We start from the raw sequence: 72,089 nt of genomic DNA on the forward strand, positions 1-72,089 counted from the left end.
TGTTATAATGACCATAATAGCCACTACTTTTGAGTGCCTCTTTCATTCCAGGCAATGTGCCAGGTGTTTAAGACAAATGGTCATTAATCTTGCTGGACAGTGAGCCTGCAACATGGCCAGGCATGCATCTGAGAGGTTTGGAGAAGGCAGATTCCTTCTGTTGTGGTTTTGCCAGTTGATTTTGAGAATTAAAGACTTACACGTTGCCCTTCTCTTAAATTTCCTGATGTCATTTAATTTATCATATTGAGCTGATGTAGTTAGACAAGCTTTAATAATAATAATAATAATAATAATAATAGTAATAATAATAGTCACCACTCTTAAGTACGTGTCTGGTCTTTAATATAAAATACCTTTACTCTTGCCAAGGTAGTTATTACTATCCCCATTTTACATGGTGAGAAACAATGGCTCCAGGGGAGTATCATCTGCTCAAGGACAGTAGGTGAAATATAGAGCCAAGATTCAACTTCAGTTGCCTAAGACCCCAAAGCCAGACTCTTCCCAATCCCAGACAACTGCACTTAGAGACGAAATCCCCTTAAATGCACTTTATGGTTCCTGAACATTCAGTGCTCTAAGGGAGTCATCTCTACAAGGAGTTTTCTGGTTCAGTGGAAAGGTTCCTATTTCTATCCCTCTTTTCCATGGAACAGTGTTTTCAGCCAGGAGAGGAGAGCCATTCTGTACCTGTGAGTTTGAGCCAATGGAGAATTTTAACCATCAAAGAGGAACCCAGCCAGAGTAATCCCTTGATGTCACCAGCTGAGTCCATCCACCTCTCACAGTGACCTGGTCCTCCTCTACCACACTCAGTTCTTTCCCTGGCAGTTGAGGACACCCTAAACATCATCTCCAGGCCTTGGAAGGAATCTTTCCTAGGGCCTACAGCAAAGAAGATGCCTGTGGGGATGGGAGAACAGTCCTGGGTGCAAGTCGACTCCACTGTGCAGGAAAGTCAGCTGGATTTCCTTATTTTCCTACTATGAGAGTCCAGGAAGGTCCATGAGCACAAAATCCCATTCCTCCCTTCTGCTGTAAATGTCTTTCTCATTCCTTGTCTAGCTTAAAATTCATGGACATCATTTCCTTGATTCTAGGCTCTTAATGGCAGTTGATATGTTCTACTGAGGGGACAGAGAATCATACATCAAAGCTCTGCAAGCCCTGATACCAGAGTGTGAATAATTATCACATTTTCTCCTGGGAGCAGGGACACATTAGAGAGCTTCCCCAAGCTTGGATGGTGGAATGTCTTGGGGTTCTTGTGCACCCCACACATTTTAACACTCCCTACTGCCTGCCCAACCTCAGTGAAGCATTTAAGTACTGAATACAGGTTTTTGTTTTTGTTTTTTTTAAAAAGAGGTTTTTTTTTTCCTCAGGTGGGTTTTAATCCAGTGTTCAGTCAATAGTCTTGCTGTTTGTTTATTGTCAAAAAAGCCTAGCAGAGGTTATCTAAGTCTATGTCCCAAATTTAGGGTTTATTTAGTAGCATCATAATTACCTATCAAGGCCTAGAGTTGTATAATGGCAAAGTTTTCCATTTCCCACCTCTATTGGAGTTGCACCAAACTGGCACCAATTTCCTCCATAGCTTCCCTTTTTGTGATTTCCAGACACAACCTCACTAGCGAATGAATGCAGACAGCCATACAGGTCATATTTAGGATGGCTTCCTTTGCAACAGAGGAGGCATAGAAGAGAGCCGTGATATAAAGAGGAGTTATCTTATCTCCTCACTCCTTGTCCCATACCCTAATAAACGCACACCCTTATCAGGGACTCTGTAACTTATTTAGCCACTTCCTGGCTCCAGCCCACAGCACCTTCTTTCTCTATGCATCTAAGACTTCTAGTCCTTGCCCATCAGCCCAGTCTTCTCTAATTGTGGTAGGCAGAATAACGACCCACCCACCCTTCACACATCTGTGTAGATATCCTCATCCTAATCCCTGGAAACTGAGAATATGTTAGTTTACATAGCAGAAGGTACTTTGAAGACATGATTATCACTGAGGACATTGAGATGGAGAGATTATTCTGGACTATCCGGATGAGCCCAGTAAAATCACAAGAGTCCTTCGAGGTGGAAGAGGGAAGGAGAAAAGGAGGTAAGAGTGCTGATGCAGTGTGAGAAGGACTCAACTAGCCATTGCTGATTTGGAACATGGAAGAAGGAGGCCACGAACCAACAGCATCTGCCAGGGCAAATGGAGGAAGCCAAGCAGTGAGTACCTTGTCACAGAGAATTACTGTAAAGACAGCATAAAGTTTACACCACATTTGTAGAATGTTAGAATTAGAAGGTAACTTCAAATTCTCCCAATCCAATAGATAAGTCTGACCAACGTGTAAACAGTGGTCCAAATGATTGTCTCAAAGTCACACCATTTGGGTTAGGGGTGGGAATTAGCATCCCACCTCCTGATTCCCAGCATTCTTTCCACTACCCCCTGCCCACACCCACTGCATCCACTGTTCAAACAAAACACTCTACAGAATCAATCCCAATTTCAGGCAAGGTTAAACAACAAATAATGAAAACTATAGGAAATTATTGGATTTTTGTTTGTTTGGACTTTGAAGCATTTAGAATTATTTCATGAATGTTGTTATGTATCTGATTTGGGTTTTATTTTTTAGCAGTTGACTTAGCTTAAGCGGCAGCATTAACCTTTATTTTCCTGCAGCTAAATTGCCAATATCCCCAATGTTGACCCAGGAACTGTAAGTGATTCCTGCCTGGCCATGGAGCCTCTCACTACAAATATGTTGACCCTGCAGCAGGCAGACATGCCACATCCTGCTCTGATTCAGTGGCTGTGTCCAGAGGACCAGAGCTCTTACCTGATGTTGCAAGAGATAAGCCATGTCCTGGCATCTCAGAGTCTCAGTGGCACCTGGAAAATATAATTAATTCAAGCCAAATTCTCTTAGTATTTCCTCTCCTATAAAAAAAGACAATAATACCCATCTTATTAAACTCTTGAGAATAAGAGAGAGAACATATACATAGTGCCTGACATACAGCTGGAACTCGGTTTCTTGCTTTTTATTTCAGTATGATTGTCATATCAGTTTTCATGCTCATTGTTCATGCAACATCGTTAAGATAATTTTATATCAAGCTTACTAATTAAACATTGATGTCCCCCTCCTCCAATGTTCATAGCAATCCACCTGATTAAAGTTCTCAGGAAACCCCATCCTCCCCAGGGTACACTTCCTGCCTCTCCTTGGCAGCCACTGCTGCCATCCCTCCCACAGTAGGGGCTTTACTACCCTCTGAAAATGCCTTAAGGAAATGATTCAGAAGCAATTGATTCTCTTCCTGTATTCTTCAGTAAACTCGATGATGGAAAGCTTCGGTTTCCCTCCTTCTTTACATAATACAATTTTCTTTAAGCACTTTATCTTTTTAGAGTAGTTTTAATTTCACAGTAAAATTGAGTGGAAGGGACAGAGACTTCCCACATACCCCTGACCCCACCCATGCATTATCCACAGCCCCCACCGGAGTGATATATTGCTGTTACAGCTGATGAACCAACATTGATAGAGCATAATGCCCAAAGTCCATAGTTTGTTTTAGGGTTGTGAAAATTAATAAAGGGAAACTTCAGTAAAGTAGAGTTCGGAGACCAGAAGGGGGAGCCATACCACTCAAGGTCAATTATAGGAAGGACTGTCAATTATAGACTCCAACAGAAAAATCCTCAAGAGGAAAGAATCATCACTTACAGATCCAATAAAAAGATGTACATTGCCTCTCCTATAAGAAATCAACTACCCCTGCAACTCATCCAATGAAAAACCTGAACTCTTGCTTTTCTCTAATAGACTTTCCTTCAAAACAAGCCCTCTCAAATTTTTCCTTTTCCATAAAATAACTTTCCTCTCCTCTGTTGGACTTGCTGTTTATGTTGCCATACGTTGCATGTCCAGAATTGTAATTCTCTGTTATTCCCAAATAAACCCATTTTTCTTGCCAAAATAACTGACAGTTTTATCTTTAAGGTTAACAGGGTTCACTCTTGCTTTTGTACGTTGTATGGATTTGGACAAAGGTATCATAATATATATCCATCATTATAGCACCATAAAGGGTACTTTCACTGCTCTAATAAAACTCCTTTGATATTTTGGCTATCTCCATAGTCTTACTGTTTCCAGAATGTCCCATCAATGGAACCATATAGTATGTGGTCTTTTCAGATTGGCTTCTTTCAATTAGGAATATGCATTTAAGTTTCTCTCATCTCTTTTCATGGCTTCATAGCTCATTTCTTTTTACCACTGAATACTATTCCGTTGTCTGGATGTACCACGGTTTATTTATCCATTCACCTTCCAAAGGACATCTTGGTTTCTTCCAAATGGTGGCAATTAGGAACAGAGGGGAAGAAGCATTCTACAGTCCTACAGTGAGGGCTCAGACTTTTAGTGGGCCTGTGCTTCTCATTATAAACTTCACCTGTTCTCAGTGTTTTGGTTTTGGTTGTTAGAATCAGCTAAAGTTGATTTCCCTTCTACCATGTAGAAAGCTTGAGCCGACTGGACTTGGGTATTTCTCTTCCTCTGGTCAGTTAGGCTCTGATAATACCCCAGCAGTTTAGGGTCTATTAATTAGTCTCTGCTGAGGACAGATATTATTAAGAAATAAGTATATTTCAAAAGGGTTCCTTTCTCCTCCTCTACAGAATCACAAGGGGATTTTCTTTGATACTTACTGTAAGAACCTAGTGGAGCTCTTAGAGGTAAATCTCACAGAATTGTGGAACACCCCTCCACCCCACCAGGACCAGGTCCCCCTGGAGTTTTTAGCTCTCACAATTGTCCAGCCATTTGTCACAATTCAGGTTATCCACCCCATCTCTAGTTCCTGGCACTGGTTCTTGCTGACTTGCCCCTTGTGACTCTCCACTCGGGTAAGCCATTACTCCTGGGCAGGGTTCTCACCTTTGTCCTCACCTCTCTTTAGGATCCTACAACAGCTGATGATTTTTCAATCTGTTCACCTTTTTATTTGTTACTATGACTTTCCAAGCTCCTTACATGTGGAACCCAGTACAGTCAATTTTCAGTGGAAATAATCCAGCTAATTGGACAGCTCTAAATCTCCCCCAGGCTGAAAAGAATGGATTTATGATGTTGCTGCTCCTACAGTTGTCATGGTGCTGCTGCTGTGGTTGTTGTTGAGTCTATATCATGCATGAATTATATAGGAGCAACAAAGTTAACGCTTTTCAAAAATTTTTAAATGTTTATTTTTGAGAGAGAGAGAGAGAGAGAGAGAGAGTGCACGAGAGCGAGTGAGCATAAGCAAGGAAGGGGCAGAGAGAGAGAGGGAGACAGAGAATCTGAAGCAGGCTCCAGGCTCTGAACTGTTAGCATGGAGCCCGATGCGGGGCTCGAACCCACAGACTGAACCACGAGATCATGACCTGAGCTGAAGTCTGACGCTTAACCAACTGAGCCACCCAGGGGCTGTTAAATAGAATCTCCAGGATAACCACAGAGAAAATAACTATAGATAAAAAAAAAAAAAGAAAGAAAATGAGAAAGGTATTTAAATATATACTACAAAATCAACTAAAACTAAAAGAAGACAGTAATGCAGGAAATGAAAGAAAAGCTATAAGACATATAGGAAAAAATAGCAAAATGACAGATGTAAGTCTGTTCTTATCAGACTTAATATATTAAATGTAAATGGACTGAATTTTCCAATCAAAAGCTGAGATTAACAGAATGGATAAAAACACACGATTGACCTATATGCTAGCTACAGGAGACTCACTTTAGATCCAAAGACACAAATGTGTTAAAAGTACCCACTTTAGATCCAAAGACACAAATGTGTTAAAAGTACTCACTTTAGATCCAAAGACACAAATGTGTTACAAGTAAAAGGATGGAAAGACATTCCATGCAAATAGTAAGCAAGAGGGCGTAGGGATGGCTACACTAATATCAGATAAAGTAGACTTTAAACTTAAAAAGTTATAAGACAAAGAAAGACATTATATGATAATAAAAACCTCAACGCAGGAAGAAGATATAATAATTATTTATATACGTAGTAATAGATTAGCAAAATATAGAAGCAAAAACTGACAGAATTAATGGTAGAAATAGACAGTTCCATGATAATAGTTGGAAACTTCAATTCCAAACTGAAAACAATGGATAGAAAACCAGACAAACGACTAGAAATAGAGGATTTAAACAACTCAAGAAGCCAGCCAGATCTAACAGACATCTACAGAATGTTCTATGCAAGAACATTCCCTGTGAAAGCAGAAGAAGCAACGGAATACACGTTCTTCTCAAGTGCACAAAGAATATTCCCAGGATGAGTCCTATGTTAGGCCAACAGTGTAAGTCTTAACAAATGTAAGAAGATTCAAATCATATCAGCATCTTTCTTTTTTTCCTTTCTTTCTTTCTTTCTATTTATTTATTTATTTACTTACTTACTTACTTACCCACCCAATTTACATCCAAGTTAGCCAGCATACAGTGCGACAATGATTTCAGGAGTGGACCCCCAAATGCCCCCCACCCATTCTGCCCATTCCCCCTCCCATAACCCCTCCAGTAACGCTGGTTCTTCTTCATATTTAAGAGTCTCTTATGTTTTGTCCCCCTCCCTGCTTTTATATTATTTTTGCTTCCCTTCCCTTGTGTTCATCTGTTTTCTATTTTAAAGTCCTCATATGAGTGAAGTCATATGATATTTGTCTTTCTCTGACTAATTTCGCTTAGCATAATACCCTCTAGTTCAATCCACACAGTTGCAAATGGCAAAATTTCATTCTTCTTGATTGCCGAGTAATACTCCATTGTATATATATATACCACATCTTCTTTGTCTGTTCATCCATTGATGAACATTTGGGCTCTTTCCATACTTTGGCTATTGTTGATAGTGCTGCTATAAACATGGGGGTGCATGTGCCCCTTCGAAACAGCATACCTGTATCCCCTGGATAAATACCTAGTAATGTAATTGCTGGGTTGGAGGGTAGTTCTATTTTTAATTTTTTGAGGAACCTCCATCCTGTTTTCCAGAGTGGCTGCACCAGTTTTCATTCCCATCAGCAATGCAAAAGAGATCCTCTTTCTCTTCATCCTCGCCAACATCTGTTGTTGCCTGAATTGTTAATGTTAGCCATTCTGACAGGTGTGAGGTGGTATCTCATTGTGGTTTTGTTTTGTATTTCCCTGATGATGAGTGATGTTGAGCATTTTTCACGTGTCGGTTGGCCATCTGGATGTCTTCTTTGGAGAAGTGTCTATTCATGTCTCTTGCTCATTTCTTCACTGGATTATTTGTCTTTTGGGTGTTGAGTTTGGTAAGTTCTTTAAAGATTTTGGATACAACCCTTTATGTATATCAGCATCTTTTCTGAACACAATGGTATAAAATGAGAAATCAATTACCGGAAGAAAACTGAAATATTCACCAATATGTAGAGATTAAACAACATGCTACTGAACAACCAATGGGTCAAAGACAAAAATCAAAAGAGAAATCATAAAATACATTAATACAAATGAATATCACACTACAACATATCAAAATGTATGGGATGCAGCAAAAGCAGTTCTAAGAAGGAAGGTCATAGTGATAAATACCTGAATCAAGAAACAAGAAAAACTCAAGTAAACTGTCATTACACCTCATGAAACTAGAAAAAGAACAAACAAAGCCCAAAGTTACTAGAAGGATGGACATAGCAGAGATCAGAGTAGAAATAAATGAAAGAAGGCCTAAAAAAAAACAAGTAAAAAGATCAATAAAACTAAGAGCTCATTTTTTGAAAAGACAAGCAAAATCAACAAACTTTTAGCTAGACCCACCAAGGAAAAAAGAGACAGAGCTCAAATAAATAAAATCAGAAATGAAATTGATGATACTACACTGATAAATACAAAGGACTGTAAGAGACTACCATGAACAATTTTATACCAAAATAGGACAACCTAGAAGAAATGGATAAATTCCTAGAAACATACAACCTACCAAGACTGAGTCAGGAAGAAACAGAAAATCTGAACAGACTGACTTCTGAAAAGGAGATGGGATCAATAATCAAAAGCCTCCCCACAAACATAAGTCCAGGACTAGACAACTACACTGGGAAATTCTACCAAAAATTCCAAAAAAGAATTAATACCAATCCATCTCAAACTCTTCCAAAAAAAATGAAGCTGAAGGAAGACTTCCAAACTCATTTTATAAGGCCAGTTTTACCAAAACACGAAAACCACATAAGGGCATTACAAAAAAATAAAATGACAGGCCAATACCCTGATGAACATAGATATAAAAATCTTCAATAAAATATTAGCAAACCAAATTCAATGATACATTAAAAGGATCATATCATGATCAAGTAGGCTTTATTGCAGATATGCAAGGATGGGTCAGCCAATCAGTCATTTTGATATACCACATTAACAAAATGAAAGATAAAGATAATATGATCAACTCAATATATGCAGAAAAAGCATTTGACAAAATTCAACATCCATTTATGATAAAAACTCTCAACAAAGTGTGTAGAGAGGGAATATTTCTCAAAATAATAAAGGTCCTATGTGACAAGCCCACAGCTAACATTAATACTCAATGGTGAGAAGCTAAAAGCGTTTCCTTTAAAAGCAGGAACAAGCCAAGATGCCCACTATCATCACTCGTATTCAACATAGTATTGGAAGTTCTATCTAGAGCACTCAGACAACAAAAAGCAGTAAAAAGCATCTAAATTGGAAAGAAAAACAGAAAAGTGACCATCTGCAGGTGACTGGATATTATTAAATGAAGAAAATACTAAGGACTCGAACAAATTATCTTTTAGAATTAATAAATGAATTCAGTAAAGTTCAAAAAGAGAAATCAAGGGGGCGCCTGGGTGGCTCAGTCGGTTAAGCGGCCGACTTCGGCTCAGGTCATGATCTCGCAGTCAGTGAGTTCAAGCCCCGCGTCGGGCTCTGTGCTGACAGCTCAGAGCCTGGAGCCTGTTTCAGATTCTGTGTCTCCCTCTCTCTGACCCTCCCCTGTTCATGCTCTGTCTCTCTCTGTCTCAAAAATAAATAAACGTTAAAAAAAAAAAAAAAAAGAGAAATCAAGAAAGCAACGATTACAATTGCATCCAAAAGGATAAAACACCTAGGAACAAATTCAACCAAGGTTAAATATCGGTACTCTCAAAACTATAGGACACTAATGAAATAAATTAAAGAAGATACAAATAAATAGAAATATGTTCCATGTCTATGGCTTGGAAGAATTAATATTGTTAAAATGTCCATATTACCCAAAGCAAGCTGCAGTTTCTATGCAACACCTACCAAAATTCTTTGCTCTGTTCCACTGATATACGTGCAGAGAGACCAACCTTTATTATTTTTTAAAATTTTTATTTATTTTTTTAATTTACATCCAAGTTAGTTAGCATATAGTGCAACCATGATTTCAGGAGTAGATTCCTTAATGCCCCTTTCCCATTTAGCCCATCCCCCATCCCACAACCCCTCTAATAATCCTGTTTGTTCTCCATATTTAAGAGTCTCTTATGTTTTTGACCCCCTCGTTATTTTTATACTATTTTTGCTTCCCTTTCCTTATGTTCCTGTTTTCTATTTTAAAGTCCTCATATGAGTGAAGTCATATATTTGTCTTTCTCTAATTTTGCTCAGCATAATACCCTCTAGTTCCATCCACACTGTTGCAAATGGCAAGATTTCATTACTCTTGATTTCCGAGTAATACTCCATTGTATGTATATGTACCACATCTTCTTTATCTGTTCATCCATCGATGAACATTTGGGCTCTTTCCATACTTTGGCTATTGTTGATAGTGCTGCTATAAACATGGGGGTGCATGTGTCCCTTTGAAACAGCACACCTGTATCCCTTGGATAAATACCTAGTAGTGCAATTGCTGGGTCATAAGGTAGTTTCATTTTTAACTTTTTGAGGAACCTCCATACTGTTTTCCAGAGTGGCTGCACCAGTTTGCATTCCTACCAACAGTGCAAAAGGGTTCCCCTTTCTCCACATCCTCGCCAACACCTGTTGTTTGCTGAGTTGTTAATATTAGCCATTCTGACAGGTGTGAGGTGGTATCTCATTGTGGTGTTGATTTGTATTTCCCTGATGATGAGTGATGTGGAGCATTTTTTCATGTGGAGAGACTGGCCTTTAAAGTAAAGCTGGACGGGGCGCCTGGGTGGCGCAGTCGGTTAAGCGTCCGACTTCAGCCAGGTCACGATCTCGCGGTCCGTGAGTTCGAGCCCCGCGTCAGGCTCTGGGCTGATGGCTCGGAGCCTGGAGCCTGTTTCCGATTCTGTGTCTCCCTCTCTCTGCCCCTCCCCTGTTCATGCTCTGTCTCTCTCTGTCCCAAAAATAAATAAACGTTGAAAAAAAAAATAAATAAAATAAAGTAAAGCTGGAAATTGCTGGAAGCCACCCTAGCATCTTCTGGGTACAGACCCTGATTCCTGTCACATACCACCAGCCTCTGGTTTGTAGCCACAAACAATTTCAGAGTGAGAAATGAATGTTGGCTTTGAAGGCTCACGGCACACACGGCAGCCAGAGGCAAAGTCCTGAGCCTGCAAAGTGAGGTGGCCATGTATCAGCTACTTAGTCATTTCTTATCCACTCGTCACCACTGCACTGGACGAAGGTATGGCTGGTTCTCTCATCAACAAAATGTGGTCCACGAATACATGTATTTACAAATGATTTCATAGGGTTCTTATGTTATAAACCTTGAGTCTTGGAGTGGAAATCATTTCTGTCAAAGTATGTGGCACCCGAGAGAAGTCCCCTATGACTGCCTCAAGTGGCAGAGCCCAACCCTCCTGCCACACAGTATCTGCTATTCCACCCTCACCAGTTTGGCCCCGCACCTCCAGGTGGAAAGCTCAGGACCTCAACTGCTGAGCCAAGGTCCTAGACTGGGTCAGCAGTGGTTGTCTGTGTGTAGCCTCTGGCATGCACTCACTGAGCCTGGGATCCACCATCCAGTGCCCTGTCCTTTGCTCTGCTCACCATTCTTTGCTAGGGGTACCTCCTGATTGTGTGTAGAGGGCTGGAATTGGCTCAGAAGATGATCAGGAAGTTGTTGGCCGTTGTTCTTCTAAACTTCCTTGGGAGTGCACTTCTGTGGTTTGTTCACCCAGCCTGCCAGCAGCAGTGTTCAGGGCTTTGTGGGAGATGATCTTGTGGGACCTGGTGCTTGGCTCAGTGTCCAGCCAAGAGCCTGTGTACTCAGGAACTGACAGCAGGGAGGAGACATTGCTACCGTTCCCCCAGCTGAGGTCGTGTCTATGAGGCCAAGACTGGGGCACTCAAGTCCCGATGCGGACGGAGCCCGACACATCCTCCTCACAGCAAGTTATGAAATAAGATTCCAAAATCAAGGGCAAAATAGTCAAATGACTATTTTAAAATCAGTATTTTCCTTGGCGACTTACACATTAGCCTTAAGTTGGGAGAGGTTTCAGAGATAGTTGGACATAAATTAAGCAACCTGCACACACAAAGGTCCAAACTTCTTGACTTTACTTGGTAAATCAGGATGGACTCAGAAAAGAATAGTTTTGTAGTTCACACTAGAAGGGAGAACCTGCCAGTCTGCTGTGAGGAGAGCGAGGTTTGTTTGTTTGTTTATAATTCTTTAATGTTTGTTCATTTTTGAGAGAGGGGGAGGGAGGATGAGCAGGGGAGGGGCAGAGTGTAAGAGACACACACAGAATGGGAAGAAGGCTCCGGTAACCAAACTGTCAGCACAGAGCCCCACCTGGGCTCGAACTTGTGAGCCTGGACAACATGACCTGAGTCGAAGTCAGAGGGTTAACTGAGTGAGCCACCCAGTTATCCCAAGGAGAGGGAGTGTTAGACCCCCAATTCCCCAGTCGTGAACTTACTCCCTCACGGTGGGGGCAGCACCAGGAGTTAAGCAGGAGGAAACCCGATATGGACGCATCTTGGAAGCTAGTTTTCCTCAACACAGAGGCACAAAGTTGGAAGGGAAGGAGACATGTCAGAAGCCAGGTGAGTTCTATGCAACGCAAAGGCTTTTGGGGACTGAGGATACCCTTGCCCGGATCACAAACAATGTACCCAGGCTAATGTTTCTGCTATGTCTGCGAGAATCTAAGTGGGGTCTCTGCGGGCCACAGCCAGTGATGTAGTCCCCACCCACTGTGGCTCCAACACCTTGATTGCCACCGTGGCCTCGCGTGCGGCACTGGGATGGTGTGTAGATGCTGAGGACGGTCAGACCCGGAGATCCCGGGCACCATGAGAAGCTCCATACTCTCTGTGCTGAGGCACCCAGGACCTCTAGGAGAGAGGGGTACAGAAAGATCAGGTGGGCGGGTCCTAAAACCCTCCAGGTGGGATGGGTCCTGGAGAGGGTTGGGATTGAGTATAATTGCATGTTAGATAGCAGACTTAAACGAGAGGGCAGGTATGATAAGAGCGGACTTGCATCATGCTTGTGTGCACACGACCCTATGAGAGACTCGGAGGCAGGCTGGGCTGCGATTAGGAGAAAACCCACATGGAGGTCTCGTGGGTCAGACCCCTGTGCCTGCCTGTGCTCTGGGGAGTGGGAACATGATTTGGAGACAGAAATATGAGTGTGTGTGTGAAAGCTTTGAATGTGAGCATTAGTGTCCGCAGGGACTCTTCAGTACCTTCATGTGAGCTCTGCTCTCCAGCGGGAGATGTGGGGGGGTGCAGGGCTAGGACTGCACGCCATAGGGACAACTTGGCCAACAGCAGCCGGAAGCAAGGGGCAGTTGGGCAAACGGCTCTGGCAGGCTGAGGACCTAAAGGTGATGGATGGCAGATAGGACGAGGGAAAGGCCGGAGGTTTGTTTGGTGGCTTGGGAAGCATTGGTGTCTTACACCCTCAGGCTGAGGCTGGGCGGGGTTTCTAGCTCCTTGCCCACATGAAAGACCAGCCAGGAACCACATTCTAGGAACCCATACAAGATGGGAATGTGGAAAACAGATTGCGCTCTCACGGCATGCCCGTTTGGACCTGAAAGCTCTTGGAAATCCGTGCCTATCTCGGGGACTGGCACAGGTCTACTAACGACATTTTGTCAAGACGGAATATGGTCCCCATTTCAAAGATGAGTACATTGAGGGGCACCTGGTTGGCTCAGTCGGTTAAGCCTCCGACTTCAGCTCTGGTCGTGTTCGCTAGGTTTGTGAGTTCGAGCCCGGGTGGGGCTCTGTGCTGACAGCTTGGATCCTAGAGCCTGCTTATGATTCTGTGTGTATGTCTCTCACTCTCTGCCCCTCCCCTGCTCGCGCTCTGTCTCTCCCTGTGTCTCAAAAATAGTATTTCCCTTAATTCCAGCTGTAGTATATCTGCATTTTCCCTTTCCTCAAATTATCAACAATTTCTATTTATTGGACTTGTCAAAGCACTAGCTTTAATATTTGCTTTTCATTTCTTCTGTCTTTCTCGTTTTTAATTCACTATTTCTTTATGACCACTTAATACCCTTCTCCCGTATAATTGTTGAAAATTTGTTGAACTGGTCTCTTACTAGCTTTCTCAATTAAATCATTAATTTAAATTGCACATATTCTCTTTGTATTGATTACTTGTATTTAACCACTTCTTCCCACCCCCACTGACTCCTTCCTGATCCAAGTCTCCATGTTGTTACATGAACTGTAACAGCAATCTCCCAACTGATCTCCCTGTTTCTATCTTCTTTATATAGACAATTCTGGAGTGATCTTTTTAACATGTAAGTCACATTGTGTCTATCCCCTGGTTAAAACCTTCCAGTCTCCCCATCTCACTCAGAATAAAAGTCAGAGTCCTACGATAGCCCAAGAGACACTGCGTGATCTGACCCCATATCATTTCTCTGATCTCCCTACCTGCCAACTAACCCACTGCCTGCTCCACTCCCAGCTTCCTGAGGGCCTTTGAACTTACTGTTTGCTCTGCCTGCAATGCTATTCCCCCAAAGTCTGCATGACTGACTCCCTTCCTGCAGAACTCTGCTGAAACATCACCTTCTCAGAGATGGCTTCCCTGAGCACCGCATACCAAATGGTATCCCTCTCTGAACACTATCCACCTTTATTCACCTTTATTTTACCCAAAAACTTATCACCATCTCTAATATATACTTGTTTTCCTCTTCTATCTATGCCCTTCCATTAGCATGTAACTTTATGAAGGAAGTTACATGTACCTTTAGCTATATCCCAGGAGTCTAGAAAAATTTCTTGAACATGAAAGGCCCTCAGTAAATACTTGCTGAGTTGGAAATAAAGTATGAAACTTCGTAAGACTCTGATTTTGATCTCTAAGTTCATCTTTAATGATGTGTCACGTAATAAAATGTAAAGATCTCACTTTGTTTTTATTCTTTCACTTATTTTGAGAGAAGGAGGAGAGGGCCAGAGAGAGAGGGAGCCCAAGGCAGGGCTCAATCTCATGAAACATGAGATCATGACCTGAGCCAAAATCAAGAGTCGGTTGCTTAACTGACTAGCCACTCAGCCGCCCTGAGACCTCACTCTTTGTTATTTTTTATTATTATTAACGTTTGTTTATTTTTGAGAGAGACAGAGCATGAGCAGGGGAGGGGCAGAGAGAGGGAGACACAGAATATGAAGCAGGCTCAGGTTCCCAGGTGTCAGCACAGAGCCTGACATGGGGCTCGAAATCACGAACTATGAGATCATGACCTGAGCCAAAGTCAGACATTCAACCAACTAAGCCAAACAGGACACCCGAGATCTCACTCTCTTTTTTTTTTTTAATTTTTTATTTTTTTATTTATTTTTGAGAGACAGAGACAGATAGGGCACAAGCAGAGGAGAGGCAGAGACAGAGAGGGAGACACGGAATCTGACACAAGTTCCAGGCTCTGAGCTGTCAGCACAGAGCCCAACATGGGGCTTGAACTCACGAACCACAAGATCATGACCTGAGCCAAAGTCAGACGCTTAACCAACTAAGCCACCCAGGTGCCCCAAGATCTCACTCTTTAAATAGTCTATAATTTTTGTTTTAATCTGCACTATGATTTAAAAATTATGAAGAGCATTTCTAGATTTAAAAAGCTTAGGGGCACCTGCATAGCTCAGTCAGTTGAGCATCCAACTTGAGGTCAGGTCATGATTTTGCTGTTTGTGAGTTTGAGCCCTGCATTGGGCTCACTGCTGTCTGTATGGAGCCTGCTTCAGATACTTTGTCCCCCTCTCTCTCTGCCCCTTCCCTTCTCGTTCTCTCTCTCTCAAAAATAAATAAATATTTTTAAAAAGCTTTTCAAATTATACTTTAGTAATTCAATTCCAGGTGTTTTTGTACAGAGATGTGATAAAGTGATATCTATAATTTTTTACCTGGTAAAATTGAGATTTTCTATGAGGCTTGTTATATGATTCTTTCCCATAAATATTTTAAGGATATAAGAAAACAGGTTTTCCCTGAGGTAAAAATATTTATGTCTGTCTACCTACCTATATCTATAGGCAAAAAATAAAATGCTAATTATATTATTCATATATATTATTTTTGCCCGTAGTTAATCTTGCAACGACTAAGAGAGGGAAATAAAGTTTCCAAATACAGTTTTGTTTCTGTGAACTACCCTTTGCATATTAAACATTTTTAGTTTACAAATTTTTATTTTTTACCTTTATAAACAACTTTAATAAAGTATAAATACAAAATTATATACTTTGAACCATATTTCAATGAGTTTTACCAAGAGTATGCCATAAAGCCATGTAACAATTTTCCATGTAACAAAAAGATATATTTTCATCATCCCAGAATATTCCTCATTTCATTTTGAAGTCAATATTCCCCAAATCCTTGTTCTACATAATCACTGATGTGATTTCTATCACTGTACATTCATTTCTCCATACATAGATATGTATGTACTCTCTTGTATCTAGCTTCTTTCACTCAGCATAATGTTTGGGAGATTTATTTATATTGATGCATATATTAGATATAACTATTTGGGGGGTTAATTGGGTATTAACTGGCTATTAATGCCCAAGAACGGGAGGGTGAGTTAAGTAGCATTCCATTATATACCAAAATTTGTTGGGTGGTCACATGCATTATTTCTAGTTTGAGTTGTTAGGTACGACATTCTTTTTTTTTTTTTTTTCAACATTTATTTATTTTTGGGACAGAGAGAGACAGAGCATGAACGGGGGAGGGGCAGAGAGAGAGGGAGACACAGAATCGGAAACAGGCTCCAGGCTCTGAGCCATCAGCCCAGAGCCCGACGCGGGGCTCGAACTCACGGACCGCGAGATCGTGACCTGGCTGAAGTCGGACGCTCAACCGACTGCGCCACCCAGGCGCCCCAGGTATGACATTCTTATGAACATTCATGTACAAGTGTTTCCATGAACAGCTGAAGGCATTCCTCTTAGACAAATAGCTAGAAATTCTATGGTACAAGAGCCAAATTATAGAAAGAGTCCAAATGTCCATTGATTGACAAATAAAGAAAATGTAGTATATGTGTGTGTGTGTGTGTGTGTGTGTGTGTGTGTGTGTATGTAATGGAATACTACTCAGCGATGAAAAAGAATGACATCCTGCCATTTGCAAAAATGTGGATGGAACTAGAGGGTATTATGCTAAGTGAAATAAATCAGTCAGAGAAAAACATATATGATTTCACCCATGTGGAATCCGAGAAACTCAACAAATGAACATAGGGGAAGGGAAGGAAAAATAAAATAAAAACAAGACAGGGGGGCAAACCATAAGAGACTTTTAAATACAGAGAAAAAACTGGGAGTTGTTGGAGAGGGTATGGGGGTGGGGGGATGGACTAAATAGGTGATGGGCATTAAGGAGGGCACTTGTTGGGATGAGCACTGGGTGTCATATGTAAGAGATGAATCATTGGGGTCTACTCCTGAAGCCAAGACTACACTGTTTGTTAACTAATTTGAATATAAATTTTAAAAAAATAAATAAAATTAAAAAAAAAAGAAATTCTATGGCAAAGTCCTGTTGTAACTAAATGGACTATGCCAATTTATAAATGGCTATGCCATTTTACTCTCTAGCAGAAACTTATGATCATTTGCCTTGTTCCCCACATCCTTGACAAGGCTTGATGTTTTCAGCCTTTTTAATTTTAGCCATTCTCATTATAGCAGTACCTTATTATAGATTTTAATTTCCCCCCCTAATGACTGGTGATAATCAAGGATCTTTTCATGTATAAGTATTAGCCGTTTGTTTACCTTCTTTTGTGAAGTTCCAGTTCCATTATTTTGCCCATTTTTCATTGAGTACATTATCTTCTTGAGCTGTAAGAGATCTTAATGTGTTCTAGATAGAAGTCCTGCTTCCTTTTGGAGCACCATTTCACTCACCTGCTCACACTTCTCTCCCTCTTGAGTCTCTCCTTCGTGGGAAGCCAGATGCCATGAAATGAGGCCACTCAATTCAACAGCAGGCTGTGGAGGGGTCCATGTGTCAAGGAATGGAGGCCTGTCAACAACCAAGTGAGAGAGCTCAGACATGGCTTCTTCAGCCCCATGGGAGCCTAGAGATGATTCTAGATCCAGCCGAGAGCTGGACTGCAACCTCAAGAGAGACCCTGAGCCAGCACCACCCAGCTGAGCCTCTCCCAGATAGCATACCTTCAGAATCTGTGTGAGATAATACATATTTGTTCTTCTGAGCTGCTAAGTTTTTAGATAATTTGTTACACAGCTGTGGATAAGTAATATCCATTCAAACCACAATAACTGTACTTCAAACCCCAAATCTGGATATCATATTCAGGGCATGTGGCTAGATATAGAGACCTGAGTTCAAGTTGGAAGCCACAGTTTCCAGAAAGGATGCAATACCAGAATTTTTTCCCCCCATTCCAAAGCCCGGGTAAGATTAGGTACAGTGCCATAGCTGTTTCCACTTCAGACTAAATTAAGTCCTTCTATTCTTTCTCATTATTGAGTGCTTCTTACAGCCAGCCTCTTTCCCTTTGAGTTCTCAATGCTCTCTATCCTATAGCTACTGTTTTAACATCATTCTCTGCCTTTACGATTCTCATAATGGGACGAAACCATTAAGGCCATATAGACCAACCCACATACTTGAATCTTCTGTACAACATCCCCCAAAGTCATCTTCTAGTATACTTTTAAATTATGAGGTCACTATCTCCTAGGATAGCTCATTCTATCTTTGCATTATTTCCTTAGAAAATTCCTCCGATAGTGAGAAGAATTCACTAGCTCTGCTCTCCTGCTTCACTTGGTTCTCAAGAGATTTATCCTTGGGCCAACTCTCCAGGGAGAATTGTCTGTGACTGAGAACACACCTCTAAAGCAAAGACTGGTTACTTTGGAGATTTAAAGCAAATCATACTTTCTTTGCATGATAGCCCTAGCTTGGCTTGGTTTTCTATGAGCCATCTTATTAGCTGGATCTAGTCTACAAAATTATCTATTCGTTCTCAAGAATGTATCTGGTATAGGTGAGAAGGCTCTTTAATTGTTTGGCTCTTTAGATATTTCTGCTCTGTTCTTGAAACTTTTCTAGATATTCTTGTAGCAGCTGCTGCATATAAGTTATGGACAGACTAACAAATATTCTGTCCTTGTCTCTGGTATGGCCCTGAGCCAAGCGCTATCAACCTGGGGTCATCTCTTCTACTCAGGCTTGCCAGAACAATGAGAAGATTAATTTTTTCCATAAGGGGGGCAGGGTGGGTACTCTAGAGACTTCCTGGAGAGTTTATTTCTCGGTTGATCTAGGAAAGTTGTATTTTCTTGCCCACTAAATTAGCCAAATCTTGTACAAAACCCTTAATAGAGTCCACAAAGCTATGTATAATGTGGCACCTGACTATTGTTCCAACCACAATTCTCACCATGGTCTCCTTCCCACCCTGAACTCTGGCATTCTTTCAGTTAAAGAATCTGCATGTTCTTCCTATCATGGAGCCTTTTCACATGCTATTGCCTTATTTTCTTTATTCTCAGTTGACTCATATTCATCTCTTAGATCTCAGCTAAGTGTTGCTTCCTCAGAGAAGCTTTCCCAGATAACCACCCCCTGAGTCTAGGTTATAGTTCTTTCTTATTTGATATCAAAAAGCAGATATACCTTTCCTTCAGTTCACCATTTCAGTTTTAATTTATACATTTATTAGTGTGAATATTTGATTGTTAACTAACCAATATTCCTCCCCTTTCACACAGGGACTGCATTTTGCTCTCCTTGTAACACTTAACTTAGAATCAAGTATAGTATGTGTGCAGTAAGTGTTTATTACATGAAGGAAGGGGGCAATTAGAACTCATTTTGATTAAAAGTACCCGTTGAGTAGTACAAGAGGCTATATCCTAACCTAGTCCAGAGAGAAAAGCTTTCCTGGGAATAACATATCCTATTATATATCTAAAAATGAACAGTATTATGTCAGAAGAAAAAAGCACCTGGGGAAGTAAGAAATAACAAGAGCTTGAATGAGCCCATCAGTCATTGGATCAGGTCTAGTCAATTATTTCTTCTCTGCAAATGAGAACATTTGGTCCTTCTGTCCAAATATGGGGATTTACTGACGATCCCATGAAGCATGGTAGGAGCTTTAAAACTGTATAGGAAATTAACCTATAAAGTAGCAGTTGGATGCCACACATCTCTTGTGAAATAGCCAGATCTTTTTCAGAGCATCACTGAGAAACACTACCTTTGTTGGAGAGTGCCTCCCCAGTCACTTATGACTGGATGTCTGGAAGCGGCAAAATATCTAGGTGCCAGAGGTGAGGATTTGAAGCCTCGTGAAGATTGGGCCCAGGGTATGTCCTAGAAATGCAACGCAACTCCAGAGAACCCTAGAGAAACCAGAAAGCTGTGTCACATACACCAGAACTGGGGAGCTGCCAAAGAATGTTGGGCCTGTCTGTAAGGCAGGTATGAAATCTAGGAGATGGTGCTAAGCTCGGCTGATTCCCAAGACTGATCAAATAATTCAGCCTCATCCAGACTCAAATGTTTAAGCTCTAATCCATAATGTTATGGTAGTTTTAGATGGGGTCTTTGGGAAATAATTAGGTTTAGTTGAAGTCATGAGTGTGGGGCCCTCATAATGGGATTAGTACCCTTTTACAAAGACATACCATAGAGTTGCATGTGTTCCCCACCCCCTCTCTGTACCATGTGGATACACAATGAGAAGGCAGCTCTGCAATGAGAGACCTCACAAGAACTGACTGTGTTGGCATCCTGATCTCCAATTTCCAGCCTATGTAACTAAGAAAATAAATGTCTGTTGTTTAAGCCACCTAATCTATGTATTGTGCCATGCAGGCTACAACTAATATAGTGGTAACACAGAGGTGAATAGGAAACACATGGTCGATACTCTCATGCGTGGATAAATAGGAAAAATATCAAATATTAATATAAAATATAACTAACAGGAACGTACACTGCAGCATAGGTATATTTAACAAAGATGTAGCCTAGCCAGAACGAGGGAAAAGCTTCCTTAAGAAAGAAATTTAAATTTAAAAAGCTTGGGTGGCTCAGTTGGTTGAGTATCCAGCTCTTGGTTTTGGTTCAGGTCATGATCTCACGGTTTGTGGGCTCAAGCCCATGTCACGCTAACAGCACAGAGTCTGCTTGGGACTCCATCTCTCTCCTTCTCTCTCTCTCTAAATAAATAAATAAACTTTTAAAAAAAGAAATTTTAAAAAGAAAGAAAGAAACTTTTATTAGAGATCTGAAGACTGAAAGGCTATCATGGGAGAATTAAGGGGCATTCAGGCATAGAGCGCAGGGGCACAGTCATAGTATCCATAGCATGATGGGGCCTGCTCATGTCAGCTTACATAAGCCATTGTTAGCATCTCTTCCCAACTTTGTGTTCAGTCATAGCTCATTGGTAGCTGGAAACCAGACACAGTGGGAGTAGTTACACAGTGGAGTTTTGCAAACATTACAACCCAGGCCTTTTCTTTCCTGACAGCCATCAGTTGATGAATATTTACTCCACACAACTATAAAGCATTTTTAAGAAACAGAAAGTATAGCAAAGTTGAGACAGAAAGTAAAAGATAATGTGGAAAGAGATGAGGCTAAAAATAGACTTTTATGGATGGTGCCTGATCATCGGCTTTTTAAAAAACATACTCAGTGTTTTCAACCAAGAATGAGAGCAACTAGGTAGTACTTAGAGTGTTTTGTAAGCAATAGTAAGGGGTTGTTATTTATATTAAGATTAAAGTCAAGGAGAGGATTCTGGGAGGCTGGCATAATAGGAACCACAAGGAATCACCCAACCACCTAGGCAAAATTGCACTTGCAGAATCTGTCTATCTTGAAATTCTGGAGTCTCTTGAAGGTTTCCAATACCCAAGAGAAAGCTTGGTCCATAAGTTGCAGTTAATTTTGGTCAATTTTAGCTCTTATCACAGTAGCAGCTACCCATCTCCTCCCTTCATCAGCCTCATGGCAGGCAATTGTGCAGATGTTCCTGGAACAGCTCACACACAGCTTGTGGGAGCTAGGGTAGGTTAAAAGGATCCTGTTCTCCAAACAGTGGGAATATGTTCTCTGCTGCTTCTGATCACTGAGGGCACACACACAGGCAGGCAGCCATTATTGTTATACTTCCCCTCACTGTTTCAAGCCACATGCATCTCCAGCTACCGTTACTTCAAAAGGATTTAATGGGCCAACTGCCTTTTCCCCACCAATTCACCTTTCTTTCTTTCCTTCCCCTTTTGGAAGCCAGACATAAATGCCAGGATACGTGGCGGGGGTGGGGGGGGGGAAGCAAGCTAAGTATAAGAGAAAATAAGAGACTGAATCCCCAGGGAGATAAGACCTGAGAAGACCTTAAATTAAACCTATAGCTGGTCCTTGGCACAGAGACAGCCTACCATAATCAAAATAACAAAAACAGGGATGCCTGCGTGGCTCAATTGGTTAAACGTCCGACTCTTGATTTTGGCTCAGGTCATGATCTCCCGATTCGGTTTGTGAGATCGAGTGCTGCATTGGGCTTTGCACTGGCAGTGCAGAGACTGCTTGGGATTCTCTCTCTTCCTCTCTCTATGCCCGTCCCCTGCTCACCTGAGTGTGCTCTCTCTCTCAAAATAAGTAAACTTAAAAAAGAAACAATAGGGGCGCCTGGGTGGCTCAGTCGGTTGGGTGTCCAACTTCGACTCAGGTCATGATCTCATAGCTTGTGAGTTCAAGCCCTGCATCGGGCTCTGTGCTGAAAGCTCAGAGCCTGGAGCCTGGTTCAGATTCTGTCTCCCTCACTCTCTGCCCCTCCCCTGCTCACTCTCGGTCTCTCAAAAATAAATAAATGTTAAAAAAAAATCTTTTAAAAAGAAACAATAAATAAGAAGAAAACAAAACCAGCCAATCCCGTTGTAGAAGTGGGGCGGGGCAGGGGGGGATCTAATTTCCAAACTTTTCACATTATTGGATTCAAATGTCTAGTTTCAACCAAAAATCATGAGGCATATAAAGAAACAGGAAGCTTTTGCCCACTCAAAGGAAAAAAATAAAACAACAGGAACTGTCTCTGAAAAAGAACTGATGGTTGATCTATTAGACAAAGACTTTTTAAAAACTGTCTCAAAGATGCTCAAAGAACTAAAGAAATCAAAAAACAATGTATGAACAAAATGGAAATATCAGTAAAGAGAGAGAAATTTATTTATTTTTCAATATATGAAATTTATTGTCAAATTGGTTTCCATACAACACCCAGTGCTCATCCCAAAAGGTGCCCTTCTCAATACCCATCACCCACCCTCCCCTCCCTCCCACTCCCCATCAACCCTCAGTTTGTTCTGTTTTTTTTTTTTTTTTTTTCAACGTTTATTTATTTTTGGGACAGAGAGAGACAGAGCATGAACGGGGGAGGGGCAGAGAGAGAGGGGGACACAGAATCGGAAACAGGCTCCAGGCTCTGAGCCATCAGCCCAGAGCCTGACGCGGGGCTCGAACTCACGGACCGTGAGATCGTGACCTGGCTGAAGTCGGACGCTTAACCGACTGCACCACCCAGGCGCCCCTGTTCTCACTTTTTAACAGTCTCTTATGCTTTGGCTCTCTCCCACTCTAACCTCTTTTTTTTTTTTCCTTCCCCTCCCCCACGGGTTTCTGTTAAGTTTCTCAGGATCCACATAAGAGTGAAAACATATGGTATCTGTCTTTCTCTGTATGGCTTATTTCACTTAGCATCACACTCTCCAGTTCCATCCATGTTGCTACAAAGGGCCATATTTCGTTCTTTCTCATTGCCATGTAGTACTCCATTGTGTATATAAATCACAACGTCTTTATCCATTCATCAGTTGATGGACATTTAGGCTCTTTCCATAATTTGGCTATTGTTGAGAGTGCTGCTATAAACATTGGGGTACAAGTGCCCCTATGCATCAGTACTCCTGTATCCCTTGGGTAAATTCCTAGCAGTGCTATTGCTGGGTCATAGGGTAGGTCTATTTTTAATTTTCTGAGGAACCTCCACACTGTTTTCCAGAGTGGCTGCACCAATTTGCATTCCCACCAACAGTGCAAGGGAGTTCCCATTTCTCCACATCCAAGAGAGAGAAATTTAAATAGCAAAAACAAAAAAAAAAATTCAGGAGCTGAAAAGCACAATAATTGAAAGGAAAAATTCACTACAGGGGTTCAAAGATATTTGAGCAGGCAAAGGGAGGAATAAGTTGACCTGAAGAGTAAAAAAGGAAGAATAAGTAGACCTGAAGATATGAAACTGAGGAACAGAAAGAAAAAGATTGAAGAAAAGCAAGTGGAGCCTATGGGACGGTGGCAAACCCTCAAATAGGCCAAACTACACATTGTGGGAGTCCCAGAAGGAGAACAGAGAGAAAAGGGGGCAGAGAGAATATCTGAAGGAATAATGCCTGAAAATTTTCTAAATTTCACGAAACATTCATTAACACACCAAGAAGCTCAACGAACTTCAAGTAAGATGAATTCAATAGACCCACACCAAGACATATGATAATCAAACTTTTGAACACCAAAGACAGTATTTTTAAAGCAGTAAGAGAAAACCAACTTGTCACGTACAAGGGACCTTCAAACAGAACATCATATTTCTCATCAGAAACTTTGGAGGCCCTTTGCACCCGTTTGTTGCAGTATTTACAATAGGCAAAATATGGAAGCAACCTAACTGTCTAATGAGATGAATGGATGAGGAAGAGGCAGTATACATCCACAATGGAATATTACACAGCCATTATAAAGGATGAGACCATGCCATTTGTGACAATGTGGATAGATCCAGAGGGTGTTATGCTAAGTAAAATAAGTCAATCAGAAAAAGGCAAATAGATGATTTCATTCATGTGTGGAATCTAAAAAAGAATGAACATACAAAAAGCAGAACCAGACCTACAAATACAGAGAACTAATGGATGGTTGCCAGAGGGGAGAGGGTTGGGGACTGGGAAAAATGGGTGAAGGGGAGTGGGAGATACCAGCTTCCAGTTACGGAATGAATAAGTTATGGGACTAAAAGGCACAGCATGAGGAATACCGTCAATGATATTGTAATAGCGATGTATGGTGACAGTTGGTGGCTATGCTTATGGTAAACATAGCATAATGTATAAACTGTCCAATCACTATGTTGTACAATTGTAACTAATGTAACACTGTGTGTCAACTATACGCAAATAAAAAAAAGAAAGAAAGAAAGAAAAAGCAAATTTTGGAGGCCAGAAGACAATGGGACAATGTATAAAAATCACTTTCAAAATAACCGTCAACAAAGAATCTGGTATCTGGCAAAACTGTCCTTCAAAAGTGAGAGAGAAATTAAGACATACTCAGATAAACGAAAGCTGAGGGAGCTCATTACCACTAGCCCTGCTTTGCAAGAAATGCTCAAGGGTGTTCTGCAGAGGGAAATAAGAAGACACTAGATAGTAACTCGCTACCATATGAAGAAATAAAGATCTCAGTAAAGGTATACACATGCATAATGATAAAAGCTAGTATAATTTTAACAATGAATTATAACACCAATTTTATTTTTTACTTGATTTAAGAGTTGAATATATTTTTTAATTAAAAAAATAGAATAAAAGGGGGCCGTCAGTAGTAAGCCATGGCCAATGGCCAAAACACTAATGAATATAAGGTAGAAAAGTACAGATATGCACGACAACAGGTGTATCAGTTGGGGTTCTCCAGAGAAACAGAAAAACAGAAGCTGCAGATGTTATTTATAATATACAAATATATATATATTTATATATATATATATCGTTAAATTATTTACATTTATATACGTACATTGTAATTCACTGGACCCTCTGCTCAGGGTCTCACAAGGCTGAATTCAAGGTATTGACCAGGGCTGCAGTCTCATTTGAGGCTCACTGTTCTCTTCTAAGCTCATGTTGGTTGTTAGAATATATTTCCCCAAGTCCATAGACTCATGGTGGCTTGCTTCTTCAAGGCCAGCAGCGGAAAATCTCTCTTCAGAAAAGACAGAGTTTTTCCTTTAGCGTTTTCACCTAATTAAGTCAAACTCACCCATGACAGTCTCACTTTTGTGTAACACAAAATCAATGGATATGGATTTTATACACATATGAAAAATCCTTCTACTTTGCCATCTAAGATAACCTAATGGTAGAAGTGATAGGTCCTTTCCGAGTCAAATGGAAGGGACAGTGCAGTGGTGCACCTAAAGAGTGGGAATCTTGGGGACTATGTCAGAATTCCACCTAGCAGAATCCACCCTTTGACTCCCAGCGATTCATGCCCTGCTTACAGGCAAAATATACTCACTGTCTTTCCATGTTTCCCAAAATCTCATTCCATCAGCTCAATGCCCAAAATTTCATCCAAGTCAATTCCAGATGTAGATGAGGTTCCTGGATGTAATCCATTAAGTACAACTCCTGGGGCAATTACTTTGCATCTATGGATATGTAAAACTAAAGAGACAGTCCTTTACATACCCAACATACAATGATGGGACAGACGTAGGTAACAGCTATAGACTTTCTGGTTTCAAAGGGGCAGGAAATGGAAGGTAAAAAGGAATAATTGGTACATGGTAATTCTAAAAATCCACTGGGCAAATGTCTCTTGATTAGGTTTCAAGGCCTGAGAACAATCTTCCCTGGCTCTCAGCTCTGCCCTCTGAATCATCCTTCCTTTTTCGTGAAAAATAACACATTTTGCAGCTCTGTTGTTTTATAAGCCTGCTTCTAAAGAGTAGAATCTGTGAGTCCAACAGCCTCATTTAATTTTGTACTTTTCTTGTACCTTTTAGTCCAAACTGGCAGTATTTCTGCTAAAACTTTTTTTTTTTTCCCCCAAGAGCCTTGCAGGTCTTCCAAGGTTTCACAGGGATTTGCTCCATTAGACAAAAGACACACCCACAAATCTTTTCAAGAAAATCCTTTCTCTATCCTTGGCTCCCACTGAAATAGTTCAGGGACAATGTTCTTAAGTCTTCTGGAGACCCCTGATTTGAGTGAAAGGATCTGTGAGGCAGACTCTGAATATCTCAAATGAACACTTAGTGTAACTGAATATTCTGACCTTTTTTATCTTTCTTAGGTCTTAGCGAAATGCTGTAATGACCTCAGCCTTTTCTCTAGAGCATGTTTTCCTAAGAGTGAATCTCTTAAATTTACCATCTCCTGCTATCTGGAAACACTAAGCTTTTTTCAAAATCAGTAGATTTGGGTTCCTTTTTGCTCAAGTGTTTTAAGAATTCTTCCCTCAATTTATCTCTCGTCTCTCAAATTCTGGTATAAACAATAAAAAAACCAGGTGGCACTTTCAACACTTTGCTTGGAAATCTTCTTAGTTGTATATCAAAGTTCATCACTCACAATTTCTTCTTTTAACATAACTGCAGGAGGTAATTATGCTAAGGTTCTGTCATTATATAGTAAGACCTCCCCTTCCCCAGTTTCCAATAACATGTTCTTCCTTCCTTCTGAGTCCTCACCAGCAGTGTCCTTAAAGTCCAGATTTCTACTACAGTTTGCTCAATGGGATTTGAACTTTCTCATGCATGCTTTTCAAAACTCTTCCAGTCATTGCCTAATCTCTGGTTTCACAACTACTCACATTCCTATGTATTTGTTATAGCACGATCCCACTTCTAGGCACTAAAATCTGTGTTTATCTATTGCTGCATAACAAATTAGCACAAACTTAGCAGTTTAAAACAAAATGCATTCCCATAACTATTGCCTTAGTTCCAGCCCTCATTCACTTCATGCCTGGATTGTTGCAATAACTTCCTCCTGCCTTCTTGTTGTGGTCTGGCCCTCTCCCATTCAGTCGACCCTCTTCACTTAAATGAGAAACTTTGATCTTGTTGCTCCTCTACTCAAAGAACTTCTGAAATTCCTATTGTTTATGGTGTTTGACAGAGCATAAAAGATTTTTCGCAATATGGACCCAGCCTAGATTTTCAACTTCTCTTCATCCATTTTCCCACCACTATTACTACTACTGCTGCTACTACTTACTAATCCCCAAATATATTGTTCATGGCCCTAAGTCTTTATGTATATTATCTCCTTTGCCTGGACTGCCCATCCATTAGCCCTCTTCCTTCATCTGCTTAGCAAAGTCTTTTCCATCCTTCTTTGCCCAATGCATATGGTGCCCCTTCTGTGATGCTTGCAATGACACCCTTACTCTTCACTCAGCTGGGCAGAATTATCCTTTCCTTTGCACTCTATAAATTCATGTCTCAAAGTGTGATCTATGCACTGGCAACATTGGCATCCCCAGGTGACTCATATGCATTATGAGTCATATCATTATGTTAAAATATAGATTCTAATTCAGTAGATCTGAGCTGGGAACAAACACCCCAATGATGCCAATGCTGCTGATTTAAAGAGCACACTCCAAGCAGCAAGGTTAACAGCATTTTTATCATAGCTCTGAACACATGATAGGAATTGGTTAACACCTTTCTCTCCTTTCTTATATTCTAAGTATCTTAAAGTCAGGGGTTGTTTACCTCCTTTTCTTTGCCAGTCTTCAGAGTGCCTTATACAGCACTCAGCAGTTGGAGAATGCTAATAACTTAATACCTGTGTTTTACAGAAAAGAGTGAATACGGATCCCTCACACAAGCTGTTAGCATTAAATGTACCTGTTTGAGATTGTGCGGTGAGAACTTAGGGAACTATGCACTAAGCTTGGAAGGAGAGATGGTCAGGGACAGGAAAGGGGGCCCAAGGCCTATCCTTTAGATAAAGATTCAGAACAGAGTCTAGATCAAGAAGAATCTTTCTTTGTTGTTGTTTTTGTATCCAAGTCTTAATCCTTCTTTTTACACCAAAGACAAAGACTAAGATCAGTCGGGGGCACTTGGGTGTGCTTAGGTGTGTTCTTTAAATCAGCACTTGGGTGCTCAGTTAAGTGTCTGACTCTTGGTTTTGAGGTCATGACCTCATGGTTCATGGCTCTGAGCCCTGCATCAGGCTCTGTGCCAACAGCAGCACACAAACTGGTTGGTATTCTCTCTTTCTCCCTCTCTCTCTGTACCTTCCCTGCTCATCTGTGCTCTCTCTCTCAAAATAAATAAATAAACATTTAAAAAAAAAAAGAGAGAGACTAAGATCCATGATAACTCATCTTTAACACCTAACACTGGTAATTATCCCTTTCTTTTCTCCAATTTTTATTATGATAAAATACACAGAACATAAAATTTACCATCTTACCTATTTTTCAGTGTACAGTTAGTGGTATTATATACATTCATAATGTTGTGCAATCACCTCTATCCATCTCCATAACTCTTTTCATTTTCCAAACTGCAACTCTGTACCAATCAAATGCTAACTCTCTATTCCCTTCTCCCAGCCCCTGGCAACTGCCTGGAAACTGGCTGTCTTCCTTTCAAGCATTATAAAGGATAATTGAAGTCACAGACTGCAAAAAAGTAGATGTTATTTGAAGTGATTGTCATTTCTCATAAGCAATTTTAAAGTCCAAGTTTTTCTTTTTTTTTTTCCTGTGAGCATACATCTCCAAATTATGAAATAAAATAGTGGAAAAATAAGATTCTATTTATAAGTCAGTCCTATAAGCAAATTTCCACAACCTTCCAGAAGTACAGGAGAGAACAGAGGAAAACAGAAAACAGCAGAGTACACAAGATAAGTGTTTCCTCCTACTTCCAAAAAAAGGTATAGTATTTTAACAACAAATAATAATTCTGAGACTTTGTCAGAATTGGGAACCACCTCTAAGATAATGGGAGACCTTTAGGGGTGTTTCACTACTAGGATAAAGATCAAATGCTGCCATAGCCTGAAGAGTTATTATGTTTGGGGTTTTCAATTTAAGTCTAAGGCAGACCCAGGCAAACAATATCTCCTCCTTTTCCTCTGTGTTTCTTATACCTAATAACACAGTTTAGCCCCTATTCAACTTTACTAGTCCAATAAAAAGCCCAGTTTGTAAAGAACCATGGTCACCTCGGATAATTGTATCAGCAATAAAACTGATGATTCCTGCCAAATTCTTGTCTATTGTACTAGATCTACTTATCCCAAGACAGCATTCTTCCAGCACATTTATAATTTAATTTGTAATCTCTTATGATAGGAAATTTACACCCGCATCCAAAAAGACCGTTCATGGTAAATACTGAGTTCCTTCCAGTTCAAAGATTTATATACGAAAAACTTAGTTGCCTTTCCTGTAAGAAACCATCCATTTCAAATAACTGGTTTAAAAATACCTTAAAAATTTGTTTGGCCTAATAAATCTGTTCTATAATTAACAACCAAGAACATCTGAATAGCACTTTATTGTTTTCAGTTATTGTTCTCATTATGCACATGAGGAAAAATTAAAATTCAGAGGTCAGGTTTTACCAACCTCTAGTCTCATGCTTTAACATCATGGGATTCCTCTAGAATATTATGATGCTTTGTACCAACACACCAGAGGTCAAATATATTAAATGGAAATAATAGAAATACTCAATTCTTGGAGAACTGGCAAACAAACAACAAAATCTAAGAATTATGTGCTTTACACAAGTCCAGCTTCCCCTAGCAATATAAACCGTTAGGAACCTTCTGCAGAAACCTAGGGTAATTCTTGGAAACACTGGTTCGGGTAAGGATTTAAGCCCCAACCTGAAATACCACAATTGACAAACAGCAATGCTCTACTTTTCCTTCTAAGCATTCATAATTGTGGTTGATATTCAGGTTTCCTCTCTCTCACTTGGCTCGAACTCCCTGAAATCGGGCCGTGTCTGCCTTCCTCACCTCATCGCCAGCGCCTGGCACAGCCTGCTGCATAGGAATGGATGGATTCGAAACAAAATAGGTGAGCTCAGCCAGGGCCAATGCTCTGGAAACTTCTGTCTCCTTCTGAGGTCAGGACACCCTTCCAATCACAAGTTTGAGTCCTGGCCTTGTCCCCTGCAGGGAGGGGCCTAGCTGCTGTCTGCAAGTCACTCAGCATTTCTGTGCCGAACTTTCCTTCTCTAGACAGTGGGAGAGACTGTAAGTGCTTAGTAGGAGAGGCCTGAAGTAGCTTGGCCCAGTGGTCTGGAGTTTACCTGAGGGCACCTTGGAAGGGAGGGTGGTCGACAGCTGCGCAGTCTCCGTGTTTGCTGCGGATGCTCCCGGCCCGTCACGGCGACACTGCTCACTCTGCGCTGTAAGACTCCGCACCGATTTTTAGTGATTAATTCATTCACTTTCACCATTATTTTCCAGAGCCCATCCTGGCCAAGGGCCTTCACCTGCGTTCTAATCCCCACGGGAAACACCTAAACCTCAAATGCAAACATCCAAGAACGTCCTAGTAACCATAAATTTGTTCCTAGAATTCGGACGCCTCATTTTTCCCAAGAAGCTGTGGGTGAAACCTGACTATGACTGCATGCAGCCCCGCAGGGCCAAGAAGCTGGATCCAGGACTGGGTCCCTGAGGCTAGCGGCGGCGCCTACACATGGCGTCGGGTGTGGCCTGAGCACCAATGCGCAGGCGCGGAAGCAAGACCGCTGCGCCCACTGAGGCCGGAAGTTTAAATCCAGATTCACGTGGGAGTTGGGAGCTTGGCGACCACAAGTAGGCGGGGGTTTTCCTGTTGGGGGCGAGGCCTCAAAGACTTCCCTCCCCAACGCAGGAAGTGGATTTCTCCGCGCCACGCTAGCATTTGTGGGAGAGGGCAAGGGGAGAAGGTCCTGGCAGCTCCTGTCCGAAGCCAGAAGCAGGCGTCAAGTCCACTCCGGAAGGCAGGGGCCCTCCCTGCCAGTAGTCCAACGAGCTTTTTGTGGCAGTACACCTGATTCTGCTTTCTCATGCAGACGTAGGGCAGCTCGCCTGAGGCGGCCAGCGAGTAGATGTTGCAGATACATGGCCGGGATGGCCCCAGCCGGGATGGCCGGGATGGCTCCAGCACAAAGAGCAGCAGAAAGAGTGTGCTTCCAAACACCGCTGCGTCCTCCTTAGCTCCCTCAAGGGTCCCCCAAGGCCTGAAACTGGGGCTGCAAATCCCCACCATCCTGGGACCAGCTCGCCCTTCAGCCTCCCCGCACTCCCACTGGCCTGATATGGTTCCATAGCCATTGGCTGGCTGATTGAAGGGCCCTCGCGCTCCCCAGGATAGTAACTCCCGGTTTTGCCTGGCTCTGAACCAGCTGTGAGGAGGTAGGTGTGACCTTTTGGGTCTAGGCTCTGCTCTAGGCCTGGTGAGGCACCGATCCAGATGGCCGTTTACAGAGGGTTGACGCCCAAAGCATTGAGGACATGTTAGCATAGCCTCCCTCGCTGGGCTAGTGGATCCTACCTCCCTTGTAGCCAGCCCTTTATTAGAGTGCCTTTTCAGGAACAAGGTCCTAAACTGGCGAGGTTATCAGCACTGCAGTCTTTAGCTGAACCTGGTAATTTTCAAAATCTCCATCAGAGAATTGACCATCAGTCTAAAGAGAAAATAATTTTACTATTTTGCATGTTTTATTATTCATCTGATTTTCTTCCCTTCTTGTTGAATGGTTTCAGAATGAGCCTCACCAAAATGTGCCAGTTTGGCCTGTGGGTTATTTTGAGCTAAAGACAATCAAGGCTGGTAAGATTCAGGAAGAGCTTTTTACCTCTCACTTAAATGCCTAAAATAACTTAGATAGAGGACCTGGTCTAAGAAGGGCCCTGTCACCAAGACATGACTGCAAAAGAGTACAAGCTAAGTGTGGTAAGCTGTGAGGAAGTTGGCAAGACTGGTTTGTTCAAATTCCTCTGTGTCCCATTAGACAGATATCTAATTACCAAACTGTCTGCTCTTCTTAAAGCCCTGTAAATTACTCTCCTCCCCTTTGAAGCCCCAGGTCCTTATCCCATTCCTTAGCTCAGTTTGGTTTATGAGCCTCAACTGCCAGACTTGCCCTTGAGTCTCATATTTTTATGGTGCTCCTACACATATGAAATTAAATGTTTTTCTCCAGTTAATCTGTCTTATGTCAGTTTAACTAGTGGAAGAGCCACAAGAATCTAGGAGGGTAGGGGGGAAATAGCCCCCCACCCCAACACACATTATGGTATGAAGCATTTTTATAAGTGATCCCTTAAGGACTGTGATAACTAAACAACATTTACCTGATCAACTCAGGTTACCTATCTTTCCATTCTGTGGTCTTCTAGAAAAATGGAAAAGTAACTGTGAAGATCATGCTAAATTCAGTCCTCAATTTTTTACCAGAGGCTAGTGGAGATGACTCAGGATGGCTATTGGGACTGCAGGTGAAACGCTCTGAAGTTGAGGCACCAGGAGCAGAGGAATATCACCTGAAGGATGCCTGAGGTTAGTCATGCCTCCTTTCCCCAACGTCATCAGGTTTGTAATGCCTGGGCTAACCACAACTGTTACGTAGTATTGGTACTCTGTTCAGAAGTGCCTCCCTTCCATTGTTCATTTTCGAAAAGGATTAATTTCCATTCCCAAAATATCCTCCCATTCACGTAAAGTAAGGACCATCCTTTCTTTGGCATGCTCCCCCAGCTGTATTTTCAGAGAACTGGAGACCGTCTGATAGACAAATGGCACTGATGAGATGCCTCCTCCCCCACTCATACCATCGCTTGAGAGCTAGCAGGGAGAAATCTCAAAAATCACTAAACATCTTTTGGAATAAAGATCCTCCCTTGTCACCATTTATTATATTCTGTTAGTGCTCAGCAAAGAGAAATATCTCCCTTTGTTCCTCATCCCCACGTCTGCTCCTAGAGTTATAGAAAATGGTAAATACATAAATAAAGTTTGTCTTTGGATTTTAATATGACAGGGATGTTTGGTGGGACAGGAAATGAAGGATTTCACTATTTCATGGCAGGGATCCCAACTTCAGGATGTAGGGTGGAGTGGGTATGTGAACAAATGTGAAAACCTTGTACGTGACTCTGACATTTCTGTGTGCACGACAGTAATGGTTTCAACAGAGAGCAGTGCTACTGTGCTCCAGCGAGATCCTTTTTCTTACCCTTTGGGAATTGCCCCTCCATGACTCATCCTGAGGGGAAGCATCAGGTGAGAGTGTCTCAGAGGCTCCCTGTCAGTTCACGAACAGCTAAGATGCTGGCCTGAACCCCGGGTGCTTAGCTGACAGTCCTCCCCCGGTGCACAGCAATGCAGCCAGCACCAATGTGCCTCCTTTGCACATTTCATTATGTGCATTCCTGGTTGCATTTCATCAGAAGTGAAGGAAGTAAGAGTCAAAGAAGTGCCAAGCCAAGCCGCATTGGAGCGTGAGACAAAAGAGAAAAACAACTATCTGGTGTTAGCATCTTAAAATTTTGATATTTTGTCCATCGTGGATTTTTGCATTAATTTTGATTTTACAGAGTTATATTAAAATATTACCAAGATTTAGGGCCTCCCTTAAGTTTTGTTCCCAAGGTAAATGCCTTGCTTTCCTACTAGTCCCAACCCTGGGAGGTAGTACCCAAATGATGATTTTGATGACAAAGTGGTATATGGAAACAGGTTTGCCCACTTGGATTTACCTGGCACTCCTAGGAGTCAGGCACTGAGCTATGGCTGGCAAAGCAGTTGAACCTCTGGGTGGGATTTGGGGAGCCTTATGAAAGTCTCTCTTTGACCACTAGAAAAAAAAAAAGTACTCCCCTTTGCCTTGAGTTCAATCTTTACCAAATAATTTATGAGTTAAACATTCCCTAAAATAAGCTACGTTGGAAAATGCAAACAGAGCACAGTAAGAGGAAGTTCCTAAAACTGTGCTTATCCATGCATGAGTTTATTCCATTTTATTAGAAGCAAGACAGAATGGGAGGCATGATGACACTGATTTGTTGGAGGTGGTGGCATGGTGGTGATGATGGAGGTGGGTGTGGAGTTTCAACAAAGGGATGCGGAAAGGAAAAGGAGGGTTTCAATGAGAAACTTATTTTCTTCACAATTTTCCAAAGTCTAGACAGCTGTAGAGAGATAACCTTTCTCCCAGGAGTCATTCCTGCCATGTCCTGGGGATGCTCAGATGACCACCGCCCTGCCACTGCCTCTCCTCCAGCTCCCTACGGGAGCATCCTTTAATCTTGACATTTTCTACCCTTTCTTGTATTCAAATAGATTAGAAGTCTAGAATGGATGAACCCTTTATAACCATCTTGTTAAAAACCTTCTTCCAAATGTTGTATCTGAGACTCAGGATGTGTAATGTTCTCTCCGAGGTCACACGAGATAGCACCAACACAACCAGAAATTTGGGCTCAGGACTTGCCACATGTTCCTTCTGTCATTCATCACAAAATTATTCATCACAAAACTACTAGATTAGTTACTAGGGATGTAATGGTGAACAAAACCAGTCATGGCCCCTGCCTTCCTGGGATTTACATCGTCTTAGACGATGCAAACATCAAATAATCACAAATAGATATACCGTTACAGTTTTCTGAAGTAAAGAACAGTTATGTAACATGTATACTATAGGAAATATGATCTGTGTTGGGTGCCAGAAATAGCACTTGAGCCATAGAACTAGCTTATACCCAGGGACTTCACTTCCCCAGAATATTGTTCACTGCAAGTTTTACTGAAATTCTTCTCAAGTAACTGGTCTTATATGGAACACGGAGTGTCAAGTAAGATGGAAAAGGAAAGTGATGTAACAAAATCTATTCCTTAAAGTTTATAGGTATCACTCAGAGGCACTTAAGTCCTAATTTTAAGGTATCTTATTCTTGCTTTGCAAATTATTTTCATAAACATTCTTATATTGTTCTCCTGAAAATAGTAACTTTTTTAATTTTTAATTTTAATTTTTAATTTTATTTTTTTTAATTTATAACCAAATTAGTTAGCATATAGTGAACAATGATTTCTAGATTCCTTAATGCCCCTTACCCATTTAGCCCATCTCTCCTCCCACAACCCCTCCAGTTTGTTCTCCATATTTAAGAGTCTCTTATGTTTCGTCCCCCTCCCTGTTTTTATATTATTTTTGTTTCCCTTCCCTTATATTCATCTGTTTTGTGTCTTAAAGTCCCCATATGAGTGAAGTCATATGATATTTTTCTTTCTCTGACTGACTAATATCACTTACCATAATACCCTCCAGTTCCATCCATGTAGTTGCAAATGGCAAGATTTCATCCTTTTTGATTGCCGAGTAATACTCCATTGTATAAATATATCACATCTTCTTTATCCATTCATCCATTGATGGACATTTGGGCTCTTTCCATACTTTGGCTATTGTTGATAGTGCTGCCATAAACATTGGGGTGTATATGTCCCTTTGAAACAGCATACCTGTATCCCTTGGATAAATACCTAGTAGTGCAATGTCTGGGTTGTAGGGTAGTTCTATTTTTAATTTTTTGAGGAACCTCCATACTGTTTTCCAGAGTGGCTGCACCAGCTTGCATTCCCATGAAAACAGTAACTTTGAAGAAGGAAATGGTAGGTTGAATTATTATTAAATATAACCAGGCCAGTGTCAGAAATGACAGCTGACAATCTGAATATGAAAAAGGAAAGGATAATTATAAAATACAGATGTAAGAAAACAAAAAACAACTCTCTTGGATCATTTAGGGTGGGGAATATCAATCTCACGCTTCTCAAAACCTGAGGACATCATCTTAGGATGACCAAAGACAAAAATTCATGGTCTTATTAGTTTAAACATGCTCATGAAAGAAGATTGAAGTTATTTAAGAACATCCTTTCATAAGAGTGCAGGAGAAGTATGTAGTAAATTTTTAGAAGGTTTGACTAAGTTTCCAAAACACCAAGAAAAAACTAACACTTGAAGGGTTGACTTCAGTTACCTAGAAAACATCCTTCAGGACCACTGAGTTCCTGACAGCGATGATGAAGTACAATGATGATGACATGAAGCCTCATAGCAGAGACTTGCTGATGCAGTGGGTATGCCCTGGCTCCTTTTCACTGGTTTTGTAGATCCATACTCTTAGGGGGCATAAGAGATTCATCTGGGAGCGCCTGGGTGGCTCAGTTGGTTGAGGGTCCAACATTGGCTCACGTCATGATCTCACGGTTTGTGGGTTCTAGCCCCATGTCGGGCTCTGCACTGACAGCTCAGAGCATGGAACTTGCTTCAGATTCTGTGTCTCTCCCTTCTCTCTGCCCCTCCCATGCTCATGCTGTGTCTCGCTCTGTCTCTTTCTGTCTCTCAATAATAAAAAAATGTTAAAATTTTTAAAAAAGAAGAGATTCGTCTGGTGTTTGCCTCTAAGCCAAAAAATAATTTTAATCATTGTGGAACATGACCTGGGCAATTCTTTGATGTCATGTGTGGAACTTGTTCACTTCTCAGAGTGACCAACCTGGTTCATCACACTGCATCTTGGGCCATCCTATTCAGCTCATTTTCTTCCAATAACTTTGAAATACCTCCTGTTCTTCAGAAGAGACATTTGTAGGTGACTGGTGGGACATAAGTTTTATTTGTGTGGGGTTTGAAGACCAGCATTTTGAATATGAGAGAAGGAATGGGAAATTTTGGGGGCCTGCAGGAGATGGAGGGCCAGTAAGACTTCCCACTGGTATATCTGGATTCCTACTTTCTGACTATCCCAAATCATCCCACCCCAGGCCTGCTCCACAGTACTTTCACTGGGAAGTCTTAAAATGCTCTGGACCATAGTAACCTACACATCTGAGTCACTCCAGCCTTCACAACCCTTATCACTCTGATTGGCTTTCACTTCTCAGTGCCTTCTCTTTTTAATCAATTTCTTGTAGAAAACCAACCTCCATGTTTCAGAGCCAAAATATAATGAGAAAACAGACTTTGGGATAAAGAGGAACAATGGCTTTATTGCTTTTCCAGGCAAAGGAGACTTCAGTAGACTATGGCCTTCAAAAACTGCAAGGCTGCTCAGAGAGAGAGGTGGGGAGTGGGGTTATTGGGAGGTACAGGAGCTAGCCAGCTTTGACAGGAATTGTGTATGTGCTGTCAGCCTTGTTTGTCATGTTTTCAGGGTGGTACTGGATTCCTAAAACAAAAGGTTCAGAAAGTAGGAGGGGAGGTCTGTGGAAGAGAGGGGAAAAAAGGTTACTTTAAAATTGAGCTTCACTGAAACATTAGTGCAGCCATTTTAATTTTTGTTCAACTTTATGCTATTAAGCAGTTTAATTTTGATGAGAATGATGCTGAATTTCTGGAGGGAAGGATGTAAGATTTCTGTCTTATTTTCTTGAATCCCAACATCCTTCCACATGGGTAGGCAGGCACTATGGTCCCTATCTATAATGGATGATTGGCAGCTGGGAAAGTCTCCTCTGTTAAGACTCCTCCCTAGAGGGCCCTCTAGGGAGAGTGATGTAAACCATTTTTCAGGCTCAAACAGAAGGCATGTTTTGTATCTAAGTTGGTTCATCAGGCAAACACTTGGGAAGCATTTATCCACAGCAAGGCATCATACCATCTGCATTGAACTTGTTCTCAGAGAAGCAAAAGCCCAGATACAAAGGCAGGTCTGTTTCAGAGAAGCAGGAATAAGCCCTACTGACACTGGTCTGAAGAGCAGTCTTTCCTCCTTTAATGTCTTCTTTTGAGTATATCTCACTCCTACCTGGGAGATGGAGCAGTAATTTTCTTGATTATACTTCATGCCACAATGATACATCCTTGCATCTGTTGGCCATACTTCTAGAAGGCAGAGGGTGACCTGATATTATAGTAGTGTAGGGTCAACATGGCACAAAGCTTACAGCAACTTAGAGGATTTTAGAATTAGAAGAAACATCAAGAAGCATTCACTGGTCACAGAACACAGATTTGTGTTTGCAAACCACTCAAAAGTCATGGTAAGAGTCACAGGACAGCTCAGGACCTGTGGCAGCACACAATCAAATTCCAGCCCCCACTCCACCCCCCACCCCATGTAGGGCTTAGCTTATTAGGAAGGTGCAGCAATAACATGCTGGTCATAACTGTGCCAAGAGATCTTCACCAGCCAGAGATCTAATCGAAACAGATATAAGTAATATGTCTGGTGGAGAACTTAAAGAAAAATCATAATGATACTCACTGGACTTGAGAAAATCATGGAAGACACAGGGTATCCTTTATCACAGAGATAAAAGAGTTAAAAAAACAGAAATGAAAAATACAGTGAGATTTGAAACCATCTGGATGTAATGACCACAAGGATGGAGGAAACAGAGGAACGAATAAGTGGTGTGGAAGATAGAATAATGGAAAATAATGAAGCTGAACAAAAGAGAATGAAGAACTATGAATCATGAGAATAGACTTAGGGAACTCTTGACTTGGTCCAACATAGTAACATTTGTATCATAGGAGTCCCAGAAGAAGAAGAGAGAGAAGGGAGGGCAGAAAGTTTATTTGAGGAAATTATAGCTGAAAATGTCCCTAACATGGAGAAGGAAACCAATATCCAATTCCAGGAGGCACAGAGAACTCACATCAAAAGCAACAAAAGCAGGTCAACATCAAGGCATATTGTAGTTACATTTAGAAAATTTGGGGGCGCCTGGGTGGCTCGGTCAGGTGGGCGTCCGACTTCGGCTCAGGTCATGATCTCGCGGTCCATGAGTTCGAGCCCCGCGTCCGGCTCTGTGCTGACTGCTCAGAGCCTGGAGCCTGTTTCAGATTCTGTGTCTCCCTCTCTCTGACCCTCCCCCATTCATGCTCTGTCTCTCTCTGTCTCAAAAATAAACGTTAAAAAATTTTTTTTAAATTTGCTGATAAAAAATCCTAAAAGCAACAAGACAAATGAAGTCCCTAACTTACAAGGAAAGACCCATAAGGCTAGCTGAATTTCTCTACACAAAAACTTGGCAAGCCAGAAGGGAGTGGCATGATACAGTTAATGTATCAGTGGGGAAAATCTGCAGCCAAGAATACTCTATCCAGCAAGGCTATCATTCAGAATAGAAGGAGAGATAGTTTCGCAGACAAACAAAAACTAAAGGAGTTCATGACCACTAAACCAGCCCTGCAAGATATATTAAAGGGGACTCTTTGGGGGAAAAACAAAAGTAACAAGGAGAGGAACAGAGAAATTTTTGAGCAAAAAATGGCAAAGCAAGTAATAAAATGGCACTAAATCCATATCAATAATTACTCTGAATTATTGAATGGTCAAAATGCTCCAATTGAAAGGCATAGGGTGTCTGAATGGATAAAAACCCAAGCTCCATCTATATGCTGCCTACAGGAGACTCATTTTAGACCTAAAGACACCTGAATATTGAAAGTGAGGGATGGAGAAACATTTATCATGCAAATGGAAGTCAAAAGAAGTCCAGAGTAGCAATTCTTATATCAGACAAACTAGGATTTTAAACCAAAGACTGTAAAGGAGATGAAGAAGGACTCTATATCATAGTAAAGGGAGCTATCCAACAAGAATATCTAACAATTGTAAATATTTATGCCCCAAACATGAAAGAATCCAAATATATAAAACTAGTAAAAAACAAATAGAAAGGACCTCATTGATAATAATTGTTTTTAGACAGATCATCTAAGCAGAAAATCAACAAGGCAACAATGGCTTTGAATGACACACTGTACCAGATGGACTTAACAGATATATTCAGAATATTTCATGCTGAAGCACCAGAATACACATCCTTTTCTAGTGCACATGGGACATTCTCCAGAGTAGATCACATACTAGGTCCGAAATCAGGCCTCAAAAAGTACAAACAAATTTAGATCATACCATGCATATTTTCTGACTACAAGACTATGAAACTTGAAGCCAGCCACAAGAAAAATTTAGAAGGAGCACAGATACATGTAAGGTAACAACATGCTACTAAAGAATGAATGGGTCAACCAGGAAATCAAAGAAGAAATAAAACAAATACATGGAAACACATGAAAATGAAAACATGATGGTTGAAAACCTTTGGGATGCAGCAGAAGCAGTCATAAGAGGGAAGTATATAGCAATACAAGCCTACCTCAAGAAGCAAAAATATCTCAAACAACTTAATCTTACTCCTAAAGCATCTAGAAAAAGAACAACAGGGGCACATGGGTGGCTCAGTCAGTTGAGCATCCAACTTCAGCTCAGGTCATTATCTCACAGTTCGTGAGTTTGAGCCCCACATCGGTCTCACTACTGTCAGCACAGAGCCTGCTTTGGATCCTCTGTCTCCCTCTCTCTGCCCTTCCCCTACTTGTGCTCTCTCCAAAATAAATATTTTTTTTTAAAGAAAAAGAACAACAAATGGAGCCTAAAGCCAGCAGAAGAAGGGAAATAATAAAGATTAGAACAGAAATAAATGATACAGAAACTAAAAACGAACAAACAGACCAGATCAATGAAACCAGGGGCTGGTTCTTTGAGAAAATTAATAAAACTGATAACCCCCTAGCCAGACTGATAAAAAAGAAAATAGAAAGGACCCAAATAAAATCAGAAATGACAGAGGAGAAATAACAGCCAACAGCATAGATATACAAACAATTAAAAGAGAATATTATGAAAAGTTATATGCCAATAAATTGGATATCCTGGAAGAAATGAATAAATTCCTAGAAACATATAAACTACCAAAACTGAAACAGGAAGAATGGAGAAGTTGAACAGACTGAAAACCAGCAAAGAAATTGAATCAGTAATCAGGAATCTCCCAACAAACAAAAGTCCAGGGCCACATGACTCCACAGGGGAATTCTACCAAATATTTGAAGAACGGTTAATACCTATTCTTCTCAAAGGGTTCCAAAAAGTAGGAATGGAAGGAAAATGTCCAAACTCATCCTATGAGGCTAGCATTACCTTGATTCCAAAACCAAAAACCCCACAAAAAAAGAATGACAGGCCAATATCCCCAATGAACATTGATGCAAAAATTCTCAACAAAATACTAGCAGATCAAATCCAACAGTACATTAAAAGAATCATTCATCACAATCAGGTGGGATTTATTCCTGGGCTGTGAGGGAGGTTCAGTATTCACAAATCAATCAACATGATACACCACATTAATAAAAGAGGATAATAACTATGTGGTCCTCTCAATAAAGAAAAGGCATTTGACAAAGTGTTGCATCCATTTTTGATAAAAACCCTCAACAAACTAGGGATAGAAGTAATGTACCTCAGCATAATAAAGGCCATATACAAAAACCCCACAGCTGATATCCTCAATGGGGAAAAATGGAGAGATTTTCTCTATGATCAGGAACAAGAGAAGAGTTTTCCTCTGTGGTCAGGAGCAAGAGAGGGATGTTGACTCTCACCACTGTTATTTAACATAGTATTGGAAGTCCTAGCCTCAGCAATCAGACAACAAACAGAAATAAAAGGCATCCAGATTGGCAAGAAAGAAGTCAAATGTTCACTGTTTGTAGATGCCATGATACTCCACCAAAAAAAAAAAAAAAATTCTAGAACTGATAACATGAATTTAGTAAAGATGCAGGATACAAAACCAAGTTACAGAAATCTGTTGCTTTTCTGTACACTAATAATGAAGGAGCAGAAAATCAAGGAATCGATCCCATTTGAAACTACAGCAAAACCCATAAGATACCTAGGAATAAACCTAACCAAAGAAGGAAAAGATCTCTACTCTGAAAACTATAAAACACTGATGAAAGAAACTGAAGATGGCACAAAGACATGGAAAGACATTCTATGCTCATGGATTGGAAGAACAGATATTGTTAAAATGTCTATACTACCCAAAGCAATCTACACATTTAGTGCAATCCCTATCAAAATACCACCAGCATTTTTCACATAACTAGAGCAAACAATCCTAAAATTTGTATGGAACCGCAAAAGACCATGAATAGCCAAAGCAATGTTGAAAAAGAAGAGCAAAGCTGGAGGCAGCACAATACTGGACTTCAAGGTATATTACAAAACAGTCATCATCAAGACAGCATGGTACTGGCGCAAAAACAGACACATAGATCAATGGAACAGAATAGAAAACCTAGAAATGAACCACAAATGTATGGCTAACGAATCTTCAACAAAGCAGGAAAGACTATCCAATGGAAAAAAGATAGGCTCTTCAACAAATGGTGTTGAGAAAATTGGACAGCAACATGCAAAAGAATCAACCTGGACCACTTTCTTACACCATATACAAAAATAAACTCAAGATGTATGTAAGACCTAAATGTGAGATAGGAAACCATCAAAATCCTTGAGGAGAACACAGGTAGTAATCTTTTTGACATCAGCCATAGCAACGTCTTACTAGATATGTCTCTTTTAATTTTTTTTTTTCAACGTTTATTTATTTTTGGGACAGAGAGAGACAGAGCATGAACGGGGGAGGGGCAGAGAGAGGGAGACACAGAATCGGAAACAGGCTCCAGGCTCTGAGCCATCAGCCCAGAGCCCGACGCGGGGCTCGAACTCACGGACCGCGAGATCGTGACCTGGCTGAAGTCGGACGCTTAACCGACTGCGCCACCCAGGCGCCCCACTAGATATGTCTCTTGAGGCAAAGGAAGCAAAACCAAAAATAAACTATTGGGACTTCATCAAAATAAAAATCTTCTGCACAGTGAAGCAAACAATCAACAAAACTAAAAGGCACCTTCAGAATTAGAGAAGATATTTGCAAATGACATATCTGACAGAGGGTTAGTATCCAAAATCAGTAAAGAACTTATAAAACTCAATACCCAAAAAACGAATAATCCAGTTAAAAAATTGGCAGAAGACATGAATACACATTTTCCCAAAGACATCCAGAGAGCAAACAGACACATGAAAAAGTGCTCAACGTCACTCATCATCAGGGAAATACACATCAAAACTTCAATGAGATATCACCTCACACCTGTCAGAATGGCTAAAATTAACAACACAGGAAACAACAGATGTTGGGAGAGGGTGCAAAGAAAGGGGAACCTTCTTACACTGTTGGTGGGAATGCAAACTGGTGCAGCCACTCTGGAAAACAGATTGGAGGTTCCTCAAAAAGTTAAAAATAGTACCACCCTACAGTCCAGCAATTTCACACTAGGTATATACCCAAAGGATACAAAAATATTGATTTGAAGGGATATGCTGTGATGTTTATAGCAGCATTATCAACAACAACCAAATTATGGAAAGAGCCCAAATGTCTATCAACTGATATATGGATAAAGAATATATGGTATCAAAATACAATGGAATATTACTCAGACATAAATAATGAAATCTTGTCATTTGCAATGTCATGGATAATCCTGGAGAGTATTATGCTAAGTGAAATAAGTCAGTCAGAGAAAGACCAATACCATTTGAGTTCACACATATGTGGAACTTCAGAAGCAAAAAAAGAGATACTTGTTGGGGGGGGGTGGGAAAGAGAGGCAAACCAGGAGACAGACTCTTTTTTTTTTTTTTAATTTTTTTTCAACGTTTATTTATTTTTGGGACAGAGAGAGACAGAGCATGAACGGGGGAGGGGCAGAGAGAGAGGGAGACACAGAATCGGAAACAGGCTCCAGGCTCTGAGCCATCAGCCCAGAGCCCGACGCGGGGCTCGAACTCACGGACCGCGAGATCGTGACCTGGCTGAAGTCGGACGCTTAACCGACTGCGCCACCCAGGCGCCCCGGCAGACTCTTAACTATAGAGAACAAACTGAAGGTTACTAGATGGGAGGTGAAGCGGGGGGTGTTAAATAGGTGATGGGTATTAAGGAGGGCACGTATGATGAGAACTGGGTATTGTATGTAAGTGACAAATCACTAACTTCTATACCTGAAACTAATATTACACATTATGTTAACTAACTGGAATTTAAATAAAAACTTGAAAAAAAAACCCAGATTTATTAACACAGAATCAATTGAGTTGAGAAACTTTCAATCTATATGTTAGGAAATTTTAGGATTTACTCTGAAATAAATGGGTAAATACATAATTTTCTGTTGCAAAACTGGAATTTTCTGGGAAACTGGAAGTTTCCCACACTTCATATCTTTGGGTTATTTATATATTGATATTTCATTTTTCTTACAACCATTTTGGTCTTAAAAGACTTAACTACGTTAAAAAAATTTTTTAAGTTTATTTATTTATTCAGAGAGAGAGAGTGGGAGAGAGAGAGAGATAGCACAAGCTGGGGAGGGGCAGAGAGAATGAGAGACAGAATCTCAAGCGGACTCCTTGCCATCAGCAGAGCTGATGCAGGGCTCGAACTCACAAATTGTGAGATCATGACCTGAACCAAGATCATAAGTCAGATGCTTAACCTACTGTGCTGCCCAGGTGCCCCAACTTAACTGCATTTTCAAAAGCACATACATTAGCCTAAAAAAAACAAAAAAAAACAAAAAAAAAAAACAAAAAAACAGGTATCTTAACAAACATGGTAGAAACAAAGAAGTCTGTGGACTAATATATTTTAATAAAAAGCCTATGGTGGAATTGCATAAATGTTGATTTTTAGATTGATATAAGTTGGGAATATTGTTACTAACGCTAGTTTAACAAATTAGAGAATGTAAGTATCTTATTTTTTGTCTCAAGTTTTAGTTTGGGTACTTTTCATATTTATGTGTCAATATCTTTAGAACATAATCTTACAGTTAGGTTTACAGTCACATTTTCAAAATTACCCCCATTTCACTCATGGTAAAGCTACATAATTGGTATTAAAATGAATATCTTTCTTCATACAGGATTTTCTGTGTTTGAGATAATCTCTTTGGTGTAAATTTCCAAATGTAGCACATTAACATATATTAAGGTTCTTGAGAGAAACACAACCAATAGGAGACAGAGAGACAAACAGATTGATAAAGAGGAGATTTATTATAAGAATTGGCTCATGCCATTATGGAGGCTGAGAGATCCTATTGATGAAGTTTTGGGATGATGAGGATTCATGAGGTCCAGAGCTGATGGCCAAGAAAGAGTTCTTGAAGATGTCTTTGGTGCAAAGTGATTTTATTAAAGCGTGGGGAGAGGACCCATAGCCAGGAAGAGCTGTGCTGTCTGAGGGGTGACCATTTTATGGAAATCAGGGGAGATATAGTCAAGAGGGAGTTTCCAAAGAGAATTTGACATGCAAGAGACCCAGCAGCACCAGTGTCTGTGGACAGAAAATAGATGTCTCCACCCAAGCAGAGTTCAAATTTGTCCTTCCTCTGCCTTTTTGTTGTGTTCAGGCCCTCAGCTCACTACCATCAGTGAGGGTCGTCTTTACTCATTCTATGGATTCAAATACTAATCTTTTCCAGAGACACCTTGTAAGGACACACCCAGAAATAATGTTTTACCAGCTATCTGGGAATCCCTTAGCTCAGCTGACACACGAAATTAACTATCACATTACATTACTGCCAGATCACTAACCAAAATTCCCATTTGGGTACCCTGCTACCTGAATTTGTAAGCTCCCCAAGGACAAGTGCCATAGTTCTTTTTGATAATATCCTAATATACAGCAGACTAGCAACCATTTCATTTTCTTTCTGCTTTACCTCACAATAGACTCTTTAATACAAGGCTTTTGGCTCTCTTCTTTGAGAACTATAATCTCTGTGCAGTTTGGAACACTCCAGTTAATTAGAGATCTTCAAATAGTGCCAAGATAGAGGAAGGGCCAGGCTTAGAAAAATACCGTCTTGTTCACACTTGAGTTGATCCAAAAGCAGTATTTTAACCTAAGCCCTAAAATATAGTTTTTCAGTAACTATTATCCCAGGAGAAATGAAAACTTTGAAAAAAATGCATTTTAGCTGCATAATATTGATGAGGGACAGCATAAGGCATGCTGAGGGTTAAGCACAAGCTAACCACCCCTCAGGTGGGATTTGTGTGATATTCCTCAGGTACTTCTGGCTGCTCAAGAACAAATGGTTAAACAAACGGGAAAACAAATGGTTACACTGATAGTCTCCATCATTTAAAAATATCTTTTCAAGGGGCACCTGGGTGGCTTAGTCGGTTAAGCGGCCGACTTTGGCTCAGGTCATGATCTCGTGGTCCGTGAGTTCAAGCCCCACGTCGGGCTCTGTGCTGACAGCTCAGAGCCTGGAGCCTGTTTCAGATTCTGTGTCTCCCTCTCTCTGACCCTCCCCCGTTCATGCTTTGTCTCTCTCTGTCTCAAAAATAAATAAACGTTAAAAAAAATTTTTTTTTAATATCTTTTCAATAGCCTAATCTCCTGTAACTCCCTATTGTCTTTGCCAGAGGGAAAAAAAAGTTTTATGAATGTGTTTGGGGGTGTGTGTTTGTGTGTGTGTGTGTGCGTATTTCTGTGATGGTGGTATTAAATTTCCAGAGAGAACAAAAATGTGTTGAAAAAATAGTTAATCCTTTCAGATTATTTTAGAATGTATTATAAAATACAACTTCTACTTTCAAACTAAATTATGGTAATTGGCCATCACTTCCCCAATAAAAGTTATAAAAATAGTTAAGTGGTAAACTACAAGTAAAATAGTTGTGGAGGAAATACTTTGATTATTTAAAAAGCTCTTAAATATATGTAAGAGCTCATATATGTTTGAAGACTATGTTTGAAACTCTCAAGAAATTACTAAGCAAAGGGCATGAGAAAATATATAATTCATAAAAGAGGAATTACAACAAGTAAATATATATAATAAAAGTGTACAACCTCACTTGTGATAACAAATGCAAAATACAATCTCTGAAATTCATAGCAGCTTTATTCAGAAAATATAACTGGACACAGCCCATATGTCTATCAACAGGAGAATCAACAAATCCCTGTGGTATATGCATGCAGTGGAATACAGCTCAGTAACGAAAAGGGAAAAGAAAACCTGCCGGTACTTGAAACAGTAGGGAGGAATCTCAAAATCATGCTGAATGAATTAATTCATATCCTAAAGAGTACATATTGTATGATTACATTGATATGATGTTCCGGAATTGATGGAAATAAACTATGATTTAAGAAACTGAAAACACTGATTGCCTCTGCCATGTGGGCAGGTATTAGGGGCAGGGTTTGGTGGGAAGAGGCATGAAGCAACATTTTAGCATAATGGTAATGTTGTATATCTTGATAGAGGTTTGTGTTTCATAGGTGTATGCATTTGTCAAAACTCATCAAATAGTACACTTAAGATTTATACATTTCATTGTATTTAAATTTTACCTTAAAAAGACTAGTAGACAAATATTAAACTCTGCGCTGTGTGGTGGTCTGTGTGTACTGAGGGTGAATACCATCTCCGTTGATGCGTGCTGGGGATCCTCCGCCAGAGTCCTTATGGACACAACAATGAATGAGTTAGTAGATCGCTGGGAGGCAGCCAGCTCTTGGGTAGCATGAATCAAGAATACCTTGAGCCTGGGTGAGTGTAGGAGCTTCCAGTGAAAATGATTATCCTTAGCCGAATACGACACTTGATAACCTTCTTGCCTTGCAGTGCTTCCTGCCTTCCTCTGGAGGATGGGCTGAAGTGTGTGTGTCAGGCTCTTTAATTAGCCCGGATGTAGGCAATGGGTAAACTAGCCTGGACTGGCTGATCAACTTTTTTTTTTTAAGTTTGCTTATTTGTTTATTTATTTATTTTTAGTGCTCTCTATACCCAACACCCAACATTTTATTTATTTATTTATTTATTTATTTATTTATTTATTTATTTATTTACTTACTTACTTACTTATTTTTAGTATACTCTACACCCAACACCCAGCATCCAACATGGGGCTCGAACTCACAACCCCTGAGATCCAGTCACATGCTCTTGTGACTGAGTCAGCCAGCCTCCCCTCAAAGAACCAGGTTTTGGCTTTGTTGATTTTTCTCTATTTTCTATTTCAATAATTTCTGTTCTTATCTTTATTACTTTTGTTGTTCTCCTTTCTTTGGGTTTAATTTGTGTTCTTTTTTCTTAGCATCTTGAGCTGGAAACTGATTTTCAATCTTCATTTTTTAAAATGTATGAATTTAAAGCCATAATTTTTTAAAATGTTTATTTACTTATTTTTGAGAGAGAGGGGAAGAGAGAGAGGGAGAGGTAGAGAGAGAGGGAGAGAGAGAACCCAAGCAGGTTCTGTGCTGTCAGTGCAGAGACAGATGCAGGGCTTGATTTTGTTATGCCCAGAATTCGTGATCCCCAAATACCACCAGGGAGCCAAGTCCGATGTAAAAGCAAAAGAGCCTTTATTCGAGCTAGCTGGAGCTCAATCTCCTACCTGCAGCAACGCAGCGGTGAGATGGGGGGGGGGGGGGGTGGGGGGCGAGTTTCAAAAGGACAAAGGTTTTATTGGGGCCTAGGGGCAGTTGGTGAGTAATGGCTGTGGCCTCAGCTGATTGGCTGGGGAAGGGTCGGAGTCCTGTTACGCAGGTCGCTGGGCTTGTTTTGACCAGGAGGTTTGAACCGGTGAGCGGGAGGTTACTCAAGGGGTGGAGGCGTGGTCTAGGTGAAGGACACAGAACAAGATGGAGTCCACCAGCGTAGGCCCGCCCTTTCAATTTCACAAACTGTGACATCATGTCATGAGCCAAAATCAAGAGTTGGATGCTTAACCAGCTGAGCCACCCAGGTGTCCCTACAGACATACATTTTTATCATAATTTTTAGCTGTAGCACACAAATTTTTCTATTTCATATCTTCATTATCACTTTAAAATATTTTCCATTTTACTATGATTTCTTTTTTATACATGGGTTATTTAGAAGTACATTGCTTAATCTCCAAATATTTTTGGGTACTTTAAAATCATGTTTTAGTTATTGATTTTTAATTTATTTTCACAGTAGTTACAGAAATACTCTGTGATTCCAATTCTTTGAAATTTGTTGAGAATTGTTTTATGTTTAGCATATGTTCTGTTTTGGTGAATGTTGCATATGTATTTGAAAAGATTGTGTTTTCTGCAGTTGTTGAATATAGCATTGTCTATAAGTCAGTTAGATCAACTTGCTTAATTGTGATGTTTAAATCTCGAGTATGCTGCATTTTTTTATTGCTTTTTTTGTCAGCTACCGAGCTACATGTGTTAAATTCTCCATTTATAGTTGTGCATTTGTCTATTCCTCCTGAATTCAATTAAATTTTCCTGTATGTATTTTGAAGTTATACTATTTAAAATTTAGTATTTTTTTCTTACTGTTGAATTGACTTATTTTAAGATCTTGAAATGTCCTTTTTTATCACTAGTAGTACTTATCTTCAAGTCTGCTTAATGTTTATTAATATAACCACTATGGATGTGTTATGATTAGTGTTTTCACGGCATATCTTTTCCCATTCTTTTCTTTCCACATATTTAAAGTGTATAGGTAGGTCTTGTGTTTTTTTAGACAGTCTGACAATCTTTGTCTTTAATGGGAATGTTTAGTCAATTTACATTTAATACAATTTCTGATATAAAAGTTGTTTTTCATTGTCCCATCTGGCCTTTGTTCAGTCATTCTTTTTTCTTACTTTGTTTTTTATGAACTAAGTTTCCTTCTTTCTTGTTTCCTCCTTTCTTTCTCCCTTCCTTCCTACCTACCTTCCTTCTTTCTCATCCTTTCCCTTCCCTTTGTTTATTCTACTTAATTCTTCTATTACCTTTTTCTAAAAAATCAGCTTTATTGATATATAATTCATATAAAATTAAATATACTCATTTTATAGTTTGACAAGTTTTGACAAATATAACCACCATCACAATCAAGATATAAGATATAACCCAAAAGAATAATGTGCAAGGATTACAAATGGTAGTCTGTAGAAGAGGAAACCTGAATGTCCCCTAAACATATGAAAAGGTGCTTTCATCTCACCAGTAACTGGAAATGCTAACTGAAACGTGAAAATAGAGTTTGATCTGAGCCAGTACTAAGGACATTACAATAAGCTACTATTTTTTTAAATTCATTTCTTTATTTTTGAGAGAGAGAAAGAGTGATCATGAGCAAGAGAGGGGCAGAGAGAGAGGGAGAGACAGAATCCTAAGCAGCCTCCAGGCTGTCAGCACAGAGCCTGATGCAGGGCTCAAACTCACAAACCACGGGATCATGACCTGAGCCGAGATCAAGAATCGGTTGCTTAACTGACTGAGCCACCCAGGTGCCCCTACAATGAGCTACTATAATGATTACCAAGAAAAAAAAAAGGAATCAAAGAACAACCATCACCTCATAGGTATTCTGGGGCGGGGAGAGAGGGCAGAAAAAAATCTGATAGGAGATCCTAGTGCTCTGTCTCTCTGGTCTTTGCTGACCCACTATTTCCACAGCTTGCTTTCTTTCAGTGTTGGCTAACAACTTTGAAAACTGGAGGGATACTCCAGTCACTTACCAAAAGGACAATTCTTCAAGGAGTGAAAGGTTACTATTTGATATTTATCAGAACTTCTTATAAGCATCTACAAGGCTTTTAGCCCCGTCCTTCCCCAACCCTATAGTACACTAACCTGGGTTCCCTGCAGCTGTACTGAAGATTTTCATATTGGGTCTCTTATACTCTTCAATCTTGATAAGAAATTCATTAGTTTCTTCAACAGCCTTTTCAGCATATACTATATTACAGGCACTAGAAAATACAAAGATGAACAAAAGACACACACCATTCCTGCTTCAATATAAAAGAATATAGATAATTATACAACTTGGCATAGTGATTTTATTAGGCAGAATTTCACCAGAGAAACAAAACCAGTAGGATATACATGTTTACCTGTACACACACATATATATATATATATAAAATTTATTACAAGGAATTGGCTTAGATTGGAGATGTTGATCACATCTACAAAATACCTCCTAATACCTGTATTAGTGTTTGACTTAGTAACTCAGTACTAAAGCTTAGCCTAGGTGATACATAACACTGACCATCACAGTAATGTTTGGAAAATGCTATGGACTCATATCCAGTTTTCAGAGTTGTTAGCAAACACTTAATGAAAGAAAGTTGATCTAGGAGGCAGTCATTTCTGTACTAAAAGGGAAGATTCAACCAAATACTACTGATCTAGTTCAGTGGAAAAACTTTGATTTTTTTAAAAATGTAAACGTCAATATATCAAGTAGCCCATAATAACATACTCTAGGAATCTTACCCATTTTCATTCCAGTGAAAATAGAGCTTCATCTGATTCAGCACAAAAGATATTTCAATAACCTAGTATGACAGTTACATAAGAATGAACAAGAATCTTGGCTTCTAATGCAGAGCAGACATTTACCTTGTAAGCATTTCAAAATAAAGAAAAGAAGGCAGGAAAATATCATGACAAAAGCATCATTACTTTAAAAAAGTGCTGAAGATTGAAATTAGAAACAAACAAAACCTCTTGACGGTATCCTAAACCTATGCTTTTTCTCCAAAATTTTGAAGTCTTATTACATCAGCATCAATGGGGTATTGATAAAAACACATAATCCCAGGCCCCACCCTATCCCAATTGCATCTGAATCTCCAGGCATCAGGTCTGAGCATTGAATAGTTAGTATGCTCCTTGTTTGATCCTGATGCACAGCCAGTTTGGGGAAGTAACTATCTGTCAAAGTCTTCACAACTTATCTTTGTTTTCCTTCATCTCACTGGTCAAGGTCAGCTTCCTTCTGGAAGCTGTCTGTGAGTTCTTTTACCTATAAACAAAATTTCTGTGTGTCCTTTTATCTGCTGACTCTTTATCTAATATGATATCAATCAGAATGTGTTATTTTATACAACCATGAAATTGAATTGGTAGAAGAATGGAGAAGAAGCAGTACAATGTTTTAGTTCTCTCCACATTGGATCTTTAGCTCCTGCTTTGTTATCTTAGTTCAAGTATTCTCTCACAGAACAACAGACATGGTAATATTCTAATGCAAATCTGTATGTAACCTATATACCTGGCAAGAAAGATACTGGGATACAGTTACTGGGAGGGTATCACAGTTCAAACTAGAATGAACCATAACCAAAGATTTTCTTACTGATCAGCTTTACGTAACAAAATTCTTGACCCAAAGCTTTAGAGAGTTGAGTTAATGATAAGAATTTAGGCTTAGAACAAAGACCTAGGTTCTAATCCCAGCTACAACACTTAAGTTGATTTTAGAAAAGTTGCTTTACCTTTCCATAACTAGACTTTTATCATCAGTAAGTGAAGATATAATATCTCGTATGGAATAATAATAATTGTAATTATTATAGTTGTTATTACTATGATCATTAGGTGTTATGCTAAATGGCAGTGAATGGAAAAACAAAATAATTTTTTTAATGTTTATTTTTGAGAGAAAGAGAGAGACAGAGTGTGAGTGGGGGAGGGGCACAGAGAGACAGAGACACAGAATCTGAAGCAGGCTCCAGGCTCTGAGCTGTCAGGAGCCGTCAGCACCGAGCCCGATGTAGGGCCCAAACCCACAAACCATAAGATCATGACCTGAGCTGAAGTCCGATGCTCAACGGACTGAGTCACCCAGTCACCCCTAAATTTTTTATTTTTATTTTTTAAGTGTTTTATTATTTCTCACCAATTAAAGAAAAATTGGTGATCATGCAACTACCACAGCTTTTAGTCATAGCTGAGTATGAGCATGAGTATTACATCTCCAGAAAGAAAACAAACTGGTGGTTCTAATAAAATATTTTTTTCAGAATCAGATCAAGGAAATACGATACAACTTTGATGTCCTGATTCAAAAATCAACATACCATAATATTTTGAACTATTTATCTCTTTAGAGTCATAGAAGGTATATTTTAACTGTAGCAGATTATATTTTCCATCAGTGGCTGCAATTATATTTCCTATCCCACGTGCTTTTTTTTTTTTTTTAGATGGGTTTATGTCCCCTCCTTTTAAATCTGGAAGGACCTTTGTGACTAGCTCAATGAATACACTATAGCAGATAGCACACGATGAGACTTCTGAGATTAGGTCATAATAAGCAGAGCAGCTTCCCTCAGGATCCTTGCCCTTCGAATGCAATATTGTAATGCAGGGAAGCCCAAGCCACAAAGAGTGATCCATGCAGGCAAAATCAAGGATTCCCAACTATCAGGCCAAGCTGAGCTTCCGAACTGAAAGCCAACTCCAACCAGTTGAGTGATCTATCTTGGAAGTGGGTCCTCTATAGCCCTCAGTCAAGCCATGCCCTTATGATGCTGTGTGGATCAGACACAAGCTTTCTCTGCCCAACCCTGAACTAGTTTCAGATTTTTGAGCTAAACTAATGACAGTTTTTGTTTTAAACTATGTAAGTTTGGGAGTATTTTGTTGTGTAGCAAAAGATTACTAGAACAATACCTGATTCTATAGAACATGTTATATGAGGGGCGCCTGGGTGGTGCAGTCGGTTGGGCGTCCGACTTCAGCCAGGTCACGATCTCGCAGTCCGTGAGTTCGAGCCCCGCGTCAGGCTCTGGGCTGATGGCTCGGAGCCTGGAGCCTGTTTCCGATTCTGTGTCTCCCTCTCTCTCTGCCCCTCCCCCGTTCATGCTCTGTCTCTCTCTGTCCCAAAAAAATAAATAAACGTTGAAAAAAAAATATTTATAGAACATGTTATATGAATACCATGTGTCATCATTTCTTAAATTACCCTATGGGGTGTTAGGATGGAGTATTCGAGCATTTAATTCAGCTGAAGAAATGTGGGGTTTTCACTTGGAATTTATATACTAAGTATATTTGCTTAAGTTTAAAAAGAAGGTCTGTTGGAAGATGTATATTACCAAGCTATTTCTAACAGCAAGAAAAAAGGAAAATGTAAATAATTGTTAATAGGTAAAATATGGTACATCAACACATGTAATGCTATACAGGAACTAAAAACAAGATAAAGATCTAAATTACAAGTGAAAAATGAAAACTACAAAACTGCATACAGAAGTAATCATATTTGTGTTAAAATGTGTAACAAATATTTCATTTATCTAGTTCAAAGAGAAACATCTCTTCTTGAAAAAAAATGGTTATTTATTTTTGAGAGAGAGCAGCACAAGTGGGGAAGGGGCAGAGAGAGAGGGGGACAGAGGATCCGAAGTGAGCTCCACACTGACAGCAGTGAGCCTGATGCGGGGCTCAGGCTCACAAACCGCGAAATCATGACCTGAGGTGAAGTCGGACGCTCAACCCACTAAGCCACCCAGGTGCCCCAAAGAGACACATTTCTGAAAGGAGACCAAAGATACCTCTGAGGTATGGGACTGTGGAATTGAATTGGGAAGTAAGAACTTCTATTTCCTTTTCTACATTCTCTGTACTTTTATTTATTTGTTTTTATTTATTTTTTTAATGTTTATTTACTTTTGAAGGAGAGAGAGAGAGTGGGGAGGGGCAGAGAGAGAAAGAGAGACACAGAATCTGAAGCGGGCTGCAGGCTCTGAGCTGTCAGCACAAAGCCCGATACGGGGCTCGAACTCATGAACCGTGAGATCATGACCTGAGCTAAAGTAGGATGCTTAACCGACTGAGCCACCCAGGCACCTCACCATTCTTTGTACTTTTAAATTCTTACCTTGAGTTTGGGTTTTAGAATAAAAATACTTTCAAATGCATAAAAATAGTACAGTTTTGCTATAGAGTATTAGAATTACTTTTCAAGTTTTCTTAATTTTTAAATTTTTTTTAACATTTATTTATTTTTGAGACAGAGAGAGAGAATGAGTGGGGGAGGGGCAGAGAGACAGGGAGACAGAATCTGAAGCAAGCTACAGGCTTTTCAAAAATTATTTATTTATTTATTAATTTTTGAGAGAGCAAGGAGAGAACATGAGTGCAGAGCCCGATGTGGGGCTCGAGCTCACAGACCCTGAGATCATTACCTGAGGTGAAATCAAGAGTCAGACAATTGACTGATCCACACAGGTGCCCCATGATTGGAAAATTTTTATTTGAAAATGTGGTTGATCACTCACAAGAAATTCATGAAAAATAAAAAATAAAACAAAGCATACTAATAATAATCCCAAGTAATAATCAACAAAATATACAGAAAGCAGTCCTAGTCCTTGATGAGCCTGTATGAAATCTGGAGAGATTAAACATGCAGTGCATTCAGTCCTCCAGCTCCATTCTCTGAGTTTCTAGAGCATGCATTGTTTAGTTAAGAAGTCCGTGCTTAAGTGTCACATTGGCTCATGTCACTACTGTGGTTTATGCTACATCATGTTATGGCTCATTGTAAATATGTATTAAGGACCCAGGCCTTATTCACATTTGTTCACTGTGTCTAGCACAATATTCAGTTTTAATTGTAATAAAACATTTAAAAGGAAATTTTTTAACCAAAATGTAGTCAGGAGTAAAGACTCAATCTCATGATCTGTGACCTGAGCTGAAATCAAGAGTGGGATGTTCAACCTACTAAGGCACCCAGGTGCCCCTGTGTTCACATATTTAACCCTAACCCCAATCCTGTGATGCAGGAAGAAATCTTTTTTTTTTTTTCCTTAAGTTTATTTATTTAGGGAGAGAGAGTGCAAGCAGGGGTAGAGAGAATCCCAAACAGGCTCTATGCTGTCAGTGCAGAGCCTGACTCAGGGCTCGATCTCATGAACTGTGAGATCCTGACTTTAGCCAAGATCAAGAGTCAGATGCTTAACAAACTGAGCCACCAGGCACCCTAAGGCTGGAAGGAATCTAACCTTACTAAGCCTTATGGAGATTAATCCCTTTTCCCTTCCAAACCATCCTCCCCACTGCAGCTAAGTGACCAATCTGGTCACTTATTAGCTCAACAGCCTTCCATTGCTCTCTGTTGCCCTTGGAATAATGTCCAAAACCCTCAACTGACTTTAAGGACTTGCAGGACCTCCAGTCTCATTTTTTGTCACTCTTTCTCTTTCTCTCATTTTTGTAATAATGCATTTCCTTCAGTTCCTTGAACACACACCATGCTCTTTTTCATATCCTGGGCTTCCCACAGGCTGTTTTCTCCACCTAGAATGCTTTTCTTCTTCTACTCTCAAAAAATGTTGAATGGATGAATGAATGAAGAGATATTAGAGTCAGTGTAGGATCCTGTTCAGGGAAAAGATTAGGAGTGGTGAAGTCTCAACATTAGTGCCACTTTCTCTAGGAAGCTTTTTAACCCCAGAGGTGATTAAATTCTCTTGTTATCTGCCCTATAGCTCCATGGACTTCCCTTCTATAATGCTCAGTCACACCTGACTGAAGCACATTGATAGCAAAGCCCCATCCCTTTCTTGGTTGCTTCTCCATCACCAGCACATAGCATTGTAACCAGCACACAGTGGTTGCTCTCTAAATATTCATTGACCTGAATTCAGGCTAATGCTCTGGGAACAATAGTTGGTTTGTGTTTTTGTTGGTTTTGGTGTTTTGGTTTTTTGGCCATTAGTTTCTTTCATTTAGTATTATTGGATAGAGATTTTATAAATTCCCTATCTGTTCCTCCAGAGTGAGTATAACTGGTGGATAGCGAGGCTATTCTCAAATAATAAATGTTATCCTATTAAATAATAGAATTAAAAGCAATCATCCTGACTCTCTAAGTTTCCTTGTAGGCACATAGTTAGAGCGCACATGTGTTTATTTTCCATTCTTTTTTTAAAGAATTTTTTTAATGTTTGTTTATTTTTGAGAGAGACAGACAGACAGAATGTTAGCCGGGGAGGGGCAGAGAGGGAGGGAGACAGAATCTGAAGTAGGCTCCAGGCTCTGCGCCGTCAGCACAGAGCCCAATGCGGGGCTCCAACTCACAGACTGTGAGATCATGACCTGAGCCAAAGTCGGATGCTCAACCGACTATGCCACCCAGGTGCCCCTATTTTCCATTCTTTTAACTCATCCTCCACCCCTTTCCCTTTGCCTGACTAATTCCTATCTTTCTATCTCATCAGGGCTATCACTTCAGACACTGCACATGAATTATCTAGAGGACAGCATTAGGAATATCAAGTACAAGAGTACTTGACACATAGTAGGATCTCAATATTGAATGAATGAGTGAGTAAATAAATAAAAGCATGTTGAGATTCAATATGGATGTTATTCAGTGGGAAGATCAAGAGTAAAGAGATGAGAGAATCAATCACCTATGATAATACTTGTGTTCTTTGACATTTAAGCTGATCAAAAGAGGCAGCACACCTAGAACTCAGAAACTGATTTCTAAATACCATTCTTCACTAAAATGAAGGAGGAATCCTTGGAGAAATGGCTGATTCTAGGACTGGGGCAGGGAAAGTACAGATGAGTCTCTAGCATCATATAGTGCCAGAAAGTAAGGAAGTACTCATATGGCCAGAAGTGTGGGCAGAACTCAAGGAGTCTCCTCTAACAGACAGAGAGGACTTAAGTGAATTTACTAACCAGCAAAACTGACATTAGCTGAACCAAGAGATCAAGGTTAATATTACTAGGAATACATATTGACATCATGGACACTCTGATAAAATAAAAGAGAAAGACACCTCTCTTCTGGGATATTCTTCCCCCACGATTCCTAACCTCTTGTCAAATCGCACACACAGAAAATCAGGTAACTTAAATTTGGGGCGGGGGGCGGGGAGTGTAAGAAATGCCTGACCAGTGTATTCAAAAGTATCAAGGTCATGAAAACAAGGAAATACTGGGAAGTTGTTAAAGAATCAGAGAAGACTAAGGAGACATGATAAGGAAATGCAGTGTGGTGTCCTGGAACATAAAAGATACTACCGGAAAGGCTGGTGAAGTCTAAATAAAATCTATAGTTGAGTTATTATTACTATACCAATGTTAATTGTTTAGTTTGACAAGTGGACCATGTTTATGTCAGATGGTAACACCATGAGAAGCTGGTGAACGGTATATGGGAAGTCTGTACTATCTTTGCACCTCATCTGAAAATCTAAATTTATTAAAAAAAAAAAAAAAGATTCCACATAAGGCTTAGCTGCAGTGTCCATTTAGTGGGGGAGAACAGGAGGGGAGAAAGGAAGCTGGTCTGATTTGGAGTCCACAAAATCTTGCCCTTCCAGCAGTGCCTATATAATGCTACCCTTATCTGCATAGTGTTTGAATTTTATGAAAGGATTTCACACCCTTAGGCTCACTTGACCCTCTCCATGAAGGGGAAGGATAGTCCAGGAAGATGCTTAAGTTCATAGAGGACTAAAGTGAGCTTCTCGTAAGGACCTTATGTTAAAATTAGTAATCTCGGGGTGCCTGGGTGGCGCAGTTGGTTAGGCGTCTGACTTCAGCCAGGTCACGATCTCGCGGTCCGTGAGTTCGAGCCCCGCGTCGGGCTCTGGGCTGATGGCTCACAGCCTGGAGCCTGTTTCCGATTCTGTGTCTCCCTCTCTCTCTGCCCCTCCCCCGTTCATGCTCTGTCTCTCTCTGTCCCAAAAATAAATAAACGTTGAAAAAAAAAATTAAAAAAAAAATTAAATTAGTAATCTCACATTTAGTGCTTGGGATTCAGCATCTGTAGAGACCAAGATGTGGACTCTGGAAGAAACTGATCTGGAAGAAGACTGTGACATCTTTAAGTTTATTTTTTTAATTTATTTTGAGAGAGAGAGAGCACTTGAGCACGAGTGCATGGGTGCACACGCTTGTGGGGGTGGGGACAAAGAGAGAAAGAAAGAATCCCAAGCAGACTCCACACCCAACTCAATCTCAGGTGCTTGATCTCATGAAGCCCAAAACGGAGATCATGACCAAAACATGAGATCATGAGCAGAGCCAAAATCAAGAATCAGACATTCAACTGACTGAGCCACTCAGGCATCCTGTGATATCATTAATAAATACACACTAAGGAAAGGATCTGGCAACCAAGTCCAGAAAATGGCTATCAAAATAAGAATTTGTCAGCAATGTTTGCAGGAGGGACCAGGGGATGTAGGCCTAAACTGTGTCTGATAAACTCAGATAATGGAATCTTCTACTTGGCGAAGATCAATGCCTTAGGCTGTTGTAGTTCTTTCTTCTCATTCTGTCCTGTCTAAACAAGTAATTAAAGCTCAAAATAAGGACACTGATTACCCTTGTATTTTAGCATTGTGCTAGAAATTTTTAAAGCTTTATGTTTTTTAATTCTCTCAAAACATTATGAAGTAGGCATTATTGCCCCCAGGTTGCATGGGGGAACCAGAGACCTGTATAGAGATTAAGCAAAAAAACAGGATACACAGTAAATAGCAGAGCTGGGATTCAGATCCAGGTGTGTCTCATGCTCTGGCCCATTTCATTCCAGCCCCACTTGGTAAGTACACAGGGAGATGCCTCTCAGCCCCACTGTGCTCTTTAACCATCCAACCTGATGGTAGGATGTTGGGAACTCCTGGCAAAAACTGGATGACCGCTCTGGGATTGCATTATGGAGCACTCATTGTTTAAAGGCAGAAACCCCATTTACTTTTTGAAGACAACAGGCTGTGTATTGAATGGACAAGCTCTGTTGAGTGGCCTCCCCAATATCCATTTCCCCTTCTCTTGTTAATTCCCCTGATGTTCACCATTAATGCCAGCCCTACCCAGCCCAAGCCCTCTTGGCTAAAGCTGACCCCACCCCTGGCCTTGAAGGCAGGACATGTGATTCAAATTAATGTGACCCTGCTGTCTGGCCCCAGAGTTTGGTGGAGGGATGGGCATGCTGGCAAAATTGGGTCAAAGAGCATGAGGATTCATTTGCTGGGAGCCTCTGGGAAATATGCCTCTTAGCTCTTCTGAGAGGATTTTAGAGAAATTCTTTTCCTTTCTTCTGTGACAGGAAAGAAGCAACATGTAGCACAGGGTATGGATGTGGAAGCATCGCAGCAGATCACTTTGCCATAGTGAAGGGGAATCAGCCCTTGGGGAAAGTTGTGTGTGGATCAGACAAGTTGGAATAAACCAAGCATTGTTGTTCCCACATTCCTAATGAGCTAATCAATCTCTTTTATGACATAATCCAGTTTGAGTTTTTATACTTATTTATTTATATATCTATCTATTCATTTATTGGGGGGGGGGGCAGAGGGAGTAGGAAAGAGAATCCCAAGCAGGTTCCATGCTCAGAGCCCCAGGGAGGGCTGGATCCCATGACCCAATAGATCACAACCTGAGCTGAAACCAAGAGTCAGATGCCCAACCAACTGAGCCACCCAGGCGCCTCTTATTTTTTTAATCCTTACAACCAAAATCATCTTCACTGACAACTTCCAAACTAACATACATGATCATTAGCCAGTAAGTAGGGTAACCATATAATTTATTGTAAAGTCAGAACTTTTTTCAGAGACTATGGGAACTGTTAAGAGAAGGAGCAACAGGTGTGAACTGGGACCATCGCGGACAAACTGAGATGTATGGTCCCTCTATCCCTGAGGCATATGCTGCTTGCAGTTATGTCTGGAAATAAGCTGTGAGACTTTGGTCAATTGATTCTAGATATCTGGATATCAATTTTTCAATATGTGAAATGGAATACAACATTCCGTGAGCGTAGGTGGTTTGTCTCTAATCTGTAATATTCTGAGCTGAGTGCTGGAGTGGGCTTCTCAAGGATGAAATGTTCCTTCCAGCAGAGAGAATAATAATAATGTTAAAAATAATAGCCAGTTTATTAGTTGGCTATTGCTGCAATAATGCCGCATAACTAACAATCACAGAAATCTCAGTGATTTCCATTAACAGTAAACTTTTCTGAGGATGACTCTGCAGAGAAGTTTTGGTTTGCTGATCTCGCTTGAGCTTGCTTGTACCCAGGCTGAAGGATTAGTGACTTCTTGAAACATGCTTTTCTTATGGCAGTGAGTAAAAGTTCCAAGAGGCCTGAGAAAAACATTCAAACACATTTAAAGCCTTAGGTCTGACATGTTATATCCACTCACATTCCAAGGGCCAAAGCAAGTCAGATGGTCAAACTCAGTGTTAGCAGGGGTGGCCAATACAATCCACTTCAAGGAGGCCTTGAAGTCATATGGTAAAGGGCTTACATATATACATATAGTACAAGGTAGAAGTGAATATTTTGCAACAATAATCCAATCTAAAATCCACCCTGCATTGGATACTCTTTAGGTGCTAGATTCCTTTTTTTTTTCTTTTAATTTGTTCATTTTTTAAAAGTTTATTTTCAGAGAGAGAGAGAGAAAAGGAGCATGTGTGAGCAGGGGGAGGGGCAGAGAGCGGAGAGAGGATTCCAAGTGGGCTCCATGCTGTCAGCACAAAGCCTGATGTAGGTCTCAAACCTACAAACTATGAGATCATGACCTTATTAATATTTGCTCAATGGAGCAGTGTTTGCCTAATTTATTCCCATTGCATTATGTATGTTGGGTACCATGTAAAACAGTTAGGATATTCAGTTGCTTGGAGAGCCAGCAGAGTAGCTGGAGGACTCTGTAAGCATGAAAAGGGAGCTGGAGTTCTTTCTTTAAAAAAATTATTTTTAATGTTTATCTATTTTGAGAGAGAGAGAGAGAGAGAGACAGCAAGCATGAGCAAGGGAGGGGCAGAGAGAGAGGGAGAGAGAATCCCAAGCAGGCTCTGCACTGTCAGCATGGAGCCCAATGCAGGGCTCCATGTGCAGCTCAATGCAGGGCTTGAACTCATGAACTGTGAGATCATGACCTGAGTCACCCTGGCACCTCAAACACTACTGACTGTATTTTTCTTAAACTCATATAAGCAAGATGCACGTCTGATCCCAAAGCAGCCAATGAGCAGGAGAGCCTTGTTTTAAGTTAGAAGAGAACATCTAGTGTGGATGCTCCCTCTCTTTGTCCATCCTCCCTCCTAAAACTGTGGGCCTCACCCATCAGGATTACTTCCTGTATGTCAGTATTAAACCTTGTCCCTTCCTCTCCCTCCAACGCAGGCCCAAGCATAGTAGCAACCTCATAGGTTAACACACTGAAGGTTGGCTAGTTGGAATTTTGCTCTTCCGTCATTTTCATGCCAACCCTTATGTGGATATTAGAGAAGCATTAATGAACAAAAATTAGCAACCACAAAATCCTATAGTAAAAATTATAAGATGGTACATTTGATACCAAGATACACTTGGTAACAGTTGAGTTCTAATAATGGGATTGCTAGCATCAGGGAAAAAGTGAAAGGGGGAAAATTTGGGACAAGGGTGGTTTCCAGTGAATGCAAATCCCTCCTCCCACACACTCCTAAGACCATTTCGATGACATAATTTGGGGCCTCAAATCCTGAGTGTTTTTCCCCAGTCATTATCCTTTAAAGGATTGGTAAGAAAACCTACTTTTTTATTTAGTACCTAATGCCCTCTAACAGTTGGTACAAGATGTCAGGCCATATAGTTTTGTCTTCTCCAACACTAGTGAATATCTACTATATACCAAGCACTACACTAGATCCAAGTGACATTGCCACTAGCGTCATACGCAGTCTAGCATGGAATAGCATATATATATATAAACAGATTTAATCTTTGAGGTGTTGACAGTGTACTTTGAGTTATGAATAAGTAATAAGAGACACAACAGAGAGAAATTATTTCTTTTGGAGGGAGGAGCAGCAAGAGTAGGCGCCTTGTCTCCCTCAGAGCCCTGGGTAGTGTCCTGCATGACTGCCTCGGGTACTGTTGTGGCTGAGGAGCGTAATAGATAAATTGTGTCTCCCCAAAAGGATGTGTTGAAGTCTTAACCAGGATTTATTTGGAAATACGGTCTTAGCAGAAGTAATCGGGTTTAACTGAAGTCATTGGTGTGGGGTCCTTATAGAAAGGGGGATTTGGACACAGGCAGACATGCTCAGAGGGAAGACGGTGGGAAGGGGCTCAGGGAGAACCCATGGGAACAAGGAGGATTGATGAGTGACGCATCTGTAACACAAGGAAGGAACAGCGAAGAAGCCGGCAAACCAGAAGTTAGAAGCAAGGGAGGGTTCCCCTACGGCTTTCAGAGGGGGCATGGCACTGCTGACTCACTGATTTTGGGGTCTAGTCCCCAGAACTGGGAGACGACAAGCTGCTGTTGTTTTAAGATGCCCAGTTTGTGGTACTTTCTTAGGGCAGCCCTAGGAAACTAACACAGGGAGTTAAGAAGTTGCTGTCAGTTAGGGTTCTGGACTGCCCACCCCTATCTCAAACACACTGGCTTTCGTTTTATGCTTCTGCTCCGGGTTCTGTGTGAGAAGTGGGGTTCTTTCATAGGGTAGACACGAAAACCACAGTTCTACAGCTTGGGAGTGTGTCAGTTGGACATTTTCCGTTGCAAATCCCCAAAGCCTCAGTCACATGCCTTAAGTAACCGAGAGGATTTAGGACCTGTATGATTATAAAAGTCTGGAGGGGGTGTGAGGTTCGGTGCAGTTTGACAGAGACATGGATCAAGGCTCTCGACTCTGCTTCTGTGCAGTGTCCTGTGAAGTTTTCACGTAAGGGTTTCCTCCTTGGGCTGGCTCCTCCTTTTAAGGTTGCAAAACGGTGCCATAGTTTGGCTCTACTCCACAGCACGGTAGGCAGAGGAGGGAGAACAGCTCTGCCCCGGTGTCCCGGGCATGGTTTTGAGGTTCTCATTGATTCCTTGAGCCTGCACTGATGACTTAGGCCTGTGTTCTGGCCAACTGTGCCAGGAGGGAAGGTTTTGCCCTGATTGGCTTAGCCCACTGTTTCCATGAACCTTGCTACCTAACAAAGCACCCCAAAATGTAGTGGCTCAAAACCAGAACAGCATATGCGTTCGTGATTCTGTGGGCCAGGAACTTGGGCAGGACTGAGGTGGGATGGCTCACTATCTTCCATGTGGTGTTGGCTGGGTCCAGTCACACATTTAGAATAAATATGTGTGTAAAAGGTATGGAGTGGCTTGCGTCATTTTTCAGTTTCAAAGTGCCTTCTTCTCAGTTTGTAGGATACTGTCCTTCCTCCACCTTCTAACAGGTGGAGTTTATCTTTTGGCTCGTGCATTTTGCCATGTTTTCTGTGACAACATAATTAATGATTCTGATGCATTCCAATTAGTAAACATGATTTAGAAGTGAGTCATCATGATTGTTTTTCTCAACCTGAAGATTAAGCATGAGTAATGTTTTCCTGGGGCGGGAGGGCAGCTAATGGTCCTTTCTCTTGGGCAGTGGGCCTGCCGTGGTTGTAAGTCACGGTTCCAGGCAATGGGGAGCGACTAATGTCTTGATTCCATCTGCAGGGCAGATTTTCTGTTCTGCGATTCAGCCTTAAAGTGCCCCTGTAACAGTTCTGAAATATAGTCACGCCCTCTTTCGTTTCCCCCGTGTACACGTAGGCTGCTAGTTTGTGATTTTCCAATTTCCAGCAGCACACTGTGCCCAGAGGCATTTTTTCTTCCTATTGGCCTCATCCATGGGGCCCAGACCACCCCTGGGTGCTCACACAGTATTCTCATTGTCATGGCTTTTTCTTGCTTTCTGGCCTGGAACAGGACAGCCCATTCCATCCAATATATTTATACATCAACCAGGGGAATGGCCACAACTCAATTGTCTTTCCTTCTGAATTCCCTTCCATGCGTATTGGAATGCATACGATCTCTAATGACTAAATGAAAACAAACACGAACATATTGAAAGGGAAGGACAATGCATCTGTGGTATCTGAGCTGCAGCTATCATGAATATCTCTGCCCCCGCCCCCAACCCCTGGGCTGTATGCAATTTGTCCAAGAAACATGGGATTCACCTTTTTATGGTGAAAATAAATATCTATTGAATAAGTGAATTAATAATGTATAAATAAATAGGATAACCCTGTGCAGCATACCTGAGGATGGAAAAGTTTAGGGACATGGGTAATGTTCCCTGGTGAATAAGCTTTCTTCACTCAAGAGTCCTGGATCCCAGGAAGACACCAGTGAGAGCTGGTAACAGGTACCTTAAACTTGTATCCTCCCCTACACTGCAGGAAGATACCTGAGCCCAGAGGAGGAGTTTTAAAGAGTGAGAACTTCTCTCTTAAACTGAGTAGGATTAAGATTATGAGGAGTCCTTGGGGCGCCTGGGTGGCGCAGTCGGTTAAGCGTCCGACTTCAGCCAGGTCACGATCTCACGGTCCGTGAGTTCGAGCCCCGCGTCGGGCTCTGGGCTGATGGCTCAGAGCCTGGAGCCTGTTTCCGATTCTGTGTCTCCCTCTCTCTCTGCCCCTCCCCCGTTCATGCTCTGTCTCTCTCTGTCCCAAAAATAAATAAACGTTGGAAAAAAAAAAAAAAGATTATGAGGAGTCCTTTGGAAGACTTGGACAGAGTGAGGGATGAGGGGTCGGGGAGAGGGGATGGAGGAAGTGAACAGGGAAGAGGGAAGCCCTCCATTACTTCCCCTTGGGCCTCTCCAAATTGAAAATCCCACCCTGGTGCCTGCAACATTTTCTGCAGGGTTCTTGGCTGTGCCTCCCTGACCAGGAGTGGCTAGTCTACAAGGAGGACTTGAAGGGGCTCCATAGGTGGCTCAGTTGGTTAAGCTTCCAACTTTGGCTCAGGTCAGGATCTCATGGTTTGTGGATCTGAGCCCTGCATCAGGCTGTGCGCTGACAGTCTAGAGCCTGTTTGGGATTTTCTTCTCTACTCCTGCCCCCGCCCCCCACTCTCTCTCCAAATGAATAAATAAACTTCACATGTCTCTTCCTTAATGCTGTGGCTCCTGCAACCACTGTTCCATATGAGCAGCTCACTTCTGCTCCTGCATTCCATTGGAGACAGCCCTTGCTCACCTCCATTTGGCTAAAGGACCTGGGCTCTGGAGGAAACAGAGGCTATTTAAGTGAATTATTTCATTAGAACCAGGAGCAAGGGCCGCTTCTGCCATTGTCTGGCAGGCTAATCTCAGGACAGCTCCAGATGACTGGGAATATATAATCTGAAGAATCCATTAGCCTGTCAATGTGGGGGACTGGGGCCAGGGAGGGGAGGGGAAAGTGGGGGGAGGCAGGTGACAGTAAATATTGTGGAAAGTGGTTAAGGGGTGTGGCCTGACTGCAGCTTCAACAGCAACCCTAGGACAGGGAGGAGGCACCTGGGGGACAGTTAATAGAAGATAAGGAGGGAATTGCAGGGCAAGGTAGATCAGGATGGCCCTCATGCGTGCCTCACCAGGCCATCAAACTTGAATGCCCATTGGAATCACCTGGGACTCTACAAAATGTTGGAACCTGGGTTTTACCCAGGTTCTGATTAAATTGGTCTAGCTTGTGGCCTGGACATCAGAGGACCCCTACAGAGCACAGCTTCTCAGGTGAAGCACAGCCCAAGAGGGAAAGATACCTACATGGACTAGTGACAAAGAAAGGGCCATACATTTTATCTCTTGAGTTCCCAGGACAATTAATAGTCCCATTTACCACTCTTCTTTCCCTTACCAGTCATGTGGCCTTGGTCAAGTGTTATTTTCCTCACCTGTAAGATGGGTATCATCACCTAATCTACGTATTTCCTATTATTGCCGTAAAAATCAGGGTTGATGAGGATGCTGTGCAAACAGTCTAGGATGGGAGAGAAGAAACAGCAGAGCTGCGTCTCCACTCCATGGCTTCCACTGAGCTTAGAATGAACTTCAAACTCTACTCAGACCCACAGACCCCACATGGTGGGGCTCTTGCCTACACCTCCAAGTTCAACACTTGCCATTCCCATCTGTGTTCACATGTTCTAGACACGCCGGCTTGTCTCTGCCCTGGAATACCGAGTTCTTCCTTCTTTCTGCAATTTCTGTCTCCTCCACTTGGATTGCAAGAGCCCTACATATTCCAGTGTAACCTCATCTTTTCTTGTGGTTTTTATTATCGCAATGCACTGAACTAGCAGCAGGGTAGGCAGTGACTGCTCAGTATGGAATTAGAAGTATGGATTGTGACTGAAAAGGAAGGAGTTTATAGAAAAGATGTTGAGTGGGGCATGTGGAGGTGAAAACTTGATTTTTGTGTTGGAGGAGAGACTTGAGTATTTTTACTTCAGAGGGAGGAGCCAGCAGGAGGGAAACTTGTCATGTGGGGAAAGTCTGGTAATCAAGGGATCAAATTCCCCCAGCACTTTCTCCATGCAAAATCCCTTTGAAGAGATAAAACATGTGATTGATTCCTAAGGAATCTGGTTCTCACTTGGCTTCCTTTTTTTCCTATCACTTTATGGATTTCTATACTGTATCACAAATACTTCCTTATGCATCTGTGTGTGAATGGTGAGCTCAGTGAGCAGAGGGGGATAGGTCTTCCTCATTATTGGATCCTAGTGCTGAATACAAAAAATAGTAAGTGACATGGGTGCCCTGGAGCAGCAGGAATCCACTCAATGAATGGAAGAAGGAGCAATGGAAAAGAGGGAACAAGGTGGGAACATGGAGTGTGTGGATGCTGAAAGAAACTTCATGAGAGCTTCATGATTGGGAGGGAAGGAGCAGGAGCAAACACTATTTTTCTCTGCTCCCTCATAGTCCTTGTCAACATTCTAGCATATTTTACAGAGCTATAATCAAACATCTGCATAATTGGACATTTAGTTTTACCAAACAGTATTTTGAACAACACCTTACACTGGCTCATATTCTTCATAATTATTGTGAGAACTGCACAATATTTTATCCAGTTAATGTACCGCAATTTACGTCACTGTCTTCACTGTCCCTGTTGTTGGACATTCAGGTTGTTTTCAATTTCTGCTATTACAGAGAATGCTACAGGGAGGAGCAGCATACAGAGGGATTGCCCTTCTCCTGAATTAGCTCCTCATCTAAATTACAGTGAGTGAAATTACTGAGTCAAAGGGCAGGAACCTTCTATGGTTTCAGTACCTATTACTGTGTTCCTGTTTTTTATCCACAGTCATAAAGTCTCATCCATTTCACTGTAAACAATGGTGCTAGTGTTATTATTATATCTTTCTTGACAAGTTAAGGATATAAAAGTATACTTTGTTGTTTAATTTGAATTTGGTTACAGGCTGAACCCTCTCCGGTGTTTGCTTACTATGTATACCTTGTACTATTTATGTTATTTACCATCAAGGGGCATTTATGATATTTACATATATTAGAGTTAAAAATTTTATATATTGTGACTAATAATCCATTTCTCTAACATTTGAGCAAGATACACTTCTTGCTGTTTGCTTTTTCACTGTGATCAGTTGGTTCTTGTACTGAAGTCATATATTGATCTTTTCCTTGCAGAATTCTTTCAAAAATCAGAAACTATTATCTAAGTAAGCCTATAAAAACTCTCAATTCTATTATGTGCAATTTATGATCATTAAGTTATTTAATAAATTTGTGATTTTAAGTATACACTTTAGATATAATTTGATGTTTTCCTAAACTGTAATCCCATGGAAGTTTAGAGTCTATATATGAGAGACTTAGGGAACAGTCTTGTTCAAAGGGAGGTCAGGCTGCTTATCTTGAAACTGCATTTCTGCCTCAATCACACAGTTCTTTGTGACAGTGCTCCTTGTTTAGTAGCTTTATGATGGGAGTGATTATAATGGAGATTATGACTAGAGAAAGGCTAATGCTTTGCAGACCAAGACCCAGTTGTGATTATTTTGGGCTCAAGGCACTTTTGCATTCATGGGCTTCTCCCTCATAAAAATATTAGAAATTGTATTTTATATCTATTTTTTTATAAGGGTGAATGTAATTTTGGCTGGATTCATTATTACATGATCCTTTTTCTTACTTTAGAATACCTTAATTAAAACATTTTCTATGTGCCACAAATCTGGCTTATTGTGTCTAATGGATGAATCAATCCTGTCCCAAATTCTTCCTTTAGCACTATTTAACTTTATCTATCTATCTATCTATCTATCTATCTATCTATCTATATAATTGAGTCTACTTCTTGCCTTTGCATTCAGTTCCTCAGATTTACATTTCTGTCTGTATCAGAATAACAGTATTTCAACAATTACTTTTTTACAAAATATGTTCAAATATCTGTTCGAGTTGATTTATAACCCAGAGTTCTTTTTAGGTCTCTTAACCACTTATTTCCAAAATGAACTTTAGTACCCTTCTGTTTATTATGCAACAGAAAACCCTGTTGAAGTTGCATTGTGTTTGTAAGTTATTGCAAAGAGATGTGACATCTTTATAAAGGTACAACAATTTGATATTCTCTTGCAGAATCAGGATACCATGTTCATGTTACAGAGAGGGTTCAAAAGGAATCAAGAGAGAGGCAGGAAATAGGATAAAGAAGAACCTGCAGTCTGTTAGGGTGAACTCCCAACTAGGGTGTTCAGTGAGTCTGAGACACAAACTCCTGTGAGTCAACATAGTTTCAGAAGAAGGTTGTAAGCCAGCACTGTAGGACAAGTGCAAATTTATTTTTCAGATAGGGGAACAGAAATGCTCTTGGGCAGAGGTACTAAGACTAACCTTTGGGCAAACCTTCCTTCTCCTAATCTGGCATTCTAAAGTGGGTATGGTAGCCCTCAGTATCATATTACTTATAAGTGAGTTTAAACAACACCAAAATTTTTTTTTATGCAGTTATCCCTGAGACCAATAAATAGTGATAGTAACAGGGAAAAGAGATCAGGGGTGAAGGCTGGCCAGTATGGAGCTATTTTGGGTCATCACTCATGATCAATTAACTTCTCTCCTTTTTCTCTTATTTTATATATCCTTATAATTTTCTACATTTATAGTTTTCTAATATGAAAGACAGCAATTTTAGGATAGATTTGCAAAATTTGGAGGCCTCCTAAGTCCAAGTCTTTAATGATGGAAAGTTAAGAAGCACTATAATTCAAGCTAATGACTTACAGCTGTTTTCTGCATGAATAGACATAACTCTAATATAAGAGCCATTAGACTAAATTGAATAACTTTAGTGTAGAGAGAATTTGGTTGTATACCATGTTTAATAAATCAAATACAGAGGTTACACTTGGAAAGCTGTTTCCCTTTATGAATCATGAAAAGGACCTAGGCTAGGAAGATTTCTGTGCTTCTAAGAAAAAGATGAAAGGTACATGATCTGAAACTTCAGACTTTCAAAATTTCAAGGACAATGTTTTACTTAAACTTTAATGTTATGAGGCAAATTGGAGCACCTTGTTGGAAAATCTCCCAGTAGGTCTATGCCTGCCTAGTCTTCACACCCAGAGGTACACAATTACCTTTATTTACTCAGAGAAGCCATCCCAATTCAAATAAATCAAATAATGACATATATTTACTGGGGGATAGCACATTATTTTCCAACACTACTGTTGTTTAGTAGATGTGTATCAACAACAAAATCATCCAGTATTTGTGGGAGCTCAGCAAATTTAAAAAGAGTGGTCAGGCTGACTAAACACAAAAAATTTCCCTCAATGAAATAGGAAATTCAGTTTAAACTTACCATGAATTGGTCATGGTCCCAGACATCAAATAGAAATAAATGTAAACTATCTCTTGGAGATTTAAACCCAGGCCAATAAAAATTCCTGTTGGTTAACTACCACTGAACACAAACTAAAAATTTTAAAAATCACAAAATACACATGGAAGAAGTCATCATAAGTAAGAGCCATCAGACTCTTATTTATGAAATCAATGAAATCAGTTCATCAGATCATTAACTTTTTATCTTTTTTAATTCCTTTCTTATACATTCTTTTGGCATATTTTCCATGTCATTTTCTGTATAAATCTTCCTTATTATTTTCATTATTATATTCAATTTTATTTATGTATTATAAATTATTTCGATGATTCCCTATTACTGGACATGGTTCCTACTCTGCCATCTTCCCATAATCCCCTCTTCCTCTTTGACTTAATATAGATACCAACCTCTTACCACAGGTTACAAAGCCCTCTAAACCTAACCCAGTAATTCTCACTATTGATTGCAAGAACCAAATAAATGTGTGTGTGTGTGTGTGTGTGTGTGTGTGTGTGTGTGTGTGTGTGTATACGTACATACTGAGGATCAGGCACCATCTCTAAGAGTCGAATTCTAGCCTCATATCTTTCCATTTTATCTTTTACTCTCTGTGCGCTAACTTGAATATTTTCTCCATTTCTTGAACATGTTTTGTAGCTGGGTGTGGTAAATATTTTGCAAATAGTAACTCTCTAGGAAGAAGAATCCCAATTTGCAAATTTTGCAAAATTTACACTGTGTAAATACTCCCATCATGTCTGGTTTCCAGCTACCAATGAGCTATCACTTTTGGGAAGAGATGCTAACAATGGCTTGCATGAGCTGAGATGAGCAGGCTCTATCTTGTCACTGATAACCATGCTTGTGCTCCTGGTCTCTATGTCTGAATACCCCTTAATTTCCCCATCTCCCACTACAACCTTTCAATCTTCAGATCTCTAATTAAAATTTCTCTCATAAGGGAATTCTTTCCATAGTTCTTGGCTAGGCTTTATCTTCCCTACATATACCTATGCTGCACTGTATTTTACTGTTAATAATCATATTTTATGTTAATGTTGATATCAATCTTCCCTGTTAATCTACCAATGAGTGCAGAGGCCATGTCTTTCCTGTTCATCTCTGTATCATTGCTGTATTAGTTGGAGCCTGCCATGGCACAACACATGGACTGGGTTGCTTAAATAATAGATGTTTGTTTTCTTACAGTTCTGTAGGCTGGAAATCTGAGCTCAAGGCGCTAGCATGGCCAGGTTTTTGAGGTCTCTTATGCTGGCTTGCAGATGGCCATCCCTTGTCCTTGTGTGCTCACATGGTAGATAAAGAAAGAGAAGGAGCAAACTCTGTAGTGAC

At 40.6% G+C, this 72,089-nt stretch overlaps 1 long non-coding RNA gene across 1 annotated transcript; it reads right to left on the bottom strand.

The window, feature by feature from the left end:
- Positions 1–2,851: 2,851 nt before the first annotated feature.
- Positions 2,852–31,722, bottom strand: LOC123602581. Its single transcript, XR_006714507.1, has 3 exons — positions 30,645–31,722; positions 17,431–17,548; positions 2,852–2,906 (listed from the first exon to the last, which is right to left on the bottom strand). It is a non-coding gene; the product is annotated as an uncharacterized LOC123602581 (long non-coding RNA).
- Positions 31,723–72,089: the final 40,367 nt, after the last annotated feature.

This window comes from Leopardus geoffroyi, chromosome D1 (assembly GCF_018350155.1).
Source record: "Leopardus geoffroyi isolate Oge1 chromosome D1, O.geoffroyi_Oge1_pat1.0, whole genome shotgun sequence".
NCBI lineage: Eukaryota > Metazoa > Chordata > Mammalia > Carnivora > Felidae > Leopardus > Leopardus geoffroyi.